The sequence below is a fragment of the Euleptes europaea genome, chromosome 17 (genome assembly GCF_029931775.1).
Source record: "Euleptes europaea isolate rEulEur1 chromosome 17, rEulEur1.hap1, whole genome shotgun sequence".
Lineage (NCBI taxonomy): Eukaryota > Metazoa > Chordata > Lepidosauria > Squamata > Sphaerodactylidae > Euleptes > Euleptes europaea.
This window is the reverse complement of record NC_079328.1, coordinates 47398951-47469891: the sequence shown is the minus strand read 5'-3', so window position 1 is coordinate 47469891 and position 70941 is coordinate 47398951. Positions and strand designations below refer to the sequence as shown.

General features: G+C 47.0%; 3 protein-coding genes across 3 annotated transcripts in view; all 3 read right to left on the bottom strand.

Moving 5' to 3' along the window:
• Positions 1-6846, bottom strand: part of IRF8 (interferon regulatory factor 8) — a 10494-nt gene extending 3648 nt beyond the window's left edge. The window contains exons 1-5 of the mRNA XM_056862806.1: positions 6673-6846; positions 5713-5896; positions 2440-2528; positions 1546-1657; positions 253-300 (exon numbers count right to left, since the gene is read on the bottom strand). Coding sequence (XP_056718784.1) covers positions 253-300; positions 1546-1657; positions 2440-2528; positions 5713-5896; positions 6673-6846 — 607 coding nt within the window. The remainder of the gene's footprint in view (positions 1-252; positions 301-1545; positions 1658-2439; positions 2529-5712; positions 5897-6672) is intronic.
• An 11656-nt stretch (positions 6847-18502) lies between these two features.
• On the bottom strand, positions 18503-50835 carry LOC130488746 (dual specificity protein phosphatase 22-A-like). Its single transcript, XM_056862385.1, has 8 exons — positions 50794-50835; positions 48899-48940; positions 42422-42455; positions 40779-40861; positions 29885-29934; positions 24787-24861; positions 22565-22736; positions 18503-18700 (listed from the first exon to the last, which is right to left on the bottom strand). Exons 1-8 carry the CDS (start codon positions 50833-50835, stop codon positions 18503-18505), a joined length of 696 nt encoding a protein of 231 aa, XP_056718363.1.
• Positions 50836-52305: 1470 nt separating this feature from the next.
• LOC130489027 (cytochrome c oxidase subunit 4 isoform 1, mitochondrial) lies at positions 52306-57688 on the bottom strand. Its single transcript, XM_056862730.1, has 4 exons — positions 57610-57688; positions 55563-55727; positions 54809-54940; positions 52306-52532 (listed from the first exon to the last, which is right to left on the bottom strand). Exons 1-4 carry the CDS (start codon positions 57686-57688, stop codon positions 52396-52398), a joined length of 513 nt encoding a protein of 170 aa, XP_056718708.1. The 3' UTR covers positions 52306-52395.
• Between the last annotated feature and the right edge of the window lie 13253 nt (positions 57689-70941).

Below are 70941 nucleotides of genomic sequence, written 5' to 3'. Positions count from 1 at the left end.
ATCTGAGCATGGACCTATTCAGAGGTATGATCCCCCCTCCCTGTAAAAAGCAGCCTTGTGCTCAAACCACTGGACCACGCAGCCCCTCTGGCTGGCAACGACTCTCCAGCATCTCAGGCAGATACTGATGCCAAGGATGGAAGTGCCAAGGACGGATCCTGGTATCTTGGGCATGCAAAATAAATCAGTCTCCAATTGCAATGCAATACAACGAGAGCTGAACTGAGCAAGGAAAAGAAAGGTTTGCCATACCTGTATGAAGTGGGTCGTAACCAGCAAATCCATTCATCAGAGACAAAACTATAAATTAACACAAAAAAACATAGGCATGTATTGATTTCCCAAGTGCAATTCACAATTGTTAGATCTCCAAATTTAGATTCCTCCCCCCCACCCCGTTTCTATGATCTCCTTCACCCTTTGAGCATCCATAAGGGAATACTTGAAATGAGAAAATCCATTCCTACTTCCTGCTCAGTAATTGTCTAGTCTGAACTGGAAGTGGTTCTCCAGGGTCTCAAGGGAGGGTCTTCCTTGCTGTGTGAGAGCTTAGCAAGACAACTGTCCACCATGGCTCCTCCTCCCCAATGTAATATTCTCCCATTTGGCATGGTCAGACATTGCTCAGTGCACCCAGGAATAGTCATCCAACCTGGTCCCTATGTAAAATGAAAGCACCTGAACCTTTGAAAACACAAAGCTGCCTTATACAGAGTCAGACCCTTGGTCCATCAAGGTTGGACCAGTCTCAGGTAGAGATCTTCCACCTCACCTACTACCTGATCCTTTTGCCTGGAGATTGAACCTGGGATCTTATTCACACAAAGCAGATGCTCTATTTCAGTCTTTTTTCTCAGTGACTACAGGTATTGAACTGCTTAACACAATTAGGTATTTCCCTGCCCCTTTATCTTTTGTTTTTATACTGAAGCTTGTTGCATTACTTTTTTCTCACAGTAGGTGTCGCTATAGCACAGTTTGCACAGCTATCACCACTACAGGAAGACTCAGTGGCAAAATACAAAACAGACAGTTATTCCACTGAGTACACGTCTTGGAAATGGCCAGTGGGTTTGTCTTGTACTCAGAGTTTTGAACAGATATGTCACAAAATACACCTCTTGCTTTCCATGACCTTTTTAATGCACTATTCACCATTTGTCTTTCTTTCCCTCGGTTGTGTATATATATTTCTGCTATCTGAGCTTCACTCCATGCATCTAAGTGGGCCCACCAAAACTTATGACGGAATGCCATGCTGTTAGTCTTTACGTTTCTGCAGGTTTTGCTGCAACAGATTAACACAACCAACCCAGTTGAATTTGCAGCTGAACTCTGTATCATGTCATTTCTGGTTCTGGAATTTTTCTACTGATCAACACAGCTACCTACAAACTTAGTCTGTGCCATGACACAACTTCCCTTTCCAAATTTTCCTTAGCCTCTGCTCAGAGGGGAAGGGCAGTTGGTATAGCAATCCATTTGTGACCAAAGACATTGGAAACTATGTAGGGCTTTCTTCATAATCAGTGGTTAGTCTCTTACCAGGACTTGGTTGATGAGTCCACCAGTCAGGTATCGGGGGATTTCTACATGTGTCCTGCAGTGGCGAAGGGCTTCTTTTTATTGCATGAAGACATTCATCGACAGTAGGAGGCTGTGGAGTTTGCAAAGGGAAAGTCTATATGGGTACAGAGGTGGAAATCTTAGCATGACACAAATAGGCAGGCTACAATCCACCCTGTTCCAGCAAGTGATTCTGCAGCTTCCTATGACTAGAATGTTTCTCTAAAGATCATCCAGTCCCTTCACAGACGGAGGACCGTTTGTTCAGATAAGAATATACAGCCTTTTCTCTAAGTGCTTCACATACATTTTCTTAATGCTTCTTACAACAGCCCTGAAAGGTAGGCCAGTCCCAGTAATAGCTAACGGCAGTTTGAGCGCTTGTTGAAATGGATTCCTGTTGGCAATTGGACGACGAGTTTTGTCTGGATCAGGAATGCTAGTTAAATGTATTTATTTATTTGAATGATCTCAGGGAACAGTCAAACTATAAGCGACATGACAGCTTTTATTATGTAGTCCATGTTTACCCTCCCTATAATAAGTAAACGTTTGTTCAGTTAAAAGAAAGCTACAAGTCCAGAGTCCTTTATTTTGTGTGTGTGTACAATAATCCACAAGATCACGATCTATTTAGAATTCAAACTCAACACATCTGCTATGCTAACTGGGGTTAGGATTTTGAATCCACCACACACACACTCACACGCAAACCATGCAGTGCCTGTGAAATGAGTTAGTCATCTTGAGGGGCTGCATTTCTCCCACACTTGGTGAAACGGCCTTCAAGGAACTAAAGGAACACAGTATGCCGTGCATCTAAAAAAGCACCAATTTGGCATTGCCAAACAAAAGAAACAAATCCTTGATTACCTCTTTCATCAGGTCGTCTATTGTCGAAGTGGCACAGTCCATGTCTGGGATTTCGTTTAAGCCGCATCCGTTTCCCATCCCCATTTTGCCTGGAAAGAAACACAAGGGTGGGTTATGTTACAAACACAATCAAAGGGAGCAAGCGGCCGGGACGTGTGCCTCGATCTGGTGCATGACAGAACACCGAAGGCTGGGATGAAAAAGAGAGAGGGGCTATGGCTCAATGGTGGAGCATCTGCTTGGCATGCAGAAGGCCCCAGGTTCAATCCCCGGCATCTCCAGTTAAAGGAACTAGCCAAGTAGGTGATGTGATGTGAAAGACCCCTGCCTGAGACCCTGGAGAGTCGCTGCTGATCTGAGTAGACAATACTGACTTTGATGGACCAAGGGAGTTTCATGTGTATGGGGGGAATCTAGAGGAGGGAGCGTCCAGAACATGTCACAAATCAAAAGCAATGTGCAACAGCTTATAGCCCCCCACCCCCACGTGTCTTTGGTCTAAGTCAGCCACACTGAATGACTACTGAGGAACTTTTGATGGGGCCCACATTAGAGACGGCTTTGGGACTTTTGAGCCTGAACACGTGTTCCCACTTTAAGCAAAAAAGAACGACAGAAAGGCACGGTAGTACGTCTGGTTTGGTTAAAAAAAATTTTTTTAACTCAACTGCATAATTTGTGCATGAATATTTGTGTATAAATATATATATTCAAAAAACCCCAAGTGCTCTGCTCTTGGTGGGCGCCTGAAAGCCAAGCTGTGAGGCAAGCGGTTTCCAGAAATGCAGAGAGGCCTTTTCTAGAGCGCAAACGACACGGACTGAGGTGCTTTTGGGGAGATTTCTTGACAACTGGATTTTGCATGCTTGAAAAGATACCACACCAAAAAAACCACAGATAAAAATAAAACACAGTGCAGCTCATATAATACCGGACATTTCAGAGGCACCCGTTCTGTGCTCCCTTACTGTAACCACAAATGCAGCTCAAAGTTTACTCTGATGCAGGGCAATTAGGGAGAGAGGGCGCTGCACTTTTCCATTTGTCACTTTGAAAGCAGAATGGGAAGGGCGGGGGGAGGAGGAATAGACAAAACAAAAGTCTTCTAGCAGCACTTTTATACTAGAAGCTGGCTATCCTGGAGGAGGTTTTATGGTAATTGCTGATGGTAATTGTAAAATGGAGCCACTTCACAGGCAAAAACCGCCTGGATGTAATTGTTCTGCTCAGGTGGAAAACAAAATTTTGACAAGTTTCAAGCCCCACCTCTAGAGGGAGCCCTCACTCTGGTAGTTATTTAGAACCTTTTTATTCCACCTTTCTCTGAGACTAGACTAAGAGGTGGCATTTTGTGAGTCTGTGTTGTTCCAGCATCGGACAGAGCAAACTGTGACTCACAAAAGTTTCTAATGTGATAAATGGAAATTATATTGAAGGCATGTAACTATGTATAGGAATAATTACACAACGCATTGATGCAAATCCACTGGTTTATATATGTTAATCATGGTGGTAACTATTAATCTAAGCTATTTAGAATTCCGTAATTTCTTTGAAGTGTAATTGGGTCTTCAAAGCATATTATATTAGGTATGCTTATTGTTACGGATTCCGTGGACTGCCAAAAAAAAAAAAAAAAACCAAATCAGTGGGTTCTAGATAAAATCAAGCCTGAACTGACCCTAGAAGCTAAAATGACTAAACTGAGGCTATCGTAGTTTGGTCACGTCATGAGACGACAAGAGTCACTGGAAAAGACAATCATGCTAGGAAAAGTTGAGGGCAGCAGGAAAAGAGGAAGACTCAACAAGAGAGGGATTGACTCTATGAAGGAAGCCCACAGCCCTCAATTTGCAAGACCTGAGCAAGGCTGTCAAAGATAGGACATTTTGGAGGACTTTCATTCATAGGGTTGCCATGAGTCGGAAGCGACTTGACGGCACTTAACACACACACACACACACATGTTAATTATTCTATTTAAAGTAGTCCTTGTTCTGAATTTGCTAGATATCTTTTTGTGTAGTAGTAACCTCAGGTTTTTTTTCCTTTCTATGTTTTACGGTTTACCAGTTTTAATTATTTTATCAGTTTTTTTCTTTTTGTATCTATTATTATCTAATAAATAAATAAATAAATATAATTTGTAACGACAACAGTTTCTAATGCAAGATTAGCAGGTAGCCGAGATAGCAGTTTTTCAAACGCTGGCCAAAACCAATTTCTCCCATTTAGCTTTGCCTCTCTTAAATTTGGAAAGATAATTGTTTCATGGCATGTGCTTTCTCCATAGCAGCAATCAGGAGGTTGCTTTCATGGCTGGCAAAGAGGAGCAATTGGTGTGGGGCAATAGGCCCTGTGGTGCAGAGTGGTAAGCTGCAGTACTGCAGTCAAAAGCTCTGCTCACAACCGAAGCTTGATTATGACAGAAGTCTGTTTCAGGTCACCAGCTCAAGGTTGGCTCATTCTTCCATCCTTCCAAGGTCGGTAAAATGAGTACCCAGCTTGCTGGGGGTAAAGGGTAGACAACTGGGGTAAGCAATGGCAAACCATCCCGTAAACATGGTTTGCCTAGTCAACATCAAGAAGTGATGTCACCCCATGGGTCAGGAATGACCCTGTGCTTGCACAGGGGACTACCGTTACCTTTAATAGGCAACCTATTATTTTTTTGATGTGCGCAAATGGGGGGGGGGTTGGTTGGTTACAGCTCGATCTTTTATTGTTTTACACTGATGTATTTTGCCAGCAACCTTTAGTTCCCTTGAAGGAGAAAGTATAAGGTATAAATGTTTAAATAAATATTATATGAATCTGGATTGAATGTGGTTCAGTAATTAGCTAGATTCTCTGACCTGGAAGACCCAGGCTAGCCCGATCATGTCAGATCTCAGAAGCTAAGCAAGGTCAGCCCTGGTTAGTACTTGGATGGGAGACCACCAAGGAAGTCCAGGATTGCTAGGCAGAGGCAGGCAATGGCAAAATACCTCTGACTATCTCCTGCTTTGAAAACCCAACGGGGTTGCCATGGGTCAGCTGCGACTTGACGGCAAAAAGAAAAAAATCTAGATAAAAACTATATGACACATGCTATTCAACCTTTAAAAAAAAGTTCCCCTCTGAATAACAGCCCCATGTTTCCTTTAACTACAACAATATTTTGAGTGTCCTGACAATGCAACGGAAACTTTCAAGGTGTGCCCCCACCCCAAAAAATGGGGTCATCTAAAAAGCTGCTCAGGCAGGCTGTGTGAAGCATTGCTTTATGCTTACATTTCTGTTCTTCTTCGGGAACAATCCGGTAGACCTTGTATGGCTCCGATATGTCCAGCTGGGACCTGTCGGTCACCTCTTCAAAGTCAGGGCTCTTGTTCAAGGCACAGCGTAGCCTCGTCTTCCAGGTGGCTGGCTCGGCCTTGTCCCCTTCCTTGAATTTTCCTTTGAACACCGCCCAGGCCTAGAGGTGAACCAGGAGAGAGTCTCAGAGCAAAGTCACTTGCTTCCTAAAGCCCTGAGCTGAGAGAGATGCCTTTGAGAAAAGACTTTCAGAAGGTCAGCTGTAGAAACTCTGGATTCTTTGCCAGGCACCTGGCTGGGGGATTCTTTGCCAAGCATATGCCCCACCTATATCATTCCTCTTTATCCATCCGAATTAATGCCACAGCCACATTCAAGCTCCTTGCCATTTTGATGGGCATCCGCGCTGCAACAAGAAGGCACTCCCCTGCCCCTTTATCTTTTGTTTGCATACTAAAGCTTTGTTGTATTGCCTTTTTCTCACAGTAGGTGTCGCTATAGCACTGTTCGCACAACATACTCACCGCTACAGCAGGACTCGATGGCAAAACGCAAAACAGAAGTCCCTTTGGACAACCCTTCCTTAGTTCTTGAACTAAAGGAAGATAAAAGCACTCCAGTTCCATGAATCAACGCTGCACTTAGTTTATACATGCAAGCGATCTCTAGAAGAACCACATAGAGTGTAACCGTATGAGAGGACAGATTGGTCCAAAGGGGACCTTTCTACCATGTGGCTTTTAATACCTGAAGAATTTCTCCATGGAGAATGTGTAGAACAAACCCAAGTGGGTTTTTGACGGTGAAAATTCACCCCCAAAAGACCTCTGGAACCCTCGTTTTTGAGTGCTTTGAGCATCTTACACAAAGCAACCAACATGTTCCCCCTAAAACAGCTATCAAAGAAGGAAACTGAAGTCAGTTGATCCTTAATACCTTGAATATAGATGCATCCACCTCCTGGTTGTAATCCTGCTTCCCAGCATGTTTCCATGGGATCCGGAACATGGTCTTCTCCTCATTCTCCCAGATCAGCCCTGGATACATCCCACTATCAATTTGCTCAATCAGCCACTGCCGCAGCCGTCGCCCACCGTTTCTATCGCTCATCCTGAAAGGGAAAGGACTTCCCAAATCATTTGTCAACCCAGGAAGCCAACCAAATTTCCTGCCTACAGAAATGCAGCATTATGTATTTATTTATTTGCTTCATTTGTACCCCAACCTTTCTCTCCAACAGAGACCCAAAGAAGCTTACAACATTCTCCTCTTCTCCATTTTACCCTCACAACAGCCCTGTTAGGTGTGTTAGACTGCGATTGTGTTACTAAGCCCAGGGTCACCCAGCGAGCTTCCCTGGAAGAGTGGGGATTTGAACCCAGGTCTCTCAGATCCTATTCTGGCATTCTAACCACTACACAAAGACAGCGAGGCACCTGTGAGTGTTGAGGAACAAGAAGGCAAATGGTTTTTTGGGGTGTGGGACAACACCTTAACAAAATGCTAATTGCTTATTTGAAATGTTTACCCTTCCCTTTTCCAGAGACTCTGGGCGGATTTATAGCGTTGTTAAAACAAACCAAAAAACACCCTAATACTAAATAGGGAATAAATTAATGTAAAGCATCTCCAGTTAAAGGGACTAGGCAAATCGGTGATGTGAAAGATCTTTGCCTGAGACCCTGGAGAGCTGCTGCCGGTCTGTGTAGACAATACTGACTACGATGGACCAAGGGTCTGATTCAGTATAAAGCAGCTTCATGTGTTCAAAGTAAGAGAGTGCAGAAATTAATGTCACAACCTCCTTCAACCCAATTCCAGTTTGGCCCTACTGTTACGGTCTTGCTGCATTTTGAATTCAGCCCCTGAAAAGCATCGTGTTCAGATTCCAAATGGCTCTCCAGTAAAAGGATCTCTGCTTGCTGTGAAACAGTCAGCCATGCCTATTTATGCATACCTTTGCACCAAGGGGGCAAAAACATACACACAGATTCTTTGGGGAAGCTGCATTAGCCGGCTCCAATAGTGACAAAAAAGAGACTGGTGACAGCTCAAGAGAAGAAGAGTTGGTTTTTAATATGCCAACTTTCTCTACCTTTTAAGGAGAATAAAACCTTTCCTTCCCCTCCCCACAACAGACACCCTGTAAGGTAGGTGGGGCTGAGAGAGCTCTAAGAAAGCTGCAATTAGCCCAAGGTCACTCAGCAGGCTGCATGTGGAGGAGTGGGGAAACCAACTTGGTTCACCAGATTAGAGTCCACTGCTCTTCACCACTACACCATGCTGGCTTTCACAGCAGGATCAGGCCAAACGCCCTTCTTGCTTCCAGCCAGGCAACTGCTGCTGAGAAGCCCACAAGCAGGATACAAAGACAAAACCTGACCCATGAGCTTCTTGCGGTTTAAGCTTTCCCGGGTTTTGGGGGGGGGGGTAATGCATGGAAGCGATTTAGCAAATCCATGGAAGCGATTATCTGAGGATGCAGTCTTAAGAACACTTTCCCAGGAGTCAGTCCCATTGAATACGACTGGACTTATTTCTGAGCAGTCCTGTTTAGGATTGCTCCCAAAGTTTCTTGCTAAAAAACTAGAGAGAGAAAAAGAAGAAATAGTTTGTTGCAGGGGGAGGGATATGTTTTTAAAGACAAGGAGGCCAAAACGTTATGGGTGGGTCCCACTCCTTACTTAGCAGCCATTGGTGATGATATGACCACAAGGGCAGTCTGACTTAACATGGAGAGTTTTGCAATCAGTTTTGGAAGCAATGCTGAGATCCTCATTTAGTGGCAAAGAATCTCAAGTCCAAAGAGATGTTCCTCACTGCAGCCCATTGCTTTTTGAAAACCTAATAGTACAGGCATTCAAGACCAGCCTGGATATGCCAAACAAGCAGTGTTTAAGTGTAAGGTGAGATATCTCACAGAACGTTCAGGTTAGAATTTGAAGTTGTGAAGGTTTTTTCTCGGCTTCTATGACAAAGCAGAACTAAATCAGAGAGAGCAAATCCTTTCAAAATCTGTTTGATTAAGTTCCAGGAACTGCTAGAATGTGTTACTAATTGCACATAGTATCTGCTGTAATTTCTGGCACATTAAAACTTTTTACAGGCCTTCAAAACTGCTGCTCACTTTCCCCCTAACACACAGCCCCAAAGTTGCAATCTTAATGAATCCAGGGGGACTTACATTTGACTAAGCATGCAAGCAACCAGCTGCATGTTGCCTTAATAGCTAGAAGGGAAGTTCGTGCATCTGTCCTGAGCTATGCAAATGGGGATCTCTTGAAGCACGAGGAAGAGTGGGGAATAATAATAATAATAATAATAATAATAATAATGATGATGATGATGATGATGATGATGTCTGTGTGCACAAAGATACGCACAGAGTAACAGGAAGGTGGGGTCAGAGGAAGAATTCTGTTCCTTTATGGCTAGCAAACAAGTTCAAATCCTATCAGCAACATAATACCATCAGAACAAGAAGAAGGAAATCTCAGTGAATAACTAAAAAGCCAAGTGCCAATGGCAGAGTTTTGTGAGCTCTACGGATCCAATCAAGCGCTCCATCCCAGCTTTGCAAAGAGCCATGCCGTGTGCGGGCATCCCTTTTGATGCCATGCTTGCTCCTTCACATGCGCCCACAGCGAGAGGTGGAAATCAGTCCAGCCGGAGGAACTGTGGCTCAGTGGGTAGCTCATCTGCTTGGCACGCAGAAGGTCCCAGGTTCAATCCCTGGCATCTCCAGTTCAAGGGACCAGGCAAGTAGGTGATGTGAAAGACCTCTGCCTGAGACCCTGGAGAGCCGATGCCGGTCTGAGCAGACAATGCTGACTTTGATGGACCCAGGCTCTGATTCAGTAGAAGGCAGTTTCATGTGTTCATGTGAGCAAGCGGGATCCAGCCGCCTCACTCTCTCGCACGTTCATTCATGCATTTGAACTTGTCTGCACACTTTCGCACACACACACACACACAGGGCTGGTGCTACCATCAGGCGAACTAGGCGGTTGCCTAGGGCGCAGACCTCACAGGGGCGCAGAACTGGCCTGAACGGAACAGTTTTAAACCGATTAGTTTCTTGAAGCAAATGCAACTGACAATTTATATATAATTTTAAGATAACCACCACAACAGTGCTATGGGATATAATTAATCACCACGTCTTATCAAAAGCGTTGCGCTTTTTATTTTTCTACAAGGCACCTGTTTTTGAAAATTGGTTAACAATGGGGTGGGGGCACAAGCAGCTAGCCTTGCCTAGGGCGCAAAAATGACTGGCACCGGCCCTGCACGCACGTGCACACCCCGCCAAACACTGACCTCCACATCTGTCCGGCTCGCAGCTCCACCGCTCTCGCTCAACGCCCGCTGCCCGGGCACGGGAGGCGAGAGGCATGGCTATATCTCTCCGCCGGCAGGCTCTCGGGGGCCCCACCCCCGAGGAGCGCTCTCGGCCAATCCCAGGGCGGCCCCGGAGGCGGGCGGGCCAATGGCGAGGGCCCGGCGCCCAGCGCCTTCTTCGCACTGCGCTCTTTTCCAAGAAGTCAGCGGTCGTGCGCGTGGGCGGCCGCGCCAGATTCCCGGGTCAACGTTCCATCGCGGCGCGCGCGCGCCTGGGCGGCTTTGCAGCCAGGCTTTTGCAGCCTCCCCCCCGCTTAACGCATCCGACGGGTTGAAATTAAACCCAAAGAGTTTCCGTCTAGACATTAGGAAGCATTGCCTAACAGTTAGAGCGGTTCCTCAGTGGAACAGGTGAGCTCTCCTTCCCTGGAGGTTTTTCAGCATGGATGGCCATCTGTCAGCAATGCTGAATCTATGACCTTGTGTGTGTGTGTGTGTAAAGTGCAGTCAAGTCGCAGCCGACTTATGGCGACCCCTTTTGGGGGGAAGGGGTTTCATGGCAAGAGACTAACAGAGGTGGTTTGCCGGTGACTTCCTCTGCACAGCAACCCTGGACTTCCTTGGTGGTCTCCCAGCCAAATACTAACCAGGGCTGACCCTGCTTAGCTTCTGAGATCTGACGAGATCAGGCTAGCCTGGGCCATCCAGGTCAGGGCTGTACGACCTTAGGCAGATCAGAAGAGGGAGGGCATCTTGGGCATCTTCTGGGCATGGAGTAGGGGTCACTGGGGGTGTGGGGGGGAGGTAGTTGTGAATTGCCTGCATTGTGCAGGGGGTTGGACTAGATGACCCTGGCAGTCCCTTCCAACTCTATGATTCTATGATCCCAGGATGAAGATGGGACCATGGGATCGGAGCCTTTCTCTACTCCGGGCGAGAAGCCGGGCCGAGAGAGGGGGCGGTTTCAGCTGAAGCCGCTCGAGCATGGGAGGGGGTTTCCCCATAGGAAGCCAAGGTTTTTGTTTGCGCTTGGAAGGATGCAGCCAGACTGGGAATTTCCCTGCATCTGACTTGATGAGCAAGCCCCTGTCCCTAGAGAGGGACCTGTCCCTAGAGTGGTGCGGGGGGGGGGATGACCTCCTCCCTCCCAAGGAAGGATTCTATCATCTGCTTTTACACACCCCTGGAAAGGTTTCTTGAAACAAACTGCAATATTTGGCGTGCTCGCTTGAGAGGAAGCCCCTTGGAATGAAGTGGGGGGGGGTGCTGAGCAAACATACCCAAGTCTGCATTGTGTAAAAAAGAATATTTGTTTTGTTCCTTCAGGCTTGGCAGGAGAGGCAGTGTGGTGTAGTGGTTAAGAGCAGTGGACACTAATCTGAAGAGCCGGGTTGGATTCCCCACTCCTCCACATGAGTGGCGGACTTTAATCTGGTGAAACGCGTTGGTTTCCCCACTCCTTCACATGAAGCCAGCTGGGTGACCTTGGACTAGTCACAGCTCTCTGAAATCTCTCAGCCCCACCCAAAAAGGTGTCTGTTGTGGGGAGAAGAAGGGAAGCCAGTAGTACTAAGCCGGTTTGAGACTCCTTAAAATGTAACAAAAAAAATCAAGGTACGGTATGAAAACCAACTCTTCTTCATCTTGTTGGGCCTGAACAACCATCTTGCTCCCGTTAGCATGCGCATGGGGGTAAAGTGAGTGGACAGTGGGACATCCAGACCATAACCTGGTTTAGGCTCAGGCAAAACATTCTGCAAAGTTTTTCAGTTATCTCCTCGCTGCACTTTCATACACAGGGTCTGCAAGAATGGAAATGATTTGCTTAGCTGATGAGCTGTTCCTAGTAATAAAAAAAAGTCCCACTGTTAAGAGTGTCTGTGAAATTTGGCTTGGAAACCCCACACTGTTTGCTGGATGACTTTGGGACACTCACGCTGTCATACTGTGAAGGTTGATTTACCTGTTGCAAAAGACCACGGGACCATCCAAACATCCAAATCGCAAGAAGTCGTAGACCTGCAAGGGTCAGGCCGCACCTGGAGTATTGTGTGCAGTTCTGGAGGCCTCACTTCAAAAAGGATGTGGACAAAATGGAGTGGGTGCAGAGGAGAGCGACGAGGATGACCAGAGGAGTTTGAGGGGGAACAGGATTGCCCTCTTTCAGTATTTGAAGGGCTGTCACTTAGGGGAGGGCAGGGAGCTGTTCCTGTTGGCAGCAGAGGATAGGACTCGCAATAATGGGTTTAAATTATGGGCAGAAAGGTATCCGCTGGATATTAGGAAAATAATTTTTTACAGTAAGAGTTGTTCAACAGTGGAATGGGCTTCCTAGGGAGGTGGTGAGCTTTCCCTCACTGGCAGTCTAAGCAAAGGCTGGACAAGCACTTGCCAGGGATGCTCTAGGCTGATCCTGCATTGAGATGACCTGTATGGCCCCTTCCAATTCTATGGTTCTCTGACCGGTCAACACTCACAATCTGGCATTTCACCATTTGGAACCCCTGATTTAGATCGAGACCCCTGTACCCAAAGAGAAAATGTTTAAGTCCCACCCCACCCTCTTTTCCCTGACCTGAAACGGTATTGCGAGGGAGCCACTGTTTGTACATCACATGAAGCTGCCTCATACTGAATCAGACCCTTGGTCCATCAAAGTCAGTATTGTCTACTCAGACCGGCAGTGGCTCCAGGGTCTCAGGCAGAGGTCTTTCACATCACCTACTTGCCTGGTCCCTTTAACTGGAGATGCCGGGGATTGAACCTGGGACCTTCTGCATGCCAAGCAGATGCTCTACCACTGAGCCACAGCACCTCCCCAGTTCCCTCAGGGGAGCCAACCTTCAAGCCCAGGTTTGACCGATCTCTTCAGATCTCCGAAGCTAAGCAGGTTTGGTTAGTCCTTGGATGGGACGGGACCCCACCAAAGGACATTCTTCTCCCTTTGCAGACTTGTAATCATTTAGATTCATTGCCAGGCTAAAACCTTAGACTGAAATCACACATACAGCAGGGGGAGGTCTGAAAAATGATTACAAATCAGCCTTCTTGCTCAGCCAGCGGTCGATTCAAGAAACTCAGTTCAGGGTAGGGTTGCCAGGTCCCTCTTCACCACTGGTGGGAGGTTTGGGGGCAGAGCCTTAGGAAGGTGGGGTTTGGGGAGGGACTTCAATGCCACAGAGTACAATTGCCAGAGTGGCTACTTTCTCCAGGTGAACTGATCTCTATCAACTGGAGATCAGTTGTAATAGCAGGCAATTTCCAGCTAATACCTGGAGGTTGGCAACCCTAGTTCAGGGGCCTTCTAGTTTTTCATGTTGGCACCAGAAAAGGGCAGAAAATTGCTTCAGGTGCCCACATGAATTAAGCCCACTTTGCATTTCTCTTCTTGGGTTGGTGACGCCCACAGACTGCTACCAGAAGAGGATACTCCACATTATTTGCTGTAAGAAACCCTTCAGCAAAAGGTTAAGCAAGCTTGACTCACCATGGCTTCGACGAAAATTTCTCTTCGTGTTTCCTTGAATTCATCATGACCTATTAGCCTGCTAGACCCTGGAAATCTAATAGTTGGATGGGTTATTAGAAGTCCCATTGTTTTCAGTGAAGCTTACTTCCAAGTAGGTGTGCCTTAGAAACATTTCTTGTACATGTAGGATAGTCTTATTTCAATGGGGGTAATCCTATTAGTCTTTTTGCAGCAAGAATGAAACCTGGGAAAGCCTGCAATACAGTAAATTTGCTACTCTCTAAGGCAGCAGAGGACTTTTCTTGTTTTTACAGTCTTTCTAAGAGAATTGTAATGGGGAAAGTGATGGTTGACATTTCATTCACGGCTCTTTGATTTCCCGTGGGAACTGATTTTTGTTATGTACTGGTATTATTCTAAACTGGTGTCGTTCATATTTGATGTTCACGTTTTCTCAGCCAGGAGCTGCCTGTCAAAAGACAGAATTTGCAAAGCAAAGGGGGGCAGTGTGGTAGAGTGGTTAGAGTGTTGGACTAGGACCTGGAAGATCCACGATCAAATCCCTATTCCGCTACGGTTGCTTGCTGGGTGACCTTGGGCCAGTTACACATTCTCTGCCTAACTTACCTCACAGGGTCATTATGAGGATAAAATGGAGGCGAAGGAGAATTACATACTCCACCTTGGTTCCCCATTAGGGAGAATGGTGGGAGGATAAATGAAGTCAATAAACAAAGCTTAAAATTTCTTTGTGTTGTGGTTTTAATTAGATGTTCATTATTTTATCTATTTCAGTTATGTTTTTAGCTGTGTATGTTTATAGTTTGTAAACTGCCTTGGCCGATGTGGAAAGGTAAGAGATAAAGTACTTGAAATACTTCAAGTACTTGAAGGGCTGTCATATGGAGGATGGTGCCGAGTTTATTTCCGTTGCCCCAGAAGGTCGGACCAGAACCAACAGGTTGAAATTTAATCAAAAGAGTTTCCATCTAGACATAAGGAAGAATTTTCTAACTGTTAAGCGGTTCCTCAGTGGGACAGGCTTCCTCGGGAGGTGGTAAGCTCTCCTTCCCTGGAGGTTTTTAAGCAGAGGCTAGATGGCCATCTGTCAGCAATGCTGATTCTATGGCCTTAGGTGGATCATGAGGAGGGCATCTTGGCCATCTTCTGGGCATGGAGTGGGGGTCACTGGGGATGTGGGGGGGTAGTTGTGAATTTCCTGCATTGTGCAGGGGGTTGGACTAGATGACCCTGGTGGTCCCTTCCAACTCTATGATTCTAAATGTTTGAAATAAATCGAATGTAAAGGACCCTATTTTGAGCAACGTCTGTTGGTCGCAGCTATTGAAAAGGCAATCTCTGCTTGTCACATATCTTTTCTACATCTTTAACTTCCCATTCCTACCAGAAGCAGCCTCTTCTCTTTCCAATGCACAAGATTTTCTGTTGGCTTCCTGTGCCATTGACCAACAAACCAGACACCCTGTCTGGGCATTTGCTTAACTTCCTCCAAAATCCGTTTTGATTAAGAGCAGAATTTGCAACTGCTTCACCCTCCCAAGGGCCGGAGGTTACCGGCACCATCTTCCACCTGCTTTTCGGGGTGGGCCGGACAACGTCTTGCTAGGTCAATACAGCGGCTTGGAGGGGCTGCTGACCTCCACCCCACACCCATTTTGATTTGATGTATTAGTCTACTCTGATGGATTTCTTACTGCTGTATTGGCTGATTCTGTGACTATCGGGTAGTTTTAACTGCTGTTTAGCCGGGCTCTTAGTGGTTACTAGTTTGATTGGACTGATGCTTCACCTGTCTTTCATGTCTTTATTTCTTGCGGTTTTTAGTTTGCTTTAGATTTGCTGTTGGTAGTTAGGTTCCCAGAGGAAGTTGCACTTGTTTTTGTGATTTGTGTGACAGCATAACGCTGCCTTGTGCATTACTTTTAGCGGAAAAGCAGGATATTTAAAAAAAGCTTATGAAGAATTCCTTAAATGGAGACAGCAACCCTAGACCCTAAAAGAAGCTGTAACAAGACAATGAGATTCCTACATGACTTGCCTTCTGTCAGGGAAACCGCTCACCAGGAGTACAGAACCATTTTTGAAAACTTTTAATTTACCTAAAAATAAAAAATCAAGTCTGGATGAACTATGCAGCCATAGCACAAGTATAAAAGCTCTCCGTGCCTCTTGTGAAGGCCTGACCAAGGTAGCTCCCATCTTCTCAACTTGCAAGGGGCCAGACGCCTGACGTTGCCTGTACCTGTTTAGAATTTTGAGTGCCCATGTGCCAAAGCACACGGGCAAATCAAAAAGCAAATCCCAAATTTTTAATTAAAAAAATTCAATCCCCAGGTTTAGATGATACAAACAAGTTCCTAATTTTAAGAGCAGAAAGAATAAATTTAACTACAGAAAGTGTCACTTTCTTATCGCTACCTGCTGAGAGAAATAAAAGGTGAAAATCATGCAAGCAGACAGGAAACTCAGCAACAAGAGGTGTTATAAAGCAAGCCCTTTTAGTGGAATATAAACCACAGCTAAAGAAAAAAATGAGTTGATGATTCAATGTCTGCTCTTTCTCACGGACAGGATCTCTGGGCAAGAGGAACTCCCGCACAATGGCCCACGGTTTCTGCCAAAGGTAGTACATTTACCCGTGCTAAAAAGAAAAGCTGACAATATATCAGGGCTGCAAGAAAATTAAAATATTGTTGCTGGACAGAAGAAGAAGAAGAGTTGATTTTTATATGCCGACTTTCTCTACCACTTAAGGGAGACTCAAACCAGCTTACAATCACTTTCCCTTCCCCTCCCCACAACAGACACCCTGTGAAGTAGGTGGGGCTGAGAGAGCTGTGACTAGCCCAAGTTCACCCAGCTGGCTTCATGGGTAGAAGCAGAGAAACAAATCCAGTTCTCCAGATTAGCCTCCGCCGCTCATGTGGAGGAGTGGGGAATCAAACCCGGATCTCCAGATTAGAGCCCACCACTCCAAACCTCCGCTCTTAACCACTACACCACACTGACTGTCAGGAAATTAAAGGAATGGGAAAGCCCCAGTAAAGGGCAGAACAAACTCTTTTAGCTTCCTGGTTGATTCTATCCTGATCATATTTGCTGAACAATTCAAAAAAGTCTGCCTAACGCTAGGGATATCGAAAGAAGAGAATGGTAAATCTACTCCAATACTTCTTAACTTCGTATCTACTAAGGTGACTCGTGGGAATCCTGCTGTGACCGCTGTAGTCAAACTGGCAAAGGATCATGATCTAACAACAACAACAAAAATCTACATTTAACTGCAGCAGTCCAAGCCTTCAATGAAATGGAACTACAGCCTGCTTCCAAAAGCAAGTTGGAATTTGAAACACATTTTGGGGCCCTCAATAGGGCACAAAGAAAGGAAGCCAGAGCTGATTCCATTTTAGCAGAAATTCCAGATACCCATAAAGGAGTTCTGTAGAGCAGAAAAGACAAGATTTTAGCACATACTGCAAGAACCATTGGCATATATTGGCTGCCAACTCGATGAAAAAACCTTAAAATTGTACAAAGGTGAATTAATTCTCTCAAGCATGTGATTATAATGTGCAGTCCATTTGTTAGACGACAGAAAATGGTATCCCAAAGAACAAAAAGAATGTGCCTGCTCAATAAGGCAACCATTTAGAATCCAAGTGAATTTGGAACTTTTACCAGGGCCAGATCTCCGAAATACCAAAATCTTAGATTTAGAATAATTAATTACAAGATGGTTCTCTTAACAGAAGTCTGCCATAGCACGTGAAGTGCGCGCTTTAGTCCTGCTCTGGTGCGGGACAACACTACCGCATCGTCTGCATAAAGCAGAACAGAAATGGAATGGAAGTTCAATCTAGGAAGATGAAATTCACTGTGGGTTAACCTATGAGGCCGATCGTGTAGATACAGATTAAAGAGCTCTGGCTCTAAAACTCAGCCCTGTCGAATGCCTTTTGTCACAAAGATGGGGTTCGAATAATTTCCCGAAACAGGACATCTCACCTTCACCGAAGGAGCCCGGCTTGCTGAGAATGAGGGCGGGCGAGAAATACGAATAAATAAACAAACAAACAATGAGAAACAGCAATCTTTCAGGGAGATTTAAACATTTCAATTTAATTCATAGACGAGGGTGAGAGATTGAATCAAAAGCAGCAAGGAAATTGAAAAGCGCTGAATGTAGCTTCCTTTTAGGTCAAGATATACATTTATCATCAAGGAACATAAGAAAAGCCCTGCTGGATCAGACCAAGGTCCATCAAGTCCAGCACTGTGACCAAACAGGTGCCTCCAGGAAGCCCACAAACAAGATGACTGCAACACCATTCTCCTGCCTGTGTTCCACAGCCCCTAATATAATAGGCATGCTCCTCTGATCCTGGAGAGAATAGGTATGCATCATGACTAGCATCCATTTTTACTAGTAGAAAGAGTATAAGCATGGTGAATAGTTGATGAACCTTCCCTAAAACCTATCCGTTCTGGACCAATTACTGAAAATCCTTCCACCCACTGTTACAACATTGTCTGTAGGTATGTTGCATATAATTTGCCATGGATCAATAATAAACTAATGGGAAGGTAATTAGCGGGTGGGTTGTAAGAGCCTGACATGTCTATACCTGCCTCCTGAAACAAGCCCAAGACATGTTCAGATTCTCTGCTTGGCTCTGGAAATCACCCAGTGGCCTCTAAAGAGTATGTTCAAGTTGGCCATCTGTGGTGCAACGTGATCACGTCGCAAGTCTGTGGCAGAGCTGGGAGGAAGCCCAGAGAGAGATTGACTCGAACCTTTTGACCAGCTGATAGCAACAGTGCCTTCTGAAGCAGCTAACCTACTTAACTCTCCACAAGAGATCAAAACAATGAAGCTGCTGCTCCTAGAGAAGAATGGCACTCAGGTCCTTAGCCAAGCTCCTGTTATCTGTTCACTCAACGGCTGCTGGTGCTGCTCGCAAAGGCGTTGTGTGAGAGAGGCCCGGTGGGGCTGGGAGCATTGATCCAGTTCGTTTCTCTGCGTCCGATCTGCTTCTCTTTCGCTTTCTCTTCATGCTGGGAGAGTAAACACTGCAGCTCCTCTTGGTCGTTGAACGGGTTCTTGCCGTATTCCTGCCGGATCCAAGCTCGGTACTGCCAAACAAAAGCCCAGAGGAGTGGTGAATGGAAGATGTCAAAGATACAAAGTGGGGCAATGAGCACAAGACAATTGGGATGGTTGGACATACGTACATCTGGCTTGATGTGATTGTGGGACAACAGTGATCATGGGTGGATGACAAACAATCATTTAGAAGAAGAAGAAGAGTTGGTTTTTATATGCCAACTTTCTCTACCACTTAAGGGAGACTCAAACCAGCTTACAATCACCTTCCTTTCCCTTCCCCACAATAGACACCCTGTGAGGTAGGTGGGGCTGAGAGAACACTAAGAGAGCTGTGACTAGCCCAAGGTCACCCAGCTGGCTTCATGTGTAGGAATGGGGAAACCAACCCGGTTCACCAGATTAGCGTCCGCCGCTCATGTGGAGGAGTGGGTAATCGAAACCAGTTCTCTAGATCAGAATCCACTGCTCCAAACCACTGCTTTTAACAACTACACCATGCTGGCTTCCTTGCAAAATTGGTGTGTGCGCACTCGGGTAAGCAGGTCATCTGGATCAAAGCTTCTTAAACTGTGAGTTGAAACCCCATATAGGGTCACGTAACTGAATGTGGGGGTCGCGAAAAATTTGTAAACAGTAAATGGTAGTATGTATACCAAAGAATATTTCTTTATGATTTATTATCAGTAAATGTTTGATTTGTATACCTATTTTATATACCTATATACCTGGGGTCACGTAAAAATTTCTCGGGCGAAAAGGGGTCACGAGTGGAAAAAGTTTAAGAATCCCTGATCTGGATTACACTGCCAAGTCGTGCATCTTGCCCTCCCCAGTTTTCCTTGATTTCTCATTACGTGTAGAAGTGTGGTAAGATTTTTCTTATGACTTCCCAGGACAACACTAGCAACCAGTTTCCCAAGCAGATGCAGGGACACTCTGTTGCGAATAAAAATGCCATCAGTCATAATCAACTTATGGTTATCCCAGCAAGGGGCTTTCAAGGCAAGTGGGAAGCAGAGGTGGTTTGCCATTGCTTTCCTCTGCAGTGTCTTCCTTGGGGGGTGTCTCCCTTCCAATTACTGACCCTGGTTAGCTTCCAAGATCTGACGAGACCGGGCTACACCACACTGCCTTCCCTCCCACACACTCTGTTATCACTTGCTAAATTATCATCTGTATTCACTCTAGCAAGCTCCCCCAAAACTAGAGTTTTTGGAGGGGGATTGCTAGAGTGTCCCGCGAGTGCACACGGCACATTTGGGGTAAATTCAGAAGTGACAGAATCGCGTGCGTGAGAAACTGCCCCTCGTGGTCACATGCGTGAGGCTCCTGCCGGAGGCCAGGTAGGACCTGGCAACCCTATATAGAGTACACCGTCTAAAGCAGCCATATTTATCAAGGGGAACTGATAATAGCAGGAGATCTCCAGCCACCACCTGGAGGTTGGCAACCCTATCTCCAGGGGAGCTGATTGCTGTCATCTGGGGATGAGCTGTCAATCCAGGAGATCTCCAGGCCCCACCTGCAGGTTGACAACGCTACTCTGGCCATCCAAAATTATCACTATTAGGATTATAATGTACATTTTGATATGATTGTGTTTATAGATGCAAAGTCATGGCTGTCTGGTTGGGATGAGACATTTGATCTGTTTGTAGGTGATATTAAAAAAAACCCCAAAGGTCACAGAAAAATCAGTCATGTGAATCTACCTAAAACCATGTGAGTGAGAAGAATTAGGAAATCAGGAACATTCAGTCCACGTGGGTTATTCTTTCTTCCACCAGATCCTTTCTCTCCTATTCGTAGCAGCCTTCGTGGTCCCCAGAGCTGCTGCCGCAGATCATTCATCCTGTCGAGGGGGCAGGGGCTCCCACGAACTTTCCTGGGACTTTCCGTTGGAAATTTCTAACTTGTGATATGTGTGTGTGTGTCTCCCCACCCTCCCCAGGCTACAAAACCCATTCACCGTTTGCTTTTAATCAGGAAAGCATGCAAGGTTTTGTTGCAGGGTGGGGGATGCCGCGCTGCTAAGCTCCAAAGTAGAAAGGAAGTTTGAATTTTTTTTCTAGAAAACAAAACAACCGATGTGAGCCAAAATCCCAAACTGGGGCAAAGCAGGAGATCCAGCACGCTTGCTAAAGACAGAGACCTCTGTTGAGCCTACACAGCTTTCTCTCCCCTCCCCAAACCCCACCCTCCCCAGGCTCCAGCTACTACCTGGAGGTTGGCAACCCTAGGTATGGAGCCTAGCTGTATCCTTAATATGCAAGTTCACACACTCCCTTCCCAAGCCATCCTCTCTGTGGGGACCCTGTCCAGAAAAGCCATACCTGGTGCCCAAATCAGATGCACTGGCATGGGCAAAGAAGAAGAGTTGGTTTTTATATGCCAACTTTCTCTACCACTTATAGAATCATAGAATCATAGAGTTGGAAGGGACCACCAGGGCCATCAAGTCCAACCCCCTGCACAATGCAGGAAATTCACAACTACCTCCCCCTTCCACACCCCTAGTGACCAGAAGATGGCCAAGATGCCCTCCCTCTCATCATCTGCTTAAGGTACGTGTGTGTGTGTGAAGTGCCGTCAAGTCGCAACCGACTTATGGCGATCCCTTTTGGAGTTTTCATGGCAAGAGACTAACAGAGGTGGTTTGCCAGTGCCTTCCTCTGCACAGCAACCCTGGTATTCCTTGGTGGTCTCCCATCCAAATACTAACCAGGGCTGACCCTGCTTAGCTTCTGAGATCCGTCGAGATCAGGCTAGCCTGGCTCAAACCGGCTTACAATCACCTTCCCTTCCCCTCCCCACAACAGACACCCTGTGAGGTAGGTGGGGCTGAGAGAGCTCTAAGAGAGCTGTGACTAGCCCAAGGTCACCCAGCAGGCTTCGTGTGGAGGAGTGGGGAACCCAACCCGGTTCACCAGATTAGCCTCCGCTGCTCAAGTGGAGGAGTGGGGGATCAAACCCAGTTCTCCAGATCAGAGTCCACTGCTCCAAACCACCGCTCTTAACCACTACACCACGCTGGCTTTACACTAGAGCCCCTGTCGTTCGGGGGGAATCTCCAGCCCCCGCTATTTTGCAATCTGCTGGCTGTTTGGCTCCAAAATGCCTTCCTGCATGTTTTTGACTATCTGGCGCCAGTGGATCATGTGGTGAAAAGCTTTCTTTTCCACCTTCCTCCTCTCTGCTCCCCAGCACTCAGAATGTCCTGACTTTTATAGTTTTTAAAAAATCCCTTCCTCAGAAGGAAGTTAAACCAGGCCTGGCCCACACAGCCCTGTCAGTAACCTTTTCAGAAACCACCTTCTGGCATTTTCAGCTGGGTCCCACGTAGGGTTGCCAGCCTCCAGGTGGGGGCTGGAGATTTCCCGGAATTGCAACTGATCTCCAGACTATCTGGAGAACTGGGTTTGATTCCCCACTCCTCCACATGAGCGGCGGACGGTACTCTGGTCAACCGGGTTTATTTCCCCACTCCTCCACGTGAAGCCTGCTGGGTGACCTTAGGCTAGGCACAGTTCTCTCCGAACTCTCTCAGCCTCACCTACCTCACAAGGTGAGGGAGAGGAGAGGAAGAGAGGAAGGGAAGACAATTGTAAGCGAGTTTGAGTCTGCTTTATAAAGGTCGAGAAAATCAAGGTATAAAAATTGGGCTAGGAAAACCAATTCTTTCTCTTATTCTACAAAAATCACCTTTATTCCACTTCTGGAGAAAATGGATGCTTCAAAATGTGGACTGCACCTGGAGGTTGACTGCACTACCTCATTGAAGTCCCTCCCCTCCACAAACTCCACCCACTCAGACTCCACCCCCAAAATCTCCAGGTATTTCCCAACCCGGAGCTGGCAACCCTAAGGGAGGAAGGCATTTTCATTGGTACCTCTTTGAGCAAAGTCTTCTCATAGTCCTGCAGCTGCTGCTGGAAACCAAAGTTCGGGCTCACGTAAGAGCGGATGGTTTTGATGGCCGCCAGGCACTCCTCCCAGCCGAAGTTGGTCACAGTCATCAGGTAGGCCACCAAGAGGGTGGTGCTACGGGAAACGCCAGCTAAACTGCAGTGGCAAAGTGAAGGAGGATTTAGAAGGGCTGATAAGGGATGGGAGAAGCATTCATTAGTAGGGTTGCCAGGTCCCTCTTCGCCACCGGCGGGAGGTTTTTGGGGTGGAGCCTACGGAGGGCGGGGTTTGGGGACTTCAATGCCATTGAAGGGGTTTGGGGAGTCCAATTGCCAAAGCAGCCATTTTCTCTAGGGGAACTGATCTCTGTCGGCTGGAGATCAGTTGTAATAGCGGGAGGTCGCCAGCCATAAGCTGGAGGTTGGCAACCCTATTCATTAGGCTGCTGCACCGGCAAAGGAATCTGGCTCCTGGTACGCGTTGACTCCTTCCCGTAGTTTCAGCTGAGCACTGGCTAGAGATGCCAACTCCAGGTTGGGAAACTCCTGGCGATTTGGGGGTGGAGCCTGGGGAGGGTAGAGACCTCAGTGGGGTACAATGCCCTAGACTCCTTCCTCCAAAGCAGCCATTTTCTTGAGGGGAACTGATCTCTGTAGTCTGGAGATGAGCTACAACTCCAGGGCATCCCCAGGTCCCACCTGGAGGCTGGGATCCCTAGTTTACACCAAGCCTGCAGAAAAAACCAGAGTGATGTAGTCACTGGCCAAGATCCAAAGAACTTCACAATGAAAGGAGCAGGAGGAAGAGAAGGGGAGAGTGTCTAGTCAGCAGTGCATATTTCTGTGCTCAAGCCATGCTCTGGGCAAATGGCTTTCTGCAAAATCTACATGATGCATTGGCTAGACCCCTGCCTCTGTAAGGGCCTACCTAGACAGCCTTTGCAAGTTGCAATGGGCCAAACTATTCTTTCAGCACTGGCTGAATTAGGGTTGCCAACTGTGGTTTGGGAAATTCCTGGAGGTATTAGGCCATGCCCGGGGAAAGTGGGGTTTGGGGAGGGGAGGAAGTTCAGTGCAGACGTGATGTCCCTCTAGGACTTCCATTTCTCCTAAACTCTATGATATCCCACAGAGTCTGCACGAGGAAACTGGCTTTTCCTCAAGGGAAACTGATATATGTAGTCTGGAAATAAGTTGTAATTCCAGGACAATTCCAAGTTTCACCTGGAGGTTGGCAACCCTAGAAAAGCAAAGACTTCTCTTTTAGCTCGAGTTGTGGGTGCTTCAAAAGGTGTAAGGTAGGGTTGCCAGGTCCTTCTTTGCCACTGGAGGGAGGTTTTTGGGGCGGAGCCTGAGGAGGGAGGGGTTTAGGGAGGGACTTCAATGCCAAAGAATCCAATGGCCAAAGCGGCCATTTTCTCCAGATGAACTGATCTCTATCTGCTGGACATCAGTTGTAATAGCAGGAGATCTTCTGCTACTACCCTAGTGTAAGGGCATGGCTCTGAGTTAAGAGAAGATAAGTATGAATAACCATGACCTAGGGTTGCCAACCTCCAGGCACTAGCTGGAAATCTCCCGCTATTACAACTGATCTCCAGCTGATAGAGATCAGCTCACCTGGAGAAAATAGCCACTTTGGCAATTGGACTCTATGAAACTGAAGTCCCTCCCCTCCCCAAATCCCGCCCTCGTCAGGCTCCATCCCAAAAACCTCCTGCCGGTGGCAAAGAGGAACCTGGCAAACCTACCATAACCAATTTATTTTTCTTTCCACATTCCCCTTTAAATATTGTGTGTGTGTAAAGTGCCATCAAGTCACAGCTGACTTATGGTGACCCCTTTTGGGGTTTTCATGGCAAGAGACTAACAGAGGTGGTTTGCTAGTGCCTTCCTCTGCACAGCAACCCTGGTATTCCTTGGTGGTCTCCCATCCAAATACTAACCAGGGCTGACCCTGCTTAGCTTCTGAGATATGACGAGATCAGGCTAGCCTGGGCCATCCAGGTCAGGGCCCTTTAAATATTACCCTAACTCAACCTGTATTCAGTTTTAAGGCATTCGAAGGGCCTTAAAACTATGCACATTTTTCAGAGTGGTCCCATTCCTCTTTGCAGAGACATCGTGCACTTGTGTGTGCGCGCACACTCTTGCATGTTGTAGTGTGTTCAGCATGTTGGGGAAAGGAAGAGGGAAAAGAGGCTCACCAGTGAATTAAGCAACTTCCTCCACGCAGCCGACATTCGTGAACAAATTTGATGCACTCCTTAAAATGCTGCATCCTGAGAAGAAAGAGCACTAAGAATCATTTCGCACAAACCAATCGCTGATCAGTTTCCTTGACCTGGATTTGGGGAGGGTGGCACAGAGTCCACCCTCCAAAGCAGCCATTTTTTCCAGGTAGGGTTGCCAACCTCCAGGTAGTAGCTGGAGATCTCCTGCTATTACAACTGATCTCCAGCCGATAGAGATCAGTTCACCTAGAGAAAATGGCTGCTTTGGCAATTGGACTCTATAGCATTGAAGTCCCTCCCCTCCCCAAACCCCACCCTCCTCAGGCTCCGCCCCAAAAATCTCCCACCAGTGGCGAAGAGGGACCTGGCAACCCTATCTCCAGGGGAACTGATCTTGGTCCTCTGGAGATTAATTGTAATAGTGGGAGGTCTCCAGGTGCCACCTGGAGGTTGGCAACCCTATGAATACAGCTGCCACCACCCCAGAGTGTATTCGGCTGTAATCCATACAGGCTGAGATAAAGATTTAAGACTCATAGAACACAGTTGGATTTACTTCTGCGTAGGATTGGGCTGAATGTGGCCCAGGAACTTTCTTTAACTCTAAGGTTGCCAACTGACCAGAAAAGCAACACAGCCTGGCTTGCTTCTGTGGCTTTCAGGGCAGCAATAACTGCAATTACTCCCCCACCCCTGCTAATATTATACTGCTGTTAAAGGTACAGAAACATTGACCGGCAAAAAGATGACAACCCTGTGGCAAGAGTCCCATAAAACATTTCCCTCTCACCCATTTGCAATCACTGATTTTCCTCACAACTGGGGTTGCCATCTTCCAGGTGGGGCCTGGAGACGTCCTGGAATTACAACTGATCTCCAGACTACAGAGATCAGTTCCCCTGGAGAAAATGGATACTTTGCGGGGGGACGACTCTGTGACATCATACCCTGCTCATATATCCAAACCCCACCCTCCCCAGGCTCCACCCCAAATCTCCAAGAATTTCCCAACCGAGTGTTGGCAACCCTAGACTTTATTATATGCTATTGGAAAAACAAAACCCTGTCTACAAGTTCCAAGGTGAAACTTAGCATGTGCAGGAAATAATTAACACTTATCTCTTCCCAGCGCAGGAGTGGACTTAGCACACTCCTACAACCCTCCGAATTCTAGCAAACTGGCCGAAACCAAAAGCATTCGGGGTTAGCTGATTCATAAAACTGCCAACAACTTGCCAGCTGCTCTAAAGCAAAAACCAATAGAAAAAACAGAGCTGCTCAAACAGGTTATTCATAATATACAGCTGCTATGGCTATGTGTTACAATAAATTGTTATATTCATACAAAACAAAGCAAGGTGTTGTTGCCTGAAGTATAACAATTTTTATACTTGTAAATTCTAACACAAACAAAAATATAATGCACTTCCAATTTCTACAGTGCTGCTAATTTATACAGAGAGTTCTTTTCACATGCATCAAGTCCATATTCAGCAGTAAGTGGATATAAAACTATTGTTTTGTATGAATATAGCTGCTCTAAAGCAGCTGCTGAAAAGGCAAGCGGTGGCACAAGAGAGGAGGCCTGCTCAGAGGGGCTGCTAGGTTTGCCAACCTCCAGGTATTAAGCACAGGAGCGACACAACGATGTAGTTACAAAATGTAAAAAGATTCTATTGGAAAAGTTACACATAGTAAGCATAGTAAGTGAAGGAATTTAAAAGGACAGATTCTCAGTTTACTTTCCGTTTACAACATTTCACCGTGAAACCAAGTATTGCGTATATTGTCTCCTGTGTCCCTGTGGAAAAATTTATGTGGGTTCGAGTATCAGACCCGTAAAAAATAGGATTCTTGAACACAGATCTAGAATCCGGCCGCAAATAACCACGGCCCCGGTTGTAGAACATTTTGTAAATTTCAGGCATAATGAGAATGATTTGAGATTCTTTGTTATCTGGCATTTGGTAAGAAAGAAATTTGATAGGGTTGACAAGGAAAGAATATTAAGGCAGAAAGAATCATATTTTATTCATCTTCTAGACACCATGGCCCCACGAGGTTTGAATTTAGAAAATTATTTCTCTTGTTTCCTATGACAGCTTGTTTTGTAGCAGTAAAGACTGTACCTTTCAATGAAACTTACATTGCAGCTGCGGCTGCAGCCTGTTGCTAAGTACTGCTAAGTACTGCTAATTACGGCAATTGTTTGCCTTATCCACACCGGCTTTCTATTTAGCCTTTGGCATAGTATGAGTATGTACTGCTGCACTGAATGTATCCTAAGTGGAACATGGTGACTATCTTGTATCTTTAACTGCAGTCAAAAATGATATGAATCAAGTTTTCTTGATGTTGTAAGTATATTAGCATACCTTAGATGTGTATATATTGTATATAATTTTTGTATGTATTGTATGTATGTTTTTGTACATGTGTGTGTGTGTATGAAACATTGTATGTTGTTCTTTATATATTTTTAGTGGGGACTGAAGAAGAATTGTATTGAAGAAATTTGAAACAGCCGTATCCCCGTGTCATCTTTGGAAAACAATATTTCTTCTGCGGAACTGTCTTGAAAATACATACATCAGTGACTATTGGACTTTACTATTATAGATATAGGATCTTGTTAGACCCATTGTTTTTGCTTACTATGTGCAACTTTTCCAATAGAATCTTTTTGCATTTTGTAACTACATTGTTGTGTCGCTCCTGTGCTTATTTCTTAACTATATAGTATCAGTACAGTGGTGTCTCTTTTTTCTATTAACCTCCAGGTACTAGCTGGAGATCTCCGGCTATCACAACTGATCTCCAGTCGATACAGATCAGTTCACCTGGAGAAAATGGCAGCTTTGGCAATTGGACTCTATGGCATTGACGTCTCTCCCTTCCCCAAACCCCGCTTTCCTCAGGCTCCGCCCCCAAAATCTCCCTACGGTGGCATAGAGGGACCTGACAACCCTAAACGACACAGCTCCCCAAAGGAAAACCGAGCAGGACATCTACTCCAGTATCCATGTGCTGTTCTGCCCAGAGGCTGGGCGCACTGATTGTATGTGGACATGTTGCATAAACAGACCTAAGGTCATCCCGAGTCACTCCTTTCTCAGATCAACGCTCGGAAAACCCTTTCGAAGTTCACCGAGATTGTGTAACCCGAAGTCTAAAGCAATGTGCAGAAAATAGCCTCTTCAAAACAAAACTTCCTTCCTGTGGTCCATTGCTTGTAGGCATGATGTGATTGCAAAAAACAGGAATGAAAATGAAGGGGGGGGGGGAGAAACATGCCAGCCTTGCTGAAAAAGGGCTTCCCCCGCCCCTTGAAGCTTCTGCACATTCTGCTCAGTAGGAATGTTCTTTTGGGGGAAGGGCTGCAGCCCCACTTCTAAAGTCTTGGAGGGTTGGGAAAAACCTTTTGGGGCCTGAAATGCTGGAGAACTTGTGGCCTTTGATGCATGGGTTGTTAGCGGTAGTTAGCTTTGTGATCACTGCTGGACTGCTTCGGGGCTTTGTTGGGATTAAGCATGATTTCCCTGACCTTCAGGAGTCGCCTTGCTCTCCCCGCGCGTTTTCCCCGCGTTTTCTGGCAGCATTCAGAAAACACAGGGAAAATGTGTGGGAAGAGCGACACAACTTGGCAGGTGACCCCAAAGCTAAAAGGCCACGGTGAGTCAGAGACTCTCCAATAGGGTTGCCAGGTGACTCTTTGCCACTGGTGGGAGGTTTTTGAACAGAGCCTGAGGGTGGGGTTTGGGGAGGGTCTTCAATGCCATAGAGTCCAACGGCCAAAGAGGCCATTTTCTCCAGGGGAACTGATGTCCATTGGTTGGAGATCAGTTGTAATAGCAGGAGATTTCCAGCTAGTACCTGGAGGTTGGCAACCCTACTCTCCAAGCTCGTTTAGGAGGATGAAAAGGGGGGAACTGTTGCTGAAACTGGTGGCTGCCCCCCTCCCCTCCACCCCTCTTTAAATAGTGACTGATGGCTGGTTTCTTTGCAATTGTGTGGTTTTGTTTGTTCAAATGTGCAGGCTGACTAAGTATGGGGGTTACAGAAGCAGGCATGCAGACAGGATAAATCTCATGATTCTGCCCCTTAAAATCCCAAGAAACTCTACACACGGCAATATCCAAACTGTTCCCCCATGAGACTTCAGAGCAATCCCCTATTAGATGAAGGACACTTTTTTTCATTCAACCCACTCGTTCCAGATATGTGGCTTTGAATGGGACAGTACAGTACAGTTCTCCTCTCTCTCTTTCTGTCTGTCTCTCTCTCTCTCACACACACACATTTTTATCCTATCTTTCCTAAGGAGCTCAGGGTGGCTTTCATCCACTTTATCCTCACAAACCTGTGAGGTAAGTCAGAATGAGAAAGGGTAACTACCCCTTTAATTTGTTTCTGACAGCAAATAGTTGCATTGTGCTCAAGACAGAATGAGAAACCCATGAGTTAATAGTACTAATCAAATTAAAGATCTCTAAATAAATCAATAAAGTAAACATATATTGAGGTCAGATGCCAAAAGTCCCGCTGTGCACACCCAAGCATTTCCCCACATTCATAGGATTTCCTCTTCTGAAGCCAGCACCTTACACTGCCCCAGAGGGGACTTCAGTTTTGAGTGAGTGCCTCTTTGTGTGCCATAGAAGGGGATTGTGCACAATATTATGCACAGCATTAATTTTAAAGCCTGGCGTATTTTATAAGGAGTGGAGGCAACCTGAACACATCTCTGTGACGAACAGATGAGGAAAACCTCAACATTCCCCCAAAGAAAGATGTAAGGTATGTTTAGGGTTGCCAACCTCCAGGTGGTGGCTGGAAATCTCCTGCAATTACAACTGATCTTCGGCCGACAGAGGTCAGTTCACCTGGAGAAAATGGCCGCTTTTCAGGGTGGACTCTGTGGCATTATACCCCATTGAAGTCCCTCCCCTTCCCAAACCCTGCCCTCCTTAGGCTCCACCCCCAAAATCTCCAGGTATTTCCCAACTCAGAGCCGGCAACCCTAGGTATGTTGAGTGCACAAGCTAAAAAAACAAAACGAGAAAGGACTTACAGGTTTTGATTAGAGGAGTCTGAAGCAGATATGCAGAGATAGGTCATGTCCTGCAGTGAGAAAGACAAACTTTGAGATGTTTTCAGTGGTATCAAAATCAGCATTTACTATCTATTCACTCCCCAAATCTTTTAAATGACTCTCATTAAGTTATGCAATGTGGCCAGTAGAGATGCTACAAGCCAGAAAAGGGGGGCGCCTCCACCTTTTCCTCTCACCAAGGGTTACCAACCTCCAGGTTGTAGCTGGAGATCTCCTGCTAATACAACTGATCTCCAGCTGATAGAGATCATTTCACCTAGAGAAAACGGCCGCTTTGGCAATTGGACTCTATGGCATTGAAGCCCCTTCCCTTCCCTTCCCTCCCCAAACCCCGCTCTCCTCAGGCTTTGCCTCAGAAATCTCCCGTCAGTGGCAAAGAGGGCCCTGGCTGTGAGAGATCCCCCTCTCTGAGTTTGCTTCTCCAAATCAGTTGCTCAGACGTTGATACAGAAACAATAGATTTATTGAAGCCTTCAGGAGATGAGACAGGCACAGGTAGAAAGTTGCAAGTGAGGGGCTATACGGGTTTACAGAATATATTGACTCCAGGGCACTGGGGCACTGGGGTTCACACTTATTGTTATGGGAAGTTACAAGCTTGGCATAATACAAAACATCAGACGGATCCCAGGAAGTCTGGTGCGGCTATCACACTTCCAAGGCCGCACCGGCCTGAGGGAGTACTGGCAGGAAGAACAGCGGGGGGGAAGATACATGGGCCATCAGGCCTGGCGCCTGAGACCAGAAGGTGTGAACTGCTTTTACGAGTTCACTGATAACACCGCAGGTGATGGAAAGCAGAGACACAAAGACAGAGACCCTCACATTCTGCCCCCCTTAAGGCCCCCCTCCGGGGTCCTCGAGAGGGCGAGGCTTATCGGGATAAGCGAGGTGGAATTCTCGGACCAAGCGAGGAGCTGCCATGTGGGGTGCGGCCACCCATTCGTCATGAGCGGAGCCAAGGTTTTTCCAGCGAACAAAGTAAAACAGTTTCCCTTTCTTCCATTTGGAATCTAAAACCTTGGATATTTCCAAATGGGTATCCCCTCCCACCACGGTAGGAATCTCATGAGCGGGAGGGGGGTGGAACTGGGGAGCTGCTACATAAGGTTTGAGGAGGCTTATATGGAAGACTGGATGAACTCCCTTGAGAGTTTTTGGGAGATTCAGTTCCACGGTAACCTCGTTGATTACTCTGGTAATGGGGAAAGGTCCTACATAACGGTCGCTCAGTTTTTTGCAGGGGCGAAGAGAGCGGAGGTTTTTGGTGGACAGATAGACTTGCTCCCCCACCTTGAGTTCCCATCCCGGAGACCGGTGTTTGTCTGCCTGTTCCTTGTACTTGCTTTTTGCCCTTTCCAGATTTTTGAGCAACCATGGCCAGGTGGATTTAACCACCTGAATCCACTCCTGAAGATCAGGGGTAGACTGGAGCTCTGGCGAGACGGGGGCAGAACCGAAAGGGCCAAAATCCGTCCCGTATATAACTTGGAAGGGACTAAAGCCGGTAGAGGAATGAGGCGCATTGTTGTACGCATATTCGGCAAATGGCAGCAGGTCGACCCAGTCGTCCTGGTGGAAATTTACATAGCAACGCAAATAACATTCTACCACCGCATTTACTCGTTCCGTTTGACCATCCGTTTGGGGGTGATAGGCGGAAGAAAGGCCCTGTTCCTCCACTCCCATTAACTTTAGGAAGGCCCGCCAGAATTTGGCAACAAACTGGACCCCCCGGTCGGAGAGGACCTTCCTCGGGATCGAGTGTAGTCTGAGGACGTGTGTGATGAACAGTTTAGCTAAGCCCTGGGCTGAAGGAAGACCTGCACATGGAATGAAATGAACCTGTTTGGAAAAGAGGTCTGTGATAACCCAAAGAACCGTTTTTCCCCGACTAGGAGGTAGGTCGGTGATAAAATCCATGGCGATGATTTCCCAGGGACGGGAGGGGTTCTCAAGCGGTTTGAGAAGCCCTGGGGGTTTTCCCATCCGTTTCTTGGCTGTGGCGCAGGTGGGGCAGCTGCGCACATACAACTCTACATCGGATCTCATACCGGGCCACCAGAATTGCCTTCGAACCAGGTGAAGCGTTTTTATGAAACCAAAATGACCCGCTAGCCTGGCCCCATGTACAAGTCCCAATACTTCTTTGCGAAGGGGTGATGGGACATATAGTTTCCCCCCTTGCACCCACCAAGTGTTGGTTCGTTCCAAGCCAGTGGGGAGGAGATGGTGCTCCTCCTCCTGTAAGGAGGCGTCCCGGAGTCGCTGTTGGAAGGCTTCCGGGATACCTTTGAGCGTAGGGGGGGTCTCTGGTTGGCGGGCTTGGGATCGGGTGGTGACGGCCAAGCTAGGGACTTCCCCTCGCTGTTCGGGAGTGAACAGGGAGTCGACGGGGCGATCGAAATCGTTGCGATACTGGGGAAGTCGTGACAAAGCGTCGGCTAGGGCATTTTCTTTGCCAGGGACATGTTTGAGAGTGAACCGGAATTTTGCAAAAAATTGGGCCCACCGAATTTGTTTGGCATTGAGTTTTCTAGCTCCCTTGAGAGCCTCGAGATTCTTGTGATCGGTGCACACTTCAAACGGCTGTTCGGCCCCCTCTAAGAAGTGTCTCCATATGGTAAGGGCATGTTTGACCGCTGCTGCCTCCTTCTCCCAAATAGCCCAGTTGATTTCGGACTGGGAAAACTTCTTGGAGAAGTAGGCGCATGGCCTCAACCGTCCCCCCTCATCCCTCTGCAATAGGGCCCCGCCCATGGCTACATCCGAGGCATCCACCTGCACCACGAAGGGCTTGGTGCAATCCGGGTGAGCCAAAACGGGTTCCGATGAAAAAAGTAGCTTTAAACGTTCAAAAGCTTGCTGGCACTGGGGGGACCATTGCAGACGAGCTGAGGGAAGCACGGCGCTAGCCCCCTTGTCCTTGGTACGCAACAGGGCAGTGAGGGGAAGCGCAACTTGGGCAAAGTTGGGAATGAAGTTCCGGTAAAAGTTGGCAAACCCCAAAAACTGTTGAAGTTGGCGACGGGTAGTGGGGGTTTCCCAGTCCCGCACCGCCTGGACCTTGGCGGGGTCCATTTCCAACCCTTGGTGGGAAATCACATACCCCAGAAATGTAATAGAAGGTTGGTGGAATTCACACTTGGACACCTTAGCATACAGTTTGTGCTCCCGCAGCCGCTGGAGCACTTCTCGCACTAGGCGCACATGTTCTTCCATGGTTTCAGAGTAAATAAGGATGTCATCGAGAAATACCACCACCCCCCGAAACAGTAAATCATGCAAAACTTCATTAATTAATTGCATAAAGACACTCGGAGCCCCCGAAAGTCCGAACGGCATGACCAGGTATTCAAACATCCCAAAACAACTGGAAAAGGCCGTTTTGGGTTCGTCTCCCTCTTTGATGCGAATGCGGTGGTAGGCTTCTACTAAGTCCAGTTTGGTGAAGATTCGGCCCTCCTTTAATTGTGCTAGAAGGTCAGGAATAAGAGGGAGGGGGTAAGCATTAGACTGGGTGACTGCGTTCAGTCTGCGAAAGTCAATACACAGTCTTAAATCTCCCGTCTTTTTCTTTACAAAGAAAGCTGGGGCTGAATAAGGAGCCTTGGAGGGGCGTATGAAACCCCTCGCCAGATTGACATCCAGATAGTCACGCAATACAGTCTTTTCACTAGGGCTCATGGGGTAAACCTTTCCCTTAGACAGTTTGCCTTCCCCTACAATCTCGATGGCACAGTCCGTTTCTCTGTGGGGAGGCAGTTCGTCGCACTCTCTAACATCGAAAACATCAGTAAACTGCGAGTACTCAGAGGGTAATTGAGGAGAGACTGGGGCGGGGGACCCTACCAGTGCGGCGGCTGGAGTTCTGAGTACCCGTTCCTTGTCATGCAACCCACAGGGGTTTTCGGGGAAGGAAAGCACCCGTTTAACCCAATCAATGGAGGGATTGTGTCCCCTTAACCAGTTCATCCCTAACACCACAGGGGTTACAATAGGGGCGATGGTGAAATACAACCATTCCCAATGTTCCCCCACGGACATAATCACGGCTGCAGTTCTGTGGGTCACAGGGCCCCGTTTAAAGTCACTCCCGTCCATTTGGGAAAAACGGAGGGGTCCCGGAAGCCGCTTGCGCCGAACACCCAACTTCTTGGCAGTTTCCTCATTTATCATGGTGCGGGCACACCCCGAGTCGACCAACGCGGGGACCTCTAACGGGGGACCCCCTTTGGGTAGGGACAGATGAACACGCACAAATACATTGTCCTCTTGGGCGCTTACCATCGGTGGAGCTCCTTGCACAACGATAGGGACGGTCTGCTGCGGAGCCCCCTCTACAGCAGACCGACGGCGTTTTTTGCCGGCTGTTCCCACTCTTCCTCCTCGCTGGAAGAGGGGGACGGGGTGGTGGCTTCCGGGGAGCCGTCCGAATCAAAGACGGTATTTGTAATCCGGGACCCCGATGGGACCGTAGAGTCGGATGCCCCATCCTGGGGGCGCGCGTGGAGAGCGGAGGGTGCGCCGGAGCGCCGGCTCAGTGGTCCACTTCTGCGGCGAGGCTGGCTGTCGGCGGCCGGTTTCGTCGGCTCGGCCTGGGTTTGGCGGGGGGGGGTCGGACGGCCTGAGCGAGAGGGGCATTGCGATGCAAAGTGACCCTTTCCCCCGCAGATCAGGCAGACGCCGGCCTCGAACCGCTTGCGGCGTTCCGCGGCCGAGAGACCCCCGCCACCCCCTTGCCGGAGTTCCCGGCCACGGTCACCTCGGGGCCTGGGGTCTCGCCCAAGCCGTTGCTTGGACAAGTTCAGGAGTTGTTTGCGATTCTCGATGTCAGCAGCATGGCGAACCCAACCTTCCACATCCGGGGGGTTCCCTTGCATGAAGGCCCAATGTTGGAGGTCTGGGTTGAGACCCTCCCTGAAACATTGTACCAAGGTAGCTTCACTCCAGTCCAGAATTCGGCTAGCCAGTGACTGGAACTCACTTGCATACTGCGCCACCGACTTAGTCCCTTGGCGCAGTTGCATCAGGGAGGCTTTAGCCCGCTCACCCAGAGTCGGGTCCTCAAAACGGTTTCGGAGTGCTACCATGAACTCGTCCAGGGTTCGCAGCACCGGCGAGCGGAGTTCATACTGCAACACCATCCAGGCAGCCGCCTCCCCTTGCAGTAAGGAAGCCACGTACTGCACCCGGGACTCCTCAGAAACGAAGGTTCGACCTTGTTCCCGCATAAAAATGTCCACTTGGACCATAAAAAAGGTCAACTGGTCTCCCGACCCGTCATACGTGACTTTCAGGTCCCGACGGGCCGGGGGGGCAGGGGTTGCGGGCGGAACTACCGGCGCCCCGTCTGGGGGAGCACCGGCTGGAGGTTGCAACTTCAGCGCATCTAGGGTCGTGGCCATCTCACCCATTACGCGTTGCATGGTCTCCATCTGCTCCTGCATAGCCCGGCGGTCTTCCTGCCACTGCTTCCGTTCTTCCTCCATGAGGGCCTCTTTGCGGGCCGGGTCCCCTTCGAGCCCCGTGCTGGGGAAGGCCAACCGGCGGTCCTTCGCCGCAGTCCGTGAGAGCGACCAACCCTTGGGAGAGTCCAGCCAATAAGTAAGCCCCCGGGGACGTCCGTCCCGATCTTGGTCGGGTATGCGACCCTGCGGTTTCTTTGGCTTGGCGCCCTCCTCCTTAGGGTCCGGCTTCTCCGGCTCGTCCGGTTCCGTTGGGACATCGGGGTTAGGGGTGGTGTCCTCGTCGGCTGACATTCTGTCCAAAACGGTACAGCTGCAGTCCGAGAGGCAAGGACTTGCAACTTAATGTGAGAGATCCCCCTCTCTGAGTTTGCTTCTCCAAATCAGTTGCTCAGACGTTGATACAGAAACAATAGATTTATTGAAGCCTTCAGGAGATGAGACAGGCACAGGTAGAAAGTTGCAAGTGAGGGGCTATACGGGTTTACAGAATATATTGACTCCAGGGCACTGGGGCACTGGGGTTCACACTTATTGTTATGGGAAGTTACAAGCTTGGCATAATACAAAACATCAGACGGATCCCAGGAAGTCTGGTGCGGCTATCACACTTCCAAGGCCGCACCGGCCTGAGGGAGTACTGGCAGGAAGAACAGCGGGGGGGAAGATACATGGGCCATCAGGCCTGGCGCCTGAGACCAGAAGGTGTGAACTGCTTTTACGAGTTCACTGATAACACCGCAGGTGATGGAAAGCAGAGACACAAAGACAGAGACCCTCACACTGGCAACCCTACCATACAAGGAGTAAGCTTGAGTAGACGCATTTGTTGGCAAGAAGAGAGCTATAATCTTGGATATTGGGTGAGTCCGAAGAAGGACCATTTCCTGTCATGCTATCTGCTGCTCAAAACCTGTTTGCTTCGCCATGCCTTCAGAGCGGAGGCAGGTGGCAACTAGAGACAGGGCCTTTTCAGTGGCGGTACCTCATCTTTGGAACTCACTCCTCCTTGAGGCTTTCCTGGAGCCCATGCGTTTAATTAAGCGTCTTTATCTCACCAAGATGTGAAATGGTATTGTATAGCCTGATTTCATCAGATCTCGAGAACTAAGCAGGGTCAGTACTTGGATGGGAGATGACCGAAGAAGACATTGCAGAAGAAGGCAACGGCAAACCACCTCTGCTAAAACACCTGCCTTGAAAACCCTGTGGGGTCGCCATAGGTTAGCTGTGACTTGATGGCACTTTACACATGTCTTACCATATATATATATATATATATATATATATATATATATATATATATATATATATATATATATATATATATATATATATATAATTGGTTGATTCTGGTCTGATAGTTTTTAGGTAAGCTGCCTTGAACAGGACTCTGATGAAGCAGCACTGAAATATTTTAAATGAATAAATAGGAGCAGCATTCATATTAGGGCTGCCAGGTCCCTCTTTACCACCGGCGAGAGATTTTTGGGGCGGAGCCTGAGGAGGGCAGGGTTTGGGGAGGGGAGGGACTTCAATACCACAGAGTCCAATGGCCAAAGCAGCCATTTTTCTCCAGGTGATCTGATCTCTATCGGCTGGAGATCAGTTGAATTAGCAGGAAATCTCCTGCTACTACCTGGCAGTTGGCAACCCTAATTCATATTGATCTGACATTGAATGGCAGACACCATTCTGAAGGAATGTATTTGTACTGAAATCAGCAGAAGAGAGAAAGGGAAAGTAAGATGGGATTTGGAATTAAGTTATGAAAAATTTAAATCATTTATGCTTTTGTGGGGGGGAAGAATCAATAATTAGCTCTGCCTAGTGTTGCCAACTCAGGTGGTTGGGAAATTCCTGGAGATTTGGAGGTGGAGTGTGGAGAGCATGGGGTTTGGGAAAGGAGGGACCCCAGTGGGGCACAATGCCACAGATTTAGGGTTGCCAGATCCCTCTTTGCCACCGGTGGGAGGTTTTTGGGGCAGAGCCTGAGGAGGGCAGGGTCTGGGGAAGGGAGGGACTTCAGTGCCATAGAGTCCAATTTCTAAAGTGGCCATTTTCTCCAGGTGAGCTGGAGATCAGTTGTAATAGCAGGAGATCTCCAGCTAATACCTGGAGGCTGGCAACCCTATACATATTCTACCCTCCCAAGCAGCCGTTTTCTGCAGGGCAACCGGTCTCTGTAGTCTGCAGATCAGTTGTAATTCCGGGAGATCTCCAGGCCCCACCTGGAGGCTGGCAACCCTACACTGTGCCTTCTACTAGGATTGCCAGCCTCCAGGTAGTAGCTGGAGATCTCCTGCTATTACAACTGATCTCCAGCCGATAGAGATCAGTTCACCTGGAGAAAATGGCCCCTTTGGCAATTGGACTCTATGGCATTGAAGTCCCTCCCCTCCCCAAACCCCATCCTCCTCAGACTCCACCCCAAAAACCTCCAACTCGGAACTGGCAACCCTACCTTCTACACAGAGTTCAGTTATGCCCCTTAGTCAGAGGTTGCCCTGAGTTAGAAGGGGGTCAATACCCTTGGTAAGGTCACGCTTTTGGTTTCTCTTTCTTATCCTCTCTCATCAAGCAGTTGATACCGTGCTTGTTATCTCTTACGGGTTAAGTCCATAGTGCCGCAAAGGGCAGAATTGCATCTTGCATGTACTTGTATAATCCTTGTAAATAACTTTGCAGATTTTATACAAGCTACCTGCTGGGAATGCTCTTGAAAGGGAAACCCTGGGGAGAGATGGCTATTTTACATTTTGCCTTTGGGCTGTTTTGCTTCTGAAAATTGTCTCTCTAATCTCTGCAGGAGAAAACTTACCTCCGGTTGTTTTCACCAGTTGGACTAAAACAGCTGGGAACTTTCACTGAGAAAATGAGGTGAGAGTAGGGTTGCCCGGTCCCTCTTTGCCACCGGTGGGAGATTTTCAGGGAGGATAATGTATAATAGAATATAGAATATAATATATTGATAATATATTATCAACAGATAATATAGAAAGACATTTTAAGCTTTCCTTGACTGTGGAATTTTTAAAAAAAATCAGCTTAAGTTTCGAAGATAGTGTTGCCAAGTCCCTCTTCGCCACCGAGGGGAGGTTTTTGGGGCGGAGTCTGAAGAAGGCGGGGTTTGGGGAGGGGAGGGACTTCAATGCCATAGAGTCCAATGGCCAAAGCGGCCATTTTCTCCAGGGGAACTGATCTCTATCGGCTGGAGATCAGCTGTAATGGCAGGAGATCTCCAGCTAGTACCTGGAGGTTGGCAACCCTATTTGAAAAAGAAGATGGGATTGCACCTATCTTCAGAACTTGGTGAAAGATGGAGTTCTCCGCAAAGACCTTAGAGGCAAAGTGATTCCTAATCGTCAGTGGCGCTGCCCCACAAGGTGGGACCCCAGGGACTCTGGGCAATTATCTTGCCTTCCCCTGTGGGAACCAGAAGAAGCCCTGGAGCAGGATGGAGAGTCTTAAATGGCTCAGCGGAAGCAAATATTAAGACCAATTTAATCACTAGACAATGTGGACTTTATCCAAAGAGATTTGAAAGTAGGGATTCCAGGTCCTTCTTCACCACCAAGGGGAGGTTTTTGGGGCGGAGCCTGAAGAGGGCGGGGTTTGGGGAGGGGAGGGACTTCAATGCCATAGAACCCAATTGTCAAAGCGGCCTTTTTCTCCAGGGGAACTGATCTCTATTGGCTGGAGATCAGCTGTAACAGCAGGAGATCTCCAGCTACTACCTGGAGAGTGGCAACCCTAATTGCAATACAGTTATATCAGGGAGGTGTCTGTTGTGAAAGGAATAAAATGTTTGTGCCCTTTCTCTTTTTTTTTTTAAAGGTGTTGCAAAAGGTTAAGGGCCACACGCTTGCCAGCCTCCTCCTCTGCCTTGCCGAGAGATGCACGGCTCCTGGGCACTACACAAATGCCCTCCCACCAGAACGAACGCCTGTTCTGCTACCAGCTTCCTCTCCTCCACCAGAGATGGGACTCTCGACCCAAGGCCGCCTTTGCCCAGTCCGCGGGGGCTGGGAACAGCAGCTTGGCTTTGCAGTTTTCTTGGGCCAGCTCTCTGATTGACACATTGCTCAATGCATCCATGTGTTTCCGGTTCCCCTTTTCTCTCCCCAGCCCCGCTCCCCTCTCTCGTGTTGTAAGACCTCCGTGTGGAATCGACATCTGTCTAGCGAGCCAGCAGGGTTGTGGCCCAAAAAGCTGCGGCTTTGGGGGGGGGGCGGTTCTTCCCGGCTTTGATTTTTCCCCCCTGTTCTTCCTCTGCAACATTACTCAGTATCTCTTACCAAGGAACTGGTTTTCATTTGTTCTTTAAAAATATATATGTTCACGGGAAGCATCACAATAGTGGCTTGACAAGGGGTATCACCTAGGGTTGCCAACCTTCAGATACTAGCTGGAGATCTCCCGCTATTACAATTGATCTCCAGCCGATAGAGATCAGTTCCCCTGGAGAAAAAGGCTGCTTTGACAATTGGGTTCTATGGCATTGAAGTCCCTCCCATCTGGGGATGCCATCCTCCAGGTACTAGCAGGAGATCTCCTACTGTTTTATCAGCACCATGATCTTATCAGTTGGGTTAGAACTGAGACAGAGAGTCAGTGGTCCAAATTCACCCCGTGAGCTTGACGGCTGAGTGGGTTTTCAAACCCAGATCATTTCGGTCAAAGTCCAACACTGTCCACTAAACCATAGTGACAGGGAAAGGCAAAACCCCCAGCAAAAAAAGTCTCAGTTGAATGCAGTCATCGTTTTTTGGAGTTATACTGCCCTCCAGTGTCTTTGATGTGTTATGGTCTCCTTGTGGGCAAACATCAAACCCGTCTTAACCCTGAACGAATGGGGCAGGCTGTGGGGAACTGGTAGCTAGTCCCCGACTTCCCAAAATGCTACACCCGTTTTCCAGTTGCTACCTTTAGCCGTCTGCTAGCACTGTTTGGGCTTACATGGATCTCCATCACCTGCTGAGTTCTGCAAATCAAGTTTTATTATTCCTTTAATTCATTTGTACCCTGCTCCTGATGGGGACCCAGAGCTGCTTACATGGTTCTCCTCTCCTCCATTTTATTTTCACGACAACCCTGTGAGGTGGGTTAGGCAGAGAGAGCATGCCTGGCCCAAGGTCACCCAGTGGGGTTCCTTGACATGAGTGGGGATTCAAACCCAGGCCTCACTGATACGGGTCCGACACTCTTAACCTCTACACCGCACTGGCTCTGCTTGTTCTTAGGTAAAAGGCCAAGGCTTTTCAGGCCGGCTTGCAACCCTACTTCCGATTCCATGTAAGCTAGCATAGACAGGAGCAACTTGACATAGGCTTGCATAGTATTTCTGCTAATGCCCGGTTATTCCAGTTCCCTTCCATACTCACTTCCAGCCCAGGCTTGGTATTGTTATGAACAGACAGGATGTGTGTGATCCCATGCTTTGCTAGGTTCTCTTTGTCTTCAGAATCTGTAAGCAGACCAAAAAAAAAATCTGGTTGCAGAGCGGACGCTGTGTTGGTCTGCAGTAGAGCAGCTAGATTCGAGTCCAGTAGCAACTTAGAGACCAACCAGATTTTTAGGGTAGAAACTTTCAAAGCTCTTTTTTCGACTCTCAAAAGCTTATACCCTAAAAATCTTGTTGGTCACTGGGGGTTACCGCACTTTGTATTCCCAGCGACGTATTAAGAGTTTGAAAATGTTGTAAAAAATATCGCTTTAAAAGGGTTTTTGGATACCACGGATTATAAATGGTTGGAAGACGTCTACACAGCTAAAGGGGCCAAACAAAGTGCGAACAGTATTTTTTATAACGTTTTCAAACTCTTAATACATCGCTGGGAATACATAGAAAGTGCGAACAGTATTTTTTATAACATCTTCAAACTCTTAATACATCGCTGGGAATACAAGTGCGGTAACCGCCTCTAAGGTGCTACTGGGCTTGAATTTTTTTAAAAAAATCTAAATACTTTGGCATAGTCTCACTAAGAGGCAGCAAACCTGGGTCCAGGTTATCCCGTATGATGGAATGTTTTCCCATTAAAAATTACCCACTCTTGGAAAATTAGCATATCAGAGAAAAGGCTAGGACATCTCCCTGACACCTTAGGTTTCTGCATGCTGGGATTTTTGTATGGCTGCTTTAGATGGGAACATGTACTGTGAATGTGACGCTACATCCTGCTATTGGGCCCTCTGCCTGAGCCCAGGATGTACCAGGAGGACTCCGGACTTCTACCATCCTAGAGTTGCCAACCTCCAAGTGGGGCCTGGAGATCTCCCAGGGTTACAACTGATCTCCAGGTGACAGCGATCAGGTCCCCTGGAGAAAATGGCTGCTTTGGAGGGTGGGCAGTACAGAATTATATCCCACTGAGGTCCCTCCCCTCTCCAAACCCTGCCCTCCCCAGGGTCCATCCCTAAATCTCCAGGATTTTCCCAACCTAGAGTTGGCAACCCTACCTGGAGAAAACGGCTGCCTTGGAGAGAAGCCTCTATGGCCAATGTGGTGCTGCCCTCCCCATGCTCCACCCTATAAACCTCCAGGAATTTCCCAACCCAGAGTTGGTAACCCTAGTTTTTACCAGACCCATCCTCAACAGGGCACACATGATTTCCCCTCCTCCATTTTATCTTCACAACAACCCTGCAAGATAACTGACAGTGACTGAACTAATGTTGGCCACTGAACTTCATGGGGAAATAAGTGCTCAAACTAGGGTTGCCAGGTCTGGTTTGGGAAATACCTGGAGATTTTGGGGGTGGAGCCTGAGGAGGGTAGGGTTTGGGAAGGGGAAGGACTTTGAGGGGATATAATGCCATAGAATCCACCTTCCAAAGCAGCCATTTTCTGCAGGTGAACTGTTCTCTGTCATCTGGAGATCAGTTGTAATCCCAGGAGATCTCCAGCCACCACCTGGAGGTTGGCAACCCTAGCTCAAACCGAGGCGTGTCCTAATCGGACCTGAGCACTTGTTGTCAAGGTATACTAAGAGAGAAAGAGAAGAAGCAGCTTCAAAACACATACCCCTGATGTTTCCAAGGTACAGGCCTTCCACAATCTGAAAAGAGGCCAAGAGGAAGAGTTAGCACTCCCAGTGATGTAGCTTGTAGGGTTGCCACCTGTGGGTTGAGAAATTCCTGGAGATTTGGTGGCAGAGCCTGGAGAAGGCATAGTTTGGAGAGGGTAGTGAATTCAGCAAGGTATAGTGCCCTGGAATTCATTCTCCAAAGCAGCCATTTTCTCCAGGTAGGGTTGCCAACTCCTGGTTGGGAAATACCTGGAGATTTTTGGGGTGGAACCTGAGGAGGGCAGGGTTTGGGGAGGGGAGAGACCTCAATGGGGTATAATGCCATAGAGTCCACCTTCCAAAGTGGCCATTTTCTCCAGGTGAACTGATCTCTGCCCCCTGGGGATCAGTTGTAATAGCAGGGCATCTCTAGCCACCACCTGGAGGTTGATGAACAAGAACAAGCACTGATGGCGTTCTCAATATATATAATTCAATTTTCAATAGACAATAGCATAAATCACATATGTGCAAACTGCAAATATCAATATACAAGTACAAAGTCCCGACAAAAGCCGGGCGATGTTGCAAGAGAACTCCGGGAAATGGTATGATGGAAAACCCGGAAACTGTGGCGCTGGAGTGAAACACAAATTGAGCCAAATGAATCTTAAAGACGTGGTAATATTATATCCCTAATATCGGGTTTTCCATCATACCGTTTCCCGGAGTTCTCTTGCAACATCTCTGCAGCAGGAACGCCTGGCTTTTTTGTTTCAAGTTCTTGCTACTTTCGGGACTTTGTACTTGTATATTGATATTTGCAGTTTGCACATATGTGATTTATGTTATTGTCTATTGAAAATAGAATTATATATATCCAGAACACCATCAGTTCTTGTTCTTGTTCATCAACTCCATTTTAAGCACGAGGAATTGTTTGAATCACCACTTGGAGGTTGGCAACCCTGTCTCCAGAGGAGCTGATCGCTGTCATCTGGGGATGAGTTGTCATTCCAGGAGATCTCCAGGCCCCGCCTGGAGGTTGGCAACCATACGTAGCTTGTGACAGATTGATCAGTGGGTTGTGAACAGCCCCCTCTGAGTGACTCCCGGGCACAGATCAATCCTCTTCCACCCAGAGAAGAGAGGAAGCAAAATCACATAGGATGCTACTGCAATTTCTGTCAACAGATACATGAGCAATATACTGGAGGGATGTCACGGTATGTCTGGCTGGTGGTAAATTGTGTCGTGGCAAAAGACAAACCCCAATGCCCAGAAATCTTGCTCTGCAAATGGAACAATCCTCTGTTTCCTCAACGTGGCAGTACCATTTCTTTTAGTACCCTTACTGACAGCCAGTGTGGTGCAGTGGTTAAGAGCGGTGGTTTGGAGCAGTGGACTCTAATATGGAGAACCGGGTTTGATTCTCCACTCCTCCACATGAGCGGCGGAGGCTAATCTGGTGAACAGGGTTGGTTTCCCCACTCCAACACATGGAGCCAGCTGGGTGACCTTGGGCTAGTCACAGTTCTCTTCGAGCTCTCTCAGCCCCACCTACCTCACAGGGTGTCTGTTGCGGGGAGGGGAAGGGAAGGTGATTGTAAGCCAGTTTGATTCTTCCTTGAGTGGTAGAGAAAGTCGGCATATAAAAGCCAACTACTCCACCTCCTCATTTTAAAAGTGCTTCGCTTCACCAGAGTACTTGGTGCAACTGGATTTGGGTTGCAGAGGTGCAAAAACGGAATCCTGGACCCACCACCCAACGCCCGGTTCGGGGAATGTACCGGACGAGGGACATGCGGTCAAAACGTAAGCTGTTCCCGTGGCGACCTTTTAAACAGACCTGGTTTGACTTTAAATCATAAGCCAGGGCTGCGGCCCGGAGGCACCCTGGCTCTGTTATGCGTTGCTGTAGTGACAGCTTTCTCCACACAGCCCAAAGGCCCTGCTCCGAGGCTGCGCCCAGGGGGTTATTTTTAAACCCTCGCATGCCGGTTTTGGAACAAGCAAGTCTCACCTTTCATTCTTTCCTCCCGCTTCTGAAAAACGGAGATTATCCATCATGGGTCATGTTTTCCCATCAGATACACAAAAGTTAGGCAAGGCAACATCTCACATTGGAGCAGCCCTGGTTGATAGTCCCTCCTCCGAGAAGGAAACTTCTATGCCTATTAATTTTTAGGGGACAAGTGACTTCTAAGCCCTGAGGGATCATTAAAATGGTCATCCATTCTGGCCTTGGGGAGAGGGCAAAGGAGGATAATCAATAAAAATTAGCTATTTATTTATTGATTTATTGATTGATTGATTGGGGGGCGGGTCTACCAAGATTTCCTACTCAGTTTTTGGGCAAAGAAGGAACAATGAATCAATGGTTAATACTGATGTGAACCTCAAGATGTGTAAAGCAGTCTGAGCAAGCTTATGTTTAAACTACTTGCCAATTGCCAAACGTTCTGAAAAACCAGAGAGGTTTAAAGCATTTCTTTTTTTTTTAACTTTTATTTAATTTGCTTTTTTTATTCTTCAGGGATGCCCGCCTCCAGCTGGGACCTGGGGATCCCCTGGAATCATAGCTCAACTCCAGACTACAGAGATCAGTTTCCTTGGAGAAAATGGATGCTTTGGAGGGTGGACTCTTGTGGCTTTGTGCCCCACTGAGGTCCCTTTCCTCCCCTGGCTCCACCTTCAAATCTCTAGACGTTTTCCAACTTGGAGCTGGCAGATTCTGATTCTGGTAGCCATGAGGAAAGGCAAAAGGTTGGGAAACTCACAGCCATCGACAACTGGGGGGCCTGTTCCCTTTTCTCTGGTTTTTGGAGATTATAACCCGGCATTTCCCACATGTTTTCAGATTACATTTGTAGCCATGAAGACTAAAAATTGATTTAAAAAAAAATCAGGATTCAGACTTTTGTGCATGATATAACTTTCCCTTCGTGCAATGTTACTACACCTGATTGGGCGGGGTGGGGGGTCAACATGAAAACATGATAAAAACTTTTAACATTAAAAGCATTTAAAATAATTTATAAAATAATTCAAGAAAAACACATGACAACCCAAACCAAGGAGGCCAGTAATAGTTATTTGCAGGGGGGTATTTGGAACAAACAAACAAAAAAAGTCTTCACCCATTGATGGAAGGCACTGATAGAAGGAGACAGCCAAATTGTGAAATTCACACATTTGTAGGGTTGCCAGGTCCCTCTTCACCACCGGTGGGAGGTTTTCGGAGTGGAGCCTGAGAAGGGTGGGGTTTGGGGAGGGGAGGGACTTCAATGCTATAGAGTCCAATTGCCAAAGCGGCCATTTCCCCCAGGTGAACTGATCTCTATCGGCTGGAGATCAGTTGTATTAGCAGGAGATCTCCAGCTAGTACCTGGAGGTTGGCAACCCTACACATTTGGTGACATTATCATAAAAGCTGGCTAGCCAGCCTTGACAAGGAAGCCAAACCTTGTAGTCTGAGGAAGAAAGAAAAAAACACACACAATAATTTCAAAAGTAGAAAAGAGCAAGAGTCCGGTAGCACCTTAAAGACAAACAAAATTTCTGGTAGGGTATCAGCTTTTGTGAGTCACAAAAGCTCCTACCCTGCAAGAAATTTTGCTAGCCTTTAAGGTGCCACCGGACTCTTGCTCTTTTCTACTGCTACAGACAGACTAACACGGCTATCCATCATGAATAATTTCCAGAAGCAGTGATACGGGTTCAGTCTTCAGCTGGCATTTCTAACTGGGTCACTGGATCTAATTTTAATTCAGTCGAGCTGCAAGTGCCCTCGTTGTGTGGAGAAACAAGCCGCAATGGATCTCTCGGCATGGCCGGCGGCTGTGATGAATCGACACTTCTGTACTTGACAAAAAAGCGGACCCCTAAAACATTGCTGAAAATACGCAGCATTGTAGTGAGATAGGGAAAAGGGCAGAGAGATCTACATAAATCCGAGCCTGTGAACTGGGCTGAGGATACTATAGGAAGCAGGAGTTCCAGGGAGGGATTTCCAACTGCTGTTCTTCCAGGAAAACATTGACAGATTTTGATTTCAGAACTTGTTCAAAACCATCTTTGCTACTGAATCTAAACCAAGCAGTGTGCGTTGCGTTGCTACACCTTTGTGTGCTTGGAACTCTCTTTAATAATAACATTTGGCACTTAGAGCATTTCCAGTGCTTGGAAAGTGGTTATTTTGACAATCGTTGAGCATAAGCGAGTTTCTTGATCCGCATATGCTGCAGGCAGGAAGAGCAAAACTTGCTTAGGATTGAGTTGCCAATCTCCAGGTACTAGCTGGAGATCTCCTGCTATTACAACTGATCTCCAGCCGATAGAGATCAGTTCCCCAGGAGAAAATGGCCGCTTTGGCCATTGGACTCTATGGCATTGAAGTCCCTCCCCTCCCCAAACCCCGCCCTCTTTGGGCTCTGCCCCAAAACCTCCTGCCAGTGGCAAAGAGGGACCTGGCAACCCTACCTTAGGACCATCTAGTAGAACTCATAGTTTGTGAACTCTTGTAGATGGAAATCACACCCGCCAACATGGATTGCACTTTTTTATTCCATTAATCCCCTGCGTCTTTCCCCAACGGGAACCCAAAGCAGCCTACGTTGTTCTCCTCTCCTCCATTTTATTCTCACAACAACCCTGTGAGGTAGGTTAGGCCGAGAGGGCGTGACAGCTCAAGGGTCACCCAGCAAGCTTCCTTGGCAGAGTGGGGATTCAAACCTGGTTGTATCAGATCTAGCGTGGCCAGGCCCCCCCTGGCCACCGGCGGTGGGGGGTGGGGTAGGATTGCCAGATCCTGGATGGGAAACTCCTGGAGATTTTGGGATGGAGCCTGGGGAGGACAGCGACCATAGACTCCACCCTCCAAAGCATCCATTTTCTCCAGGGGAACTGATCTCTGTAGTCTGAAGATCAATTGTAAAAGCGGGAGATCTCCAGGCCCCGCCTGGAGGATGGCATCCCAACATCCTAGTCCAGCACTCTAACCACTACAACCACAGTGGCCATCAGCCGGTTCAGAAACTCCCGTACAGGTAGGGTTGCCAGGTCCCTCTTCGCTACCGGTGGGAGGTTTTCGGGGTGGAGCCTGAGGAGGGCGGGGTTTGGAGAGGGATTTCAATGCCATAGAGTCCAATTGCCAAAGCGGTCATTTTCTCCAGGTGAACTGATCTCTATCGGCTGGAGATCAGTTGTAATAGCAGGAGATCTTCAGCTAGCACCTGGAGGTTGGCAACCCTACGTACAAGCGCAGGTAGAAATGCCACTCGGTTGGTTTCACCTGTGCTCTCCTTCACAGCAGCAGAAGGCTAGAAAAGAATCTTAAGCAGCAGCGTCTGTCAAATGGGCCTTTGCGGTAATCGACTTCAGCTCTTTAATCTAGCTCACTACTTCCAGTTGGTATTTCATTTAACCTCAATTGCTCTACTGCAAGGATGAAGCTGGGGTGGGAGGAGTGGGTGCGTCTTCCCCACCTGAGACCCCCCCCCCACTTTCTCAAACCCAGTATTTTAAAACACTTTAACATACACCTCAATCTCTGGCCTCATCAGTTTCCCAGCAGGAAATGCGAGGGCCCCATGTTGCAAAGGCAGGCTGCTCAAGTCCCGCCATACAGTGTGAGCCACTAGTGCCGTACTTCTATCATGCCTCTCCCGCTCACAGTGCAACCCTATGCAGAGTTACACCAGTCTAAACCTTTTGAAATGAACGGGCTTAGACTGGAGTAACTCTCTTTAGGATTGCACTGTCAGTCATTACTCCCGTTTGCGAAACCTAAAGGAATTGCAAGGACTGTACCTTACTCATCCCGGAGCCCATGACAGGTTTTCGTGGTGGCGCACACGTGCGCGGACGCATAAACCACTAGCTCACACTTTGGCTTCCTCTTGGTAACTTGCAAAACGACACAGAGAGAGAACAGAAAATCACATTTGGGATGGAGGCTCGCTTTGTGCGTAAGAGTCAGCCGAAAGCACGTTCACCCTCTGAGAAGTGGTGCTGCACTTTCACACATGCCAAATAATGCGCTTTCAATCCACTTTCAATGCGTGAAACAGCAAAATTCACTTGCAAATGATCGTTGAAGTGCATAATTTAGCATGTGTGAAAACGCCCCTGGGGTGAGAGCAGGGCCGGTGCCAGTCATTTTTGCGCCCTAGGCAAGGCTAACTACTTGTGCCCCCCACCCCCATTACTAACCAATTTTCAAAAACAGATGTCTTGTAGAAAAAATAAAAGCACAAAACTTTTCGTAAGACGGTGTAATTAATTATACTCCATCGCACTGTTGTGGTACTTGTCTTAAAGTAAAAAAATATAAATTTTCAGTTGCATTGTTTTTTCAAGACACTCATCTGTTTAAAACTGTGCCCCTCGGGCCAATTCTGCTCCCCTCTGAGGTCTGCGCCCTAGGCGACCGCCTAGTTCGCTTAATGGTAGCACCGGCCCTGGGTGAGAGCTAATAAAATCGGTCCACTTACCAGCTCTGCTGGATCTCCGGTGGCTAAAGGGAGTCTTGGAGACTGCCAAGGACAGGAAGAGAAGTTTGGTGTATTAAGGGTCATGGGAAGTTGAGGCATGAGGGGGTGGCTCAGGTTTCTTTTTCAGATTTGCTGGATCTGACCCCACCAGTTGTGACAGGCGATCCTCCCTCCCTCGCCTCCTGATCCTTGTAGGTGGGTAGAAGGGTAAAGGGGTGGTTGTTGCCCTCCCTTCGCGTTTCCATCTCTGCTTCCATGAGTCATCCTCGAGCATGTCATGCCAAGTTCTACATGCACTGTTGCAATGCAGTGATTCAGCCTTAAAATGCAGTGGGGCGACATTGCACTAAGCTACTGGGGAAGGGGCTATCAGGGACAGGTTATTTTCAGATGGGGGGGCTGTAATCCAAACCCCATGTTGTGCCTCGAGGGCCCGCTTTGCTCCGGGGTCTGGGCAACCTCGCCAGCAAGCAAACAAGACCCCTGGGAGACTGCCAGTTTCCAAGGCGTCCAGCAAAGGCACATACTCCTCTCTGCTGCAACCTGCTGTCTCCTGCCAAAAGAATTTCATTCATTTCCAGCTTGGGGTTTCAGCTCCAGCCTGCAGAGACGGCAAAGGAGGGTTGTCTGTTTTGACTTGATGGGGGTTCACCAAAAAAAGGGCTTTGGCCCCTTGGTGCATAAAGGATCCAGAAAGCATCTCTGCATTTAGACAAATGAAGAATTGGTTTTTTATATGCTGGCGTTCTCTACCACTTAAGGGAGAATCAAACCGGCTTACAATCACCTTCCCTTCCCCTCCCAACAGACACCCTGTGAGGGAGGTGGGGCTGAGAGTGCTGTGACTAGCCCAAGGTCACCCAGCTGGCTTCATGTGGAAGAGTGGGGAATCCAACCTGGTTCTCCAGATCAGAGTCCACTGCTCCAAACCACTGCTCTTAACCACTACTCCGGGCTGGCTGTCAGAGTGGGAGTTTTCCACATGGGTCTTTAATTGGTTCTGGCCTTTTGGTTTTATCCTCTGATTTCTGGTCCTTTGGTTTATCTTCTGATTTCTGCATGACTTTTTTGTGGCTTTAATTTTGGCTTTATTTTCCCAGGTCCCCCCCCCCCAGTTCTTTTGAGACCACTTGTGCTCCAGACTTTTTCTGGAAGCTGATTTCGAGTCACCTTTTCCCACCTGCTTAAGGTTTCGGTCACTTTTGTCACACCCACTCCCACCCACCTCTGGCCTGCTTTTCGATGACTGGACTGTTGTCATTGTCAAACCACTCCCCCTCCTCCCCCCTCGCCCTGAAGACGAGTGGTTTAATTCTTAATTTTTTTAAAGGCACTAAAACATTGATATATCGATATACCATCTTAATGATAGGTCAAGCACATTCTGAATTCTCAGCTTTAATTTTTTAAAAAAGTGACTAGCCCTTTCCCTTGCAGAGATATAAGGGGAAAGGCGCTAGAGACAATTAAGAAAAATGAAAGCTGGGAATTCAGAGAACCTGCTTAACCTATCATTACAATGGTATATCGATCAAAGCATGTGCAAAAAAAATAAAGAGGGTGCTGTGATGCCACTGATAACGCCATTATGACAGCACCCTCCTTTGAAAATCCTGATCATGTAAGGCATGTGTGGAAGAAAATTAACTGACTCCACAACTGTAAAAATGCAGAGGGAGGGCAGATGTGCGGAAGAGCCATGCACAAACCAGTTCCAATGTTTGTAGGTCAACTGCCAAGAAAATCAGGAGTAAATCGAGGGTGCAGGAAAGCCCTTGTTCCCAGTATTAGTCTCCCAGGATTAATTTCCCCCTTCCTAAAGCAATTCTGAAATTACCGGCCATGGAGAGACACTGGTCCAAGATGCCTCTTTAATTGGCATGGCTTCTTATCACCAGCTGCACAGCACCAGATTCCAGCGGGACAGCCGTGTCCATCGGTTGTGGTGGGCTCTAATCCACAACAGTTTACACTGGAATAAGATCTTGTTAGCCTATAAAGTGCTGCTTAAATACTGTTGAATTATTTTATAATTGTACATGCATTTTTCAATGCTCAGATGTTTAATTTTTTTTTTTTTATGTTCACCACCTGGTGAACCCCAATCGGGTGGAAAGGTGGCATAAAAAAATGTTTTGAAATTCTAAACGGCCTCGCAAAACAGATTAGAACGAATGCAGTTTAAACTAACGCCAATCCTCCGGCAAGGTTTGTTTGAGCTGTGTAGCTTAGCAACAGCGGTGAACTTTGAGCTAAGCTGGCACCCTCGCCTAGTTCAACCACCCACACCCCATCCACATTCAGAAAAGCCACAAGCGAGACTCTTGCCAGCTTCCTGACGCCCTTGCTGAGCTGCCAACAGGCAGAAACCAACAAGAGTATTGCACCCTTACCACCAGGACAGTAGCTCCCATAGGCCAGCAAATGTATTGCCGTTACCTCTGTTTCCACCCAAATGTCTGGTTTGAACACATGAAGCTGCTTTATACTGAATCAGACCTTGGTCCATCAAAGTCAGTATTGTCTACTCAAGACCAGCAGCGGCTCTCTGGGGTCTCAGGCTGAGGTCTTTCACATCACCTGCTTGCCTTGTCCCTTTAACTGGAGAAGCCAGGGATTGAACCTGGGACCTTCTGCATGCCAAGCAGATGCTCTACCACTGAGCCACAGCCCCTCCCCATTGGTGTGGAATGAGTTTTCCTGTAGGTTATAAAAAAATTTTTAGTGACAGCATGGTGTAGTGGTTTCAGGTAGCCGGCTCAAGGCTGACTCAGCCTTCCATTCTTCCGAGGTCGGTAAAATGAGTACCCAGCTTGCTGGGGGTAAAGGGAAGATGACTGAGGAAGGCACTGGCAAACCACCCCGTAAACAAAGTCTACCTAGTAAACTTTGGGATGTGACATCATCCCATGGGTCAGGAATCACCCGGTGCTTGCGCAGGGGACCTTTACCTTTTTAAATAAATGAGCAAGGCTGTTAACGATAGGACGTTTTGGAGAACACTGATTCATAGTGTTGCCATGAGTCGGAAGCGACTCAACGGCACTTAACCCCCACACACGGTGTCCTGCCTCTTCTGCGCATACATTTAAACAAACAAATGCTCAGGCCAAAATAAAGAAGAGGATTACTGTGCGGTATTTATAAACTGGGACTTTTAATCTTGCTGCATACATCTTGCACTTAAAACAGCAAAAGCACAGGATTTATACTCCCTTTCCCAAGTGCAACTCTGCATCGGCCTACAGTAGCTTTGTAACCAATATCCCAACGTTTGAGAGTTTCACTAGCTATTACACGCAGTACACACCAAAAACATTTTAAGACAAAGAGAAGGAATTTTTTTTCAAGTACACCAGACATTTATTAAGATTTATATTCCAATGGAGGGCTTTTTTTTTCCTCGCCAAACACAGAAGCAGCGAAGTCACGTGAAGACAATGGAAATGTTTTAGTATTTCAAGCCAGAGCAGGACTGGAACTCAGTGGAGTGCTTCTCACTTCTTCCATTCGTTTTTCTCGTAGTCCCATTTGGAAGAGAAGCCTTGGATCGGGTTCACTCTCATATCCAGCATTCGCTTGGTCTGCATGGCTATCCATTCTTCCGACAGAGTGTGGGGAACCGGCCCAAAAACTGGAATCAGAGAAGCCCCTTACAATGTTAAGCAGTAAGAATCTCAGCCCTCTCCTGAATGGCCCAGGCTAGCTCGATCTTGGGAGCTAAGCAGGGTTGGCCCTGGTTAGTAATTGCATGGAAGACCACCAAGGAAGACCAGGGGTCGCCGTAAGTCATCTGCAACTTGACATCACTTTCCACCACCGAGAATCACAGCCAAGCCGGCTTTCCTCCAGCTGTCAGCCCCTCGAATGGGCAATCTCTCCAAGATGACTGAGAGACCTTTGTGGGACAACCCACATTCTTCTATCATCTACTTACCTGCCTGGCCTAAGGGCTTTTTTTTTGGGGGGGGGGGGAGTGAACTGAGTTCTACGCTGCTGAACATTTTCCCATCAAGATAAACTACAAGATACCATCTTATCTTGAAAACTACAAGATACCATCTTATCTAGTAACTACAAGATACCATCTTATCTTGAAAAGACATGAGAAACCCATTCATAGCCAAAACATGAAGGAGTCTTTTGGCCCCTAAGAGATTTACTGAAACGCCAACTACTGTCAGCTAGAACCTGCATTATTTAACGTAAGAACATAAGAAAAGCCCTGCTGGATCAGACCAAGGCCTATCAAGTCCAGCACTCTGTTCACGCCATGGCCAACCAGGTGCCTCTAGGAAGCTCACAAACAAGACAACTGCAGCAGCACCATCCTGCCTGTGTTTCACAGCACCTAATATAATAGGCATGCTCCTCTGATCCTGGAGAGAATAGGGATGCATCATGACTAGTATCCATTTTGACTAGTAGCCATGGATAGCCCTCTCCTCCATGAACATGTCCACTACTCTTAAAGCCTTCCAAGTTGGCAGCCATCACCACATCCTGGGGCAGGGAGTTCCACAATTTAACTATGCGGTGTGTGAAGAAATACTTCCTTTTGTCTGTTTTGAATCTCTCGCCCTCCAGCTTCAGCAGATGACGCCGCGTTCTGGTATTATGAAAGAGGGAGAAAATCTTCTCCCTGTCCACTCTCTCCATACCATGAGTAATTTTATAGACCTGATGCGTGAAGTGGAACCGTGCACTGAAGCGTCACTTCTGCCTTCTGATGAAGCGGGCTCTAACCCACACAGTGTGCACTTTAACAAATCTGTTAAGATTTAAGAGGTGACAAGACATCCATTTCAGACTTCTTTGGGTGCAGAGAAGTTACTTCCATTGGCTTTACACATACAATACCGAGAAATAATTTATCCCGTAAATTCAGGATTATAAAACCCCCACTTTGCAGGGCTGACTGCAAGGAGTAAGGAGCATCTTCCATCGAGGAAATGTTACAAAAAGTATTTCAGTGGTGGGGGAGGTCTTTGGCCTGCAAATTCCTAATTCAGGCATCGGCAGGCAAGCGGACTAATCACAAGGCTGCTTAAGTCCAGTCGGTTTGTGTGTACACTGATAAAGGCCCAGCTTCAGAAACCCCGTCCACTCCATATTAGAATCATAGGGTTGGAAGGTACCACCAGGGTCATCTAGTCCAACCCCCTGCACAAAGCAGGAATTTTACAACTACCTCTCCCCCCCCACCACACCACCAGTGACCCCTACTCCATGCCCAGAAGATGGCCAAGATGCCCTCCCTCTCATCATCTGCCTAAGGTCACAGGATCAGCATTGCTGACAGATGGCCATCTAGCCTCTGCTTAAAAACCTCCAGGGAAGGAGCACTTACCACCTCCCAAGGAAGCCTGTTCCCCTAAGGAACCGCTCTAACTGTTAGAAAGTTCTTCCTAATGTCTAGATGGAAACTCTTTTGATTTAATTTCAACCCGTTGGTTCTGGCCTTACCTTCTGGGGCAGCAGGAAACAATTAGATAGGAAGCTTGGAAAGCAACTGAGGAAGCAGCTTCGCTGTTGTATAAGGTGGGAGGGCCGCAACAAACGGCAGTGGTGGGGGCTGAAACTGCCCCCAATGTACCATTTCTCCTCCTCTAGGAGACTGAACACTCTGATCTCAAGCTTGGAGGTTTCGGGAGGGGGAGGAGAGGCAAGCCAAGGAATCGGTCAGATTTTCAACTGACAAAGTAATATATTTTTCACATAAAAAGGTGCCTTCATCACCCAGGGATGCTAAAATGCTACTCTTTCTTATAAGGAAGTCTTGTGTGCAAAAGACACCCGCTTTCCCCCCCCAAGGGCTTCCTCAGGGCACACGCACACCCTTGAAACTTGTTCCCTTTGCAGATGCTACTCTGATGGCAAAGGGGACATCCTGAATTACCGAATACTCACCGTACTTCCTTTGCCATATTACAATGAAGGCAGTGAAACCGACAAAGAAGAACACCCCGCCAATGATAGTCTTCCATTCGTTTGACCCCCTGTTCATTTCGGCAAAGGTCTCGTGGAACTTGATGTGGTACACTGAAGGAGCAAAAAACAACAACAAAAAATAAAAGCAATTGTCCCTTTCTAGTTTTGAGATGCACAAGACATGAGGAGTCCAAAGTGATTCATTGCATTTTTTAAAAAGCTCTGTCCTCCCTCCCAAAAGCTTCGATGGTTTTCTTCAGCACTCACTTAATTTCTACAACTGACCCTGAAAAATAGGCTAGGTGCAGAGATCCTGGGGTGGGTCTGTGGCTCAGTGGTAAAGCATCTGCTTGGCATGCAGAAGGTCCCAGGTTTAATCCCTGGCATCTCCAGTTAAAGGGACTAGGAAGGTAGGTGATGCGAAAGACCTCTGCCTGAGACCCTGGAGAGCTTCTGCTGGTCTGAGTAGTCAATACTGACTTTAATGGACCCAAGGGTCTGCTTCAGTATAAGGCATTCATGTGACTGGCCTAAAATTACCCAAAGAGTGTCATGGCGGAGTGAGGATTAGAGCCCAGACTCCTCCTGGCCCTCACTCAACACTCTAACCCCCACACCACGCTGGCTCTCCATGATTTCTAGATTGAGGCTAGCTAAGCCATATCCTTATCTTCCCCTCTGCTCTCCACCCCATACACAACCACCGCCGCCACCACCACCGATGAATACCTACACTCAAGCTTCTCATCAACAGAGAGGGCAGCCCAGGACGCCTTCTCCTTTTCCTTCAGAGCCTTCTGCCCAGAAGTGAGATTTCTCGCATAGTCAACCGGAGGCAGAGGAATATCCCGACGGTCAATGTAACAAGGAAGGCTGAAATCCTCCGTTTTTGCAATACCTGTTCAACAGAGAGAGAGAGCATGATAGTCTCATTGAAATAAGACACCAGGAAACATGGCGTTTCAATCAACAGCAAAATGCAGGTACCCAGGTACAGATTTAGCACTGCCATTTCTGCCTGGAATAGTTTCCTTTGAGTTACTCCCAGCCAGAGATGCAGGGTGCTTTATTTTTCCGTGGAAGATTTTCCACCCCACATATGTAAATATAGTGTGTCTATAATTGTCAGGGCTGTTGTGCTGCAAATCCATCATGCTAGATGGGCTAAATGTGGGATACGAAACATGGACAACCCCCAGTGCTTGTACATGATGCACGTGAGACCTTAGCCGCCCTGAGCCCAGCATGCCGGGGGAGGGAAGGATACAAATAAAATTTATTATTATTATTAGCCTTATTCTTTTAAAGTTATTAAAAAAACATTCTTTTTGCCATCACATCACAGCTGACTTATGCTGACCCTGAGGAGTTTGCCAGGGACATTGCAAGACATTCAGAGGTGGTTTGCCATTGCCCGCTGTTGGGAGAATTTTTCAAGTTCTCTCCCTTGAGCTCTTTTATTTTTTTGGTCTTCTCTGCCTGCTACTTAGAGTCTCTCCGTCTGCTACTTACCAGAGCAGGAGCTAGAGAGTTTGATAGGGAAAGAGATCTTTCACTCTAAACACTCTTAAGCAGCACATCAAACGTATAAAGTAAATCATGCAATTTTATTGGATTCACAAAAGAATATAAGACATAGGGAAAGGCAATACTTAACTAAATATATATGACAGAAAGTAACAGACTCACAGACAGACAGACAGTAACAAAGGCAGCCTTTGGGTCATTCCAAAGAGAGATGGCAACCACCAAGTGGAGCTCTGGTCTCTCTGTGGAAGGACAAGGACTGGTCATCTTGAAAGCCTTTTTATAGATTAGACCGTCAGAGAGGGTCTCAAACGGACCTCTCCCTTTCAAATTCTCCAGGAGATGAGTTTCCACAAATCATGGCTATAAGTTGTTTGGGAATATTTTGTTTCATAATAAGTTTGCCATGTCCAGGTCTCTGACAGCCATCTGTTCATCCGTTACTCCTTGTTCATAAACAATTTCCTCACTGCGTAAGCATTCACTACCCCTGAACATAATTTCTAGGCACCTAATGTGTTCTGGGTGATTAACTCTTAGAAATGCAAATCTCCTGTTACTTTCTAAGGTCAGGATCCTAATAGAAAAGCTGGGGTCAGCTAGAGGGCTGCTTTCTAAAAGCCTTAGTCAGGTTTGGTGTGGCTATAGGTTATAATATTAAGGTATGAATGTGGTTATTCTTAACCCAAATTATAAGCATTCTCACCACACCCGCCTCTGCGTAGCAACCCTGGTCTCCCATCCAAATACAAACCACGACTCACCTTGCTTAGCTTCCAAGATCTGATAAGATCAGGCTAGACTGGGCCATCTAGCTCCCATCAGGAAAACAGAGGTGGTTTCCCATCCAACCCTGGACTTACTTGGTGGTCTCCCATCCAAATACTCACCAGGGCTGACCCTGCTTAGCTTCTGAGATCTGACGAGATCAGGCTAGACTGGGCTATTCAGGTCAGGAGGGCTAATGTGGGATAATAAGTATAGACAAACCCAGGGCTTGTACATGATGCATTTGCCTTATTCTCCTAACAATGTTTACATTTTGCTACCATGACTTAAATATTTAAATTTGAATTACAAAATTTTCCGGAAAACTTATATTACTGCTCCTAACAAAGGCAAAGCAAAAATCCTTCTTGTCCCCATGATGGGATAAATAGCTGGAAAACACTTTGTAAAATGTTGAGCACGAGACAAGTGATAAAACGGGGGGGGGGGGGAAGCAGGCTAAAGAAATTAAGCTCCAGACCTACCATGCCCGTGAGCCCTCACACAGATTGAAGTGGAAATGGCCCGCTTGCCAATAAGGCTACATGCCCTAGAAGCCAACATCCTGAAAGGGAAGAGGTATGAATTAAAGCATCAGAAATTTAAAACAATTGATGAGGAAAACTAACCAGATCTGGTAACTCTGCCACTGTGAGGAATATCATCAGGCAAAGAAACAGATCTGAACACCACAAGCCTGCACAATATGTCAACAACTTCAGTTTCCTGCCACAACAGAGAACTAGCCATCTACCAGCCCAGGGGTCTCTCATCCCACCCCCAAAATCAAGGAGCAAAAGGAGGCAAGATTGCAGCAGAGTAAATAACTCCGGGTACCAGGAAAAACAAAGACTCGTCATTACAAATTCACAACATGAAACAGCCGGAGGGCTTTCTCGATTTTTCAAAAAAAAAACAAAAAAAACCGGGAATTTTGGGGAGCACTGAGGAAAAAAAGCCCCCCTCTCATACTACAGACATACACAAAACCTTCAGGTATGTTTCTATTGAAGTAATTTTTGGCAACAATTAATACACTATATTAGTAACACAATATTAAGGAGTTCGGTGTTGCAAAGTTTAGCACGCCAGTAGCCCTACCAACTGGGACTCTGAAAGGTTTCTGTCTAAACAATACACTTTCTTTTGCTCACTACAGAATTTGTTTCCTATCTTCAGCTTTTATTCCCCCCTTACCTCTGAGGGCAGAAAGGAAAGGTTAGGGTTGCCAACTCCAGGTAGGGAAATTCTGTAAATTTGGGGGCGGAGCCTGTGGGGGGGAGGGACTCAGTGGTTTTTAATGCCAGAGTCCACTCTCTAAAGCAGTGGTTCTCGACTTTTTTTTTGCTCCATTCCCCCCTTTCACCATTGTTCAGAATATAACCCCCCCTTCCCAAAACAGTCATAAACTTTATTGAATTAAATTAAGAACAAACTACAATCTTACAGATTGTACATAATCTACAGGACATCACACTTTGCTGAACAGTGGTCCCAGTTCCCCCCCCCCCAACCCTAAAATTCCCCCCCCGGGGGGAATCCCCCCGTTGTTTAAAACCCATACTCTAAAGCAAAGCTTCTTAAACTGTGGGTCGCGACCCCATATGCCGGGGTCGCATAACTGAATGTGCGGGGGGTCGCGAAATTTTGTTTTAATTTAAAAATAAAATAATACACATTTAAAAATACATTTATTTATGATTTACTATCAGTAAATGTTTGATTTGTGAACCAATTTTATTATATACCTATTTTGTATACCTATTTTATATACCTATATGGTCACGTAAAAATTTCTCGGGCGAAAAGGGGTCGCGAGTGGAAGAAGTTTAAGAAGCCCTGCTCTAAAGCCATCCCCTTTTTCTCCAGGGGATCTGATCTCTGCAGTCTGGAGATCGGTCGGGATCCTGGGAGAACGCCAGGCCCCACCTGGAGGTTAAGAAAAAATAGCTCAGGAGTCTCCAAGTACAAAAGTATCAAAAGGCTTATTGGTGTTTAAACATAGAACATCTACAGAAAACATAAATGTTTGAGAATATATACAATTTGTATTGCATAGAGACTGCTTCAAACTCACACGTGTATATATTGTATATATTCTCAAAAATTTATGTTGCTGTATCCCACTGGGTTCTGTAGATGTTATATATTTAAACACCAATAAGCATTTTGATACTTTTGTACTTGGAGACCCCTGAGCTATTTTTTTCTGACCCTAGGGTACTAGCACGGAGGTGCCTTCTTTTTGGATCCCCCCTGGAGGTTGGCAACCCTACAAGGTGGATGCGCTACAGCAGCCTGCAACCCTCTCCCGAGCCCGCTCGTCTCGCGACCCTCCCAGCCTCCCGAGCCCGCCGACCTTGCGGGGTTGTTGTGAAGGCGCAAAAGCCCCAAAGCTCCCTTTTGTGCACCGCCGGCCTTGGGCTCTTGGGGTACGGTCTTGCCCGCCCTGCCGAGAAGAGCTGGCGGCAAAGCTCCCGGGGACCGGGGCCTCCCTCACCTGCCAACGGCCGCGCTCCGAGCCCCGCTCGTGCCCTCCAAGCCCGCAGTCTGAGGACGGAACGAGGAAACGGAAGCGAAGGCGGAAACGCGGTGCACGACGGGAGGAGGCCGGGCGGAAGCGCCTCGCCGCGCTCTGGGCGAGATCCCCGAGGTCCCGCTCGCTGCTCTGGCTGGAACGGCAAGGGTTAACATCGTGCAAACGGCGATTAACTGGCCTGGAATCGGGGGTGCATTTCTGCTGATTTTACCACTTTGTCCATTTCATATATATATAAATTTTTTTATTAATTTTTATAACATAAAACTTAAAACAAAAAAACAAACAAATACTATAATAATTTTTTTAATTTTTATAACAAATAATTCTTTATATATATATATATATATATATATATATATATATATATATATATATATATATATATATATATATATATATACTTATTAATTTTTATAACATAAAACTTAAAACAAAAAACAAACAAATACTATAATAATTTTTTATTAATTTTTATAACAAATAATTCATATATATATATAATTTTTTATTAATTTTTATAACAAAACTTAAAACAAAAAAACAAACAAATACTATAATAAGTAATACAAAAAATATAACACAAGATAATACAAAAGAGTATCGAATACTTATTAATACATTCATAATTACCAAGTTGTCCATTTCATTCTTAAACTGCACCCAAAGACATTTCGCTTTTTAATATGCGTGCACTATTTGGATATATATTTTGAACTGCATCTATTTTGAAGCATAAGGATGTGTCACTGGCCACCAAGACTAGATTAATCCATGCCATCGTATTCCCTATTACTATGTATGGGTGTGAAAGCTGGACAGTGAAGAAAGCTGGTAGGAAGAAAATAGATTCCAATGTGGTGTTGGAGGAGAGGGTTACGGATTCCATGGACTTGAGATATGCTGATGATGCTACATTATTGGCAGAAAATAGTGAAGATTTGAAACGACTACTGCTGAAAGTTAAAAGAGAAAGTGCCAAAGCAGGACTACAGCTGAACATCAAGAAAACAAAAGTAATGACTACAGGAGAATTACACAACTTTAAGGTTGACAATGAGGAAATTGAAATTGTTCAAGACTTTCTATTCCTTGGCTCCACCATCAACCAAAAGGGAGACTGCAGCCAAGAAATCAGAAGGAGATTGAGACTGGGAAGAGCAGCCATGAAGGAGCTAGAAAAGATTTTGAAGTGTAAAGATGTGTCACTGGCCACCAAGACTAGATTAATTCATGCCATCGTATTCCCTGTTACTATGTATGAGTGTGAAAGCTGGACAGTGAAGAAAGCTGATAGGAAGAAAATAGATTCCTTTGAAATGCAGTGTTGGAGGAGAGTGTTACGGATACCGTGGACTGCCAAAAAAACAAATCAGTGGGTCATAGATCAAATCAAGCCTGAACTGACCCTAGAAGCTCAAATGACTAAACTGAGGCTGTCGTATTTTGGTCACGTCATGAGACGACAAGAGTCACTGGAAAAGACAGTCATGCTAGAAAAAGTTGAGGGCAGCAGGAAAAGAGGAAGACCCAACAACTGGATTGACTCAATAAAAGAAGCCACAGCCTTCAATTTGAAAGATCTGAGCAAGGCTGTCAAAGATAGGACATTTTGGAGGACTTTCATTCATAGGGTCGCCATGAGTCGGAAACGACTTGGCGGCACTTAACACACACACACAGTCGTGTTAGTCTGTCTGCAGTAGTAGAAAAGGGCAAGAGTCCAGTAGCACCTTAAAGACTAACAAAAATATTTTCTGGCAGGGTATGAGCTTTCGTGAGCCACAGCTCACTTCTTCAGATACAGCTAGAATGTGAATCCATCTGTCTTTAAGTAGAGGAGAGTGAATTCAGACAAGCATTAGTATGTAAATGTTAACAGTATGTAAATGTGAATAGCAGCGTGATGGGATTAGGTGTGGTATGCAGAAGAGTCTGTGATGTCCAGGGGAGAGATGGGTGTGGAGAAATCAGCATTGGTAATGAGCCATGAATGCAAGGTCTTTATTCAGCCCAGGTAAATACATTGACTTTAGTTTGAATATCAACTGTAATTCAGCAGTTTCTCTTTCCAATCTCCCTTTGAAATTCCTTTGTAAGAGAACTGCTACTCTTAAATCTGAGTGTACCCAAAGAGATTTCGCTTTTTTATATGCGTGCACTATTTGGGGAGGGGCTGTGGCTCAGTGGTAGAGCATCTGCTCGTCATGCAGAAGGTCCCAGGTTCATAGAATCAGAGCTGGAAGGGACCACCAGGCTCATCTAGTCCAACCCCCTGCACAATGCAGGGAATTCACAACTACTTCCCCACCCCACCCCCACACACACCCCTAGTGACCCTTACTCCATGCCCAGAAGATGGCCAAGGTGCCCTCTCTCTCATGATCTGCCTAAGGCCATAGAATCAGCAATGCTGACAGATAGACATCCAGCCTCTGCTTAAAAACCTCCAGGGAGGTTCAGTCCCCGCCATCTCCAGTTAAAGGGACTAGGCAAGTAGGTGATGTGAAAGACCCCTGCCTGAGATCCTGGAGAGCTGCTGTCGGTCTGAGTAGACAATTCTGACTTGGACCGATGGTCTGAGTCAGAAGAAGGCAACTCGATGTGTGTTCATGAGTGTCCTGAACAGCACGGGTAAAATCCTGCAAACATCAATTAATTGACCTGGAATCAATGGTGCATTTCTGCTGATTTCACCACTTTGCCTGTTTCATTCTGAAAATGTACTCAGAGAAATTTCTTGTTTTAATGGGTGTGGTGTGCGCACTATTTGGGGAGGGGCTGTGGCTCAGCGGAAGAGCCTCTGCGTTGCATGCAGAAGGTCCCAGGTCCAATCCCCAGCATCTCCGGTTAAAGGGACCAGGCAAGTAGGTGATGTGAAAGACCTCTGCCTGAGACCCTGGAGAGCCGCTGCCTGTCAGAGTGGACAATACTGACTTGGACCGATGGTCTGTTTCAGAAGAAGGCAGCTCAGTGTGTGTTCATGCGTGTCCTGAACAGCATTTGATGGTGAATTTGGTGTGACCAAATGTAAAAACCTTGAGGATCCATGCTTTGGAACTACACTTTTGCACACAGTGCCATGAAGCACTGGATCCATGATTTTTGTGGTGCAAGCTCAGGCCATGGACATGAGATGTAATTTGATGGTGAGTCTGGGGTGACCAAAAGGTAAAAATCGTGAGGATCCGTGCCTTAGGACCATGTTTTTGCACTGTGGCAGCACCACGAAGCAGCAGATCTATGATTTTTCTAGTCCACTCTGTGGCTATGGACATGATACATGATGTGATGGTGCGTTTGGGTTGACCCAACGCAAAAGTCCTGAGGATCTATATTTTGGAACTATGTTTTTGCGGCAACGCAGCACCACAAAGCAGTGGATCTTTTACCTTGAGACTAAGGTGTTTTTTTTAAAAAAAAAAATATATATATATATATATATATATATATATATATATATATATATATATATATATATATATATATATATATATATATATATATAAAATAAAATATAATATTATATATATATAAAATATATTATATATATATAAAATATATTTTATTATATATATATATATATATATATATATATATATATATATATATATATATATATATATATATATATATATATAAGGAAATTTTAATATTATATATATATAAGGAAATTTGTATCTCACCACTGCCTTTTTCAAGTTAACTGCACAAAGCAGCATGTCTGAAGTTTCCTACACTATCTTGTTCCCTAAACAGATGTTGTCATGTGTTTCATTTATCTTATTTAGGTCATTTATAATCCCGCTTTTTCACTGAGATGCAAGGCGGCTGGCGTTTTTCCCGTTCTGCCATTCTAGTCCAACTGCATTATTTTGTCTTACCAGGAATATCTGCTGTTAGATTCAAATGTTATCCTATCTTTTTCTCATGTATCATAATTCACTTACTGATTGACTGGATTTTAAAAAGCCATATTTTTAATCCGCCTTGAGTCCCAGTGAGAAAGGCGGAATGAAAGTGAAAATATCAATAGTAAACAACAAAACCCCTAACATCATAAAACACTAGTGAGAAAACGGGCGAGGGCGCCAGACTTCTGCAACCTGTGAAAACAGGAGGGTGCGTTCCATTCAGTGCGCATGCGCCACAGAGTAGCCGGTCGCCTTTGCAAACCGCGCCCCAGAGGTAGAACTCGATCATAACACACGCTCAGATCACTTCCGGTTTCCGCTTGAATGCAGCCATTTGCGGGGCACCACTCCCACGTGGGACTGAGGGAGCAGCTTTTCCCCCCTTTCTCGCTCGACACTGGAATACGGTTCCAGTTTGTGCCAGAATCAATGTTGCTAGTTTGCAAAATGCTGCTGGACTCGTGCATTTACGTTGGCACTCCAGGGTCATTTATGCATGGGAGGTTTTGCCTTGGATTTGCCACTCTTTAGATGCACATTTTGAAGCCACAGCCTTCAATTTGCAAGATCTGAGCAAGGCTGTCAAAGATAGGACATTCTGGAGAACTTTCATTCATAGGGTCGCCAGGAGTCGGAAGCGACTTGACGGCACTTAACACACACATGCACATTTTCCCCATCTAAATTCTCAAAACAAAAAAAACAACAACAACCATGCAGAGTTCTGAGAATTCGGATGGGGAAAATGTGCATCTAGAGAGCGGCAAAACCTCCCATGCATAAATGGCCTTGCATAAATAATCCTGCCGCTCAGCGTGCCGTTCGAGACCCCTTTGGGAAGAAAGCGGCGGCAGACGCGCATGCGCACAGCGGCGCCCTTCGGCCCAGGCGCCGCCTCGCGCCGGGCGCATGCGCGCTGCCGAGGGCTGCCTTCCCCCCTCGCCCGGAGCCAACCGCTCAGCCTCTCACGGCGGTTCCTCAAACGGCCTCCGGCGGGGTCCCGGCGAGGAGTCCCGCCTCGCCCCGGGAATGGGCTCGGCCCCGGCATGCCCCTCCGCCCACGTCGCCGCGGACCGTGGCCGGCAAGGTCAGCGCCGCCCGGACGGCCCTGAAGGGGACGAAGCGACGGTGAGTCGCTGAGGCGGGGGAAGGCCACGCCCCTCGCCCGGCACGCCCCGCCCACCGGGCCTGCGCAAGCTCCGCCCCCTGGGTCTAGCCCTCGGCATCCTCTTCTGGGCGCTGCATCCTCGACCCTACCTGGCGGCCCCTAATGGACCCTGCTCCTTCCCTGCGCCCCTTCCCCACCCCCTAAAGCCCCCTCCCCCATTTGGAGCTGCCTGCTTGGCCCTCCCCTCGTTGCAGCTGCTGCTGCTGCTTTGAACACACATGCAGCTGCCTGATACTGAGTCAGACCCTGGGTCCATCCAAGTCAGAGTTGTCTGCTCAGGCCGTCAGCGGCTCTCCAGGGTCTCAGGCAGGGGTCTTTCACATCACCTGCTTTCCTAGTCCCTTTAACTGGAGATGCCGGGGATTGAACACCTGGGACCTTCTGCATGCCACGCAGATGCTCTACAAACTGAGCCACAGCCCCTCCCAATTACACATGAAGCTGCTTTCTCCTGAATCAGGACCCTTGGTCCATCAAAGTCAGTATTGTCTACTCAGACTGGCAGTGGCTGTCCAGGATCTCAGGCAGAGGAAGGTATTTATCCTCACCTACCTGCCTAGTCTGTTTAACTGGAGATGCCAGGGATTGAACCTGGGACCTTCTGCATGCCAAGCAGATGCTCTACCACTGAGCCACAGCCCCTCCCCTCAAAAGGAAGGTGATGTGAATACATTTGAACTCATGAAGCTGCCTGATACTGAGTCAGACCCTTGGTCCATCAAAGTCAGTATTGTCTACTCAGACTGGCAGTGGCTGTCCAGGGTCTCAGGCAGTAGTCTTTCACATCACCTACTCGCCTAGTCCCTTTAACTGGAGATGCCGGGGATTGAACCTGGGACCTTCTGCATGCCAAGCAGTGGCTCTGCCACTGAGCCACAGCCCCTCCCATGAACACACACACAAACAGGGTCACATGAAGCTGCCTTATACTGAGGCAGAGCCTTGGCCCATCAAAGTCAGTATTGTCTGCTCAGGCTGGCAGCCGCTCTCCAGGATCTCAGGCAGAGGAAGGTATTTATCCTCACCTACCTGCCTAGTCCGTTTAACTGGAGATGCCAGGGATTGAACCTGGGACTTTCTGCATTCCAAGCAGAGGCTCTACTTCTGAGCCACGGCCCCTCCCCAAGTCAGTCTTGTCTACTCAGACCGGCAGCGGCTCTCCAAGGTCTCAGGCAGGGGTCTTTCACTTCACTTACCTGCTTAGTCGCTTTAACTAAAGGTTGAACCTGCCTAGTTCCTTTAACTGCTGGGGATTGAACCTGGGACCTTCTCCATGCCAAGCAGAGCCTCAGCCCAAAGCCCCTCCCCAAGCCACAGCCTTGGCCTTCTTCCTTCTTCTCCCGTAAAAGTGAATCAGCGGCTGTTTGCTGACCCTGCTCCCTTTCTCCAGCGCCCTCCCTGCTTGCAGGCCTTCCCAGTCGCATGCCCCATGCAATGACGGTTGCCAACCTCCAGGGGGGTGGCTGTAACCTCCTGGGGTTACAACTGATCTCTAGGAGGCAGAGATCAATTCACCTGGAGAAAATGGCAGCTTTGGAAAGTGGACACTACGGCATTATGAACACATGAAACTGACTTATACTGAATCAGACCCTTGGTCCATTAAAGTCAATATTGTCTACTCAGACTGGCAGCGGCTGTCCAGGGTTTCAGGCAGAGGTCTTCACATCATCTACTTGTCCAGTCCCTTTAACTGGAGATGCCGGGGACTGAACCTGGGAACTTCTGCATGCCAAGCAGATGCTGTACCACTGAGCCACAGCCCCTCCCCTGCTGAAGTCCCTCTCCTCCCCAAACCCGCCCTCCTCAGGCTCCACCCCCAAAATCCCCAGGTATTTCCCAACCCAGATCTGGCAACCCTACATGCAACACCTGCCTTCTTTCAGTCCTCCATTTACAATTGTCTCTCTCCTGCTCCCTTTTCATTCCCATTTACTTCCTGCTCCTTTGGTTGCTTTCTTGGGGGGGGGGGAATATCTTACTGCAGTGCTTATCAGTAGCCACTATTCTCTAATTGAGCACCATTTGTTGTTTTCTTACGGTTATCCGTGGTTGATTTTATTGATTTTAATGTATATGTATTATGGTTTGTAAAATGGTTTTAATGTCGTTACCCACTTTGAGCCTGGTTTCGGCTGGGGAGGGCGGGATAGAAATTTTAAAGTAATAAATAACTAAATGTTTCATTGGGCCAGATAACAGAGTGGCAACCATGTTTGTGTTCTTACTGACTTCATTTACACCCTTCCTTTCTCCCCAGTGGGTACCCAACATGGCTGAACTGATTCTCCTCTCCTCCATTTTGTCCTCACAGCAATAACCCTGTGAGGTAGGCTAGGCGGAGAGCGTGTAACTGTAGTAGGTTGTTGGCATTAAAAAAACCTGCTAGGCTTTGAGATGCTGCAGGACATTTGGTTTATTTTTACTTGGGAGTAAGCCTCACTGAACGCAGTGGGGCTTCTTAATCAATGAAGATGGATAGCCTCAGGCTGCGGTTCCCTTCTAGGCTCCCACCAGCCCCCTCCTTCTCTTCTCCCTCCTCTTTCCATCTTTCATGCATCTTGATTTGTCTGTGCTTCCTTTAATGTGACTCCCAAAGACTGTAATGGGGGTCTGCTTCCAAGTGTCATGTACATAGGATCGCAGCCTTCAGGTGAATACTAATACCCCACTCAAAGGCTGCACCATCTCCCGGTGTGCTTACTTTTACAAAGGTGGTCACCTCTGAACTATTCCTAGCCAAGCTGCAGTGGAGGCTGGCAGGAGTAAATGCTCCTTCACACAAAAAATGTCTCTGATGTTAGAAAACTATCAAGTCTGAAAGAAAGATTCCAGCCTTGCTTACTTCCTGAAATTGTAATTGTTTGGGTGTGCAGAGAATTGTTGTTGTTGTTGTTGTTAGTCTTTGGGAGCATTCTGCATACAGTCTACACAGCTGGCCCCCCTGGAACTGTGCAGAACCTGTGCTGTCTCTACAACATGATTTTCTCATCCTGCTGCTGACTTTGTGCTCACCCCAGTGCAATTTAATCTCAAGATTTAAGTTTTCATTTTGGGTAATGAGATACCGATATGCAGGGCAGGAAGTCGTTTTCCTGATTCTTAGGTGGCACGAGATTTTTTTCAGGCGTCCCAGTGATTACGGGAAGAGCAGGTCTTAGCTTTGCACTCTCTGCGTTCTCAGGACCCAGTTTAGAGGAATGCTCTGGGTTTAATCAGTGCATCATTGTCTGGGACACTTGGCTTTTTGCTCTGATGTGTTTGTACTAAAATCATTTCATGTATAGCCCCCCCCCCCCCCCACGGGCTGAGCCAGGAACGGATGCATTTGTTGGCTGCTTTCTTTCTGGTAGAGAAACAAAAGAACATAGTCATTGATTTAATTCATTAGTCTCTGTTTAAGAACGACTACTCATGAAACTGCTTAAGGATGAGTCAGGCTTTTGCTCCGTCCAATCTGATGAGCGGCACATCTCTTGAATCTTGGATTTTTTGCTTGGGAAGCTTGTACTGTTATCATCTCAGCTGTTTTAGTAATTTAGTAAGATTGTGGAGAAAGTCTGAAAATATTACGGTGGAGGACAGTGACCGCACAATATAAACCTCTGTTTTTTATGGTGTAGTGGTTAAGAGCAGTGTACTCTAATTTGAAAAACTGGTTTTGATTCCCCACTCCTCCACATGAAGCCTGCTGGGTGACCTTGGGCTAGTCACAGTTCTTTCCGAACTCTCTCAGCCTCACCTACCTCACAAGGTGCTTGTTGTGGGGAGAGGAAGGGAAGGAGATTGTAAGCCGCTTTGATTCTTCTTAAAGAAGATAAAGTCGGCATATAAAAACCAACTCCTCTTCTTCCTCTTCTTCATCTTGCAGAAAGTCCTGGGCTCAAGCTCAGGCATCACCAGTTACAGGACCTCAAGCAGCGGATGATGTTGGGAAGGACCTTTCCCTGTCTCAGAGTTTCTGCCAGCCACAGCAGAGAGCGCTGGGCTAGGAAAACCATTGGTCTGAAAGTTTAAGGCAGCTTTGTACATGCATCTGTTCTTTTTTGGCCTCATCTGTGCCCCACGGGGAAATGAGGGGACAGCAACAAGCAAATTCTTCCCAATGAAAATTTTCTAGCGATTCAGCACTATGCGGTGACATTTCCCCTGTATAAAAGCAAAATGGTGTCTGCACTTAGAACCGCGAGTGGCCCATAGATGTCATCAACAGGAACCTGTTTTGGTTCTATCTAGTGGCAAACCACGGTTGCTCCTTTGCAAACCAGCTTTGGCAAAGCATCAGGCTTGCTTGCGTGATTCCCTCATGTGAGGTGGGCCAATTCGCTCCTTCTGTAGCAAATTGCACCTTGACAGCAGCATCCAAAACCGGTTTGAGCTTGGTCTGCAAACCAGGATTCCCAACTGGGAACAGAAGCACTGGGAGAGGGAGAGTCAGGATCCCAAAACAAGCCTGTAGCTCCTTCAGGGATCATTCACGTAGCAGCTTCTGACCATAACCTCTGAGCCTTAATATTCTTAACAGGATTAGAAGACAAGAAGCTTTGAAACTATTTGCTTGGGCACCAACAATTTTGGCTCACTTATTTATTTAGTTCATTTGTATCTCAAAGCAGCTTACATTCTTCTCCTCTTTTTTATCCTCACAACAGTCCTGTGAAGTAGGTTAGGCTGAGAGGGTGTGACTGGCCCAAGGTCACCCATTGATCTTCCATAGCAGATCAAGCATTCGAAGTGGAGTCTCCCACATCTTAGTTTGACAGCCTAATCACTACACTGGCTCCCATTCATATGTGCCTGGGGAGTTTCTCATAAAGTGTTTAGACATGAGAAATGTTCTCATTTTCACTGTTGAGTTGAAAAGTGGCTCAGTGGAAGAGGAGGGGCCTTGGCTGAGCCAAAGAGCCTCTGCTTGGCATGCAGAAGGTCCCAGGTTCAATCCCCGGCATCTCCAGTTAAAAGGACCAGGCAGTAGGTAATGTGAAAGACCTCAAACTGAGAGCTGCTGCAAGTCTGAGTAGAGAGTACTGACCTTGATGGGCCAAGGGTCTGATTCAGTAAAATGGGTGGCTGTCTGGCCCATCTAAACTATGGCCAGGAGGTAGTGTTGTCCTTCTCTCCACAGACTCCGCCCTCATCAGATTAATGCATTCTGCAGTTGGCAAGCAGATGCATTGCAAAAACTTGCCTGCAGATCAAATAGTTCCCGTTGGGTTAAGCAAATCAGACACAAACTTCAGGGAAGGGACTTAAAACCCCCAGGGATCGCTAGTCAGCCTTGCCCAGGAGGGAAAAAAGCAACAGCATTCCTCCCCTAAAAGTATGAAGGAAATTCACACACTTTAGAAAATATTCCAACTTCTCTCTATCTGTCAGCTGCAGGTTTTAAACGACTGTTTTCAGATCATACAGATTAGTTGTTGACAGTTGAGTACTGCAGCTAAAGGGAGAGAACAGCGAATCTTTCCGAGTCACACTAAGGCTGTAAGCTGCAAAATATGGGACTTCAAGTAAGGGTGGCATGTCATGCCATTTGATGTGCCCCAATTCTTAGAGTGCCTCTCCATTCCCCTTGATGCTTCTGCAGTTTGTTTACTAATGATGGCAGGGCAGGAAAATAAATGCCCCGAACTGTCACTAGTTAGCATCACACAAAACCACAGTTAAAACCAAGGGTGTTTAATAAATTGTCTTCGGATCACAGTTTCAGATCTTGAACACATGAAGCTGCCTTATACTGAATCAGATCCTCAGTCCATCAAAGTCAGTATGGTCTACTCAGACCAGCAGCAGCTCTCCAGGGTCTCAGGCAGAAGTCTTTCACATTACCTGCTTGCCTAGTCTCTTTAACTGGAGATGCCGGGGATTGAACCTGGGACCGTCTGCGTGCCAAGCAGATGCTCTGCCGCTGAGCCACAGCCCCTCCCCTAGCCCAGCCCCTCCCCTAGCCACAGCCCCTCCCCGTCTTAGTTTGATAGACCCCAACTAACTATAGTTAATGGCATAGCCTGCATTCGGGCAATCACCCACTAATCGTAGTTTGCGTAATTAAACCGTTATTTTGTATTCCATCTGATCTTTACTCATTATACACTTCAGGCTCTTTTTAGGGTGTTGGTGTACAACTGTCTGATTGTAATGTTCCTCAGTTTGACCCTTCTTGAACAAATAGAAAGAGCAAGAGTCCAGTAGCACC

Bases quoted from the DNA above. Each gene is read 5' to 3' on its own strand.
- LOC130489027 (XM_056862730.1), bottom strand. From the start codon at position 57,688: ATGTTGGCTTCTAGGGCATGTAGCCTTATTGGCAAGCGGGCCATTTCC. The intron at 55,728-57,609 runs GTAGGTCTGGAG...TCTGTTGAACAG, and splicing joins TGTGAGGGCTCACGGGCATG to GTATTGCAAAAACGGAGGAT. The intron at 52,533-54,808 runs GTGAGTATTCGG...CTCTGATTCCAG, and splicing joins AATATGGCAAAGGAAGTACG to TTTTTGGGCCGGTTCCCCAC.
- LOC130488746 (XM_056862385.1), bottom strand. From the start codon at position 50,835: ATGGACACGGCTGTCCCGCTGGAATCTGGTGCTGTGCAGCTG. The intron at 24,862-29,884 runs GTAAGTCCTTTC...CTTTCTTCTCAG, and splicing joins GACTCCTCTAATCAAAACCT to GATGCAGCATTTTAAGGAGT. The intron at 22,737-24,786 runs GTGAGCCTCTTT...TTGCCACTGCAG, and splicing joins GGAAGTTGCTTAATTCACTG to TTTAGCTGGCGTTTCCCGTA.